Here is a 51,142-nt window from a genome sequence, read left to right as displayed (position 1 = left end):
CAGAATGGAGCACTCTGGGATAGCTCCCGGAGGCCAATACCATCGAATTGTGTCCACAGTACCCCAAATTCGAGCCGGCAACGTCGATTTAAGCGCTAATCCACTTGTCAGGGGTGGAGTAAGGAAATCGATTTTAAGAGCCCTTTAAGTCGAAATAAAGGGCTTCATTGTGTGGACGGGTGCAGGTTTAAATCGATTTAACGCTGCTAAATTCGATCTAAAGTCCTAGTGTAGACCAGGGCTTAATGGCCTCCACTTAATATGTTTATATCAGTGATACAAGTTTATATCTTAGTCTCCTAACTCCAGAAATAATAGAAATAATACGTGCAAACAAATAGGATGAGCACAAATTTAGTAGATTACAAGCTTTCTAATGGCACCATACAAGGGGTATTTAGCATAAAGCATATTCCAGTTATGTCATATTCATAAGCATATTTCCATAAAGCATATGGAGAGCCACATCACAGTCATTTTAATTTATTAGTTATTCAAAAAACCATTTAACTTAATTCATACATGAGTATAAAATATTTTTTTTACTGAACATTGGCTAGAATTAATTTCTATGAATTTCACTTTCTAGGTGGCTATAACCTGTAATCACATTAGGGCTCTACCAGATGTGTGTGAGGTATTTATTCGTGTGGTGATATTACCCAAGCCTGATCCTTATCCAGGTTTTTCCATGGTGTCTATATGTTACTGACCATGCTAGTTGTTTTTAATCTAGGAAGTCGTTTTGTTTCCTTAACTGCTCTATTATATGGTGGGTGGGTGGGTGTATACTCCTTTTTCCCTTTCTTACCATCAGCCTCTCCAACATTAGGAGAGGTGTGTGTCAAATATTTCACTGAATCAAGTTTCTTTCAGCACCTCAGTGCATCGTTTCAGATAGAGAAGGGCAGCCTCATCTGGGCTTTACACTACACTGTGCCTTTCACACACAGCTGTAAAGAGGGAATGCTGACATCGGGGCTTAAATTCTTATGGAGTATTTCCCAGAGCGCCCCCGCCCCCAGCATACTACCAAAAAAAAAAAAAAAAAAACCCTCCAGGAAGGTTGAAAATATTCCCCAAAGCTCCGCTCGGAACAGCTCTGACTGCATTTAAGCCCTGGCTGGGATGCACCATGCAGTGAGTAACGCAGCCCCTCGGCCACCTGCGCCGGTGCGCCCTATCCTGGCCACCACTGCCCAGCGCTCACCCCATACACAGTAACTTTTACACACTGTGCCCTTCTCTCTCCTGGGGTCTCTCGCCTCTACCACCCCCGGGCAGCCCTCTCCCCCTGCTCAACACCCTCCTGCACCCTGTCCCTGACGTGGCCTGTCTGCCCCCTCCTTTCCCTCCAGCCACCTCTATTGCCCCTTTAGCCCCTGCACCCATGCTGCTCCCTCGCAGCTCCCACAGCAGCTCGTGAAGGCAAGGAAGGGCAGCGTCAGGGCAAGGCCTTCAGCCGATCGCACCGGGCACGCGCACATCGCTGGCGCGGCATGCGCAGTAGCGCCCGCTGCGCGGACGGAAGGCCGTTTGTGACACTGACGAGTGTTGGAGGCCCCGGCGGCGGGCATGTGCCTGCCTCGGGCGGAGTGAGCGGCGCGCGGGGCGGCGGCTGCGGCGATGGCGACGGCGGGGGGGTCGGGCGGGCCCCCGGAGGCGGCCCCCGCGGCGCTGCAGCGGGAGCCCGTGTATAACTGGCAGGCCACCAAGGGCTCGCTGCAGGAGCGCTTCGCCTTCCTCTTCACCAACGAGCTGCTCAGCGACGTGCGCTTCGTGGTGGGCAAGGGCGGCCCGCGGCAGCCCGGCGGCGGGGGGCCCCCCGGGCCCGGCCAGCAGCGCATCCCCGCCCACCGCTTCTTGCTGGCCGCCGGCAGCGCCGTCTTCGACGCCATGTTCAACGGTGGCATGGCCACCACCTCGGCCGAGATCGAGCTGCCCGACGTAGAGCCCGCCGCCTTCCTGGCGCTGCTCAGGTCAGGCCGGGGCTGGGTGGGGGAGACCCGGCGGCGGGTAAGGGCGCCCCTACTAGCCGGCGGGGGTGGGGCCGGGGGCTGAGGAGAAAGGCGGGGTCCGCCCTAGCGCCGGGTTGGAGGGGGTTATCCGCTGGCGTTGGGCTGCCCTGAGCGCAGACAGCAGCTGGCGGGTCGATCAGCCTGTGTCCTTGCACGTACCCCCGCCCCTTTCTGATCGCTGTGTGGGGCTGAGGAGTGAGTGTCACTGCTTGTAAACCAGCCGGCTGCAGAAGCCCTAATTATATCCCCTCATGGCTGCTGCTGGTGCCTGGCCCTCTCCATCCTGCACCTATGTATGCCTGCTTGCTTCTGCATTGTCCTCCCCTCCCCGTTCTCTTGTCACTGATTCAGCGTGCTTCATGTATTCGTGACCTGTTTGTACCTAGCACAAAACAGATAGAAACCAGGCGCAGCCATCATGTGGTCTGGCAAACAAGGTCAAACTGCCAGTTCCCTGCACAAGAATTCTTGTGATTTTGGACTCTTCTTTAGTTTTGGACCCTCCTTAGGCTTTATTTGGAGTTGCCCGTTGTGCAAATTATTCTTATACCTTCCTGGAGAAGAAAATGCTTACTTTAGGAGAATTAAGTGCCCTTGCAAAGGGATTGCCTTTGAAGCCAGACAGTGGGAGATGTAGTTTAATAATAGATCTCTTCTGTGTGTGTTGCAATTACTTTTTTCCAAATAATGCATAAAGGAAGAATTGGGTCTGCTGTACTGTGTTGTGGTTTTTTGATCTGTTTCATGGATTTTATTATTCTTGGGTCAAGTAAAAAAATGCTTCTTGGTGTCAGATCATCGTTTTTGTTGTTGCTATTCTTGTTTATTAAGTTATTATTGACCCACATGTTGTCTATGATATCTGGCAATTGCAGAGATTACAGGGTGGGAAGGAATGATCATCTAACCTATTTCAAACCTACACAAAACTAGCCAATTTGAGGCCTAGGTGGCAATTGTCAATGGCAGTTTATATGAGGAAAAAGGTTACATTGTACATCAGGGTTATTACTGAGAATTGGTAATTTGAATAAATTGCAGATAACGCTTAAAATTCTGTTCAAACTCTTCAATTAGGCTAAACTTTTTATAAAATATAAAAACTGATTAAAATCCCGAATTCCATAGAAATGTAGGGCTGGAAGATAATTTCTTGAGGTTCCAAGTCCAGACCCCTACACTGTGGCAGGACCTAGTACAACTAGACCATCTATGACAGGTGTTTGTCCAACCTGTTTTTAAAAAACCTCCAATGATGGGAGTTTCACTCCCTTGGAAGCCTATTCCAGAGTTTAACAATCCTTCATGTTGGAAAGTTTTTTTCCTCTGATCTAACCTAAGTCTCCCTTGCTGCAGATTAATTCTATTACTTCTTGTCCTTCAGCGGATGTGGAGAAATCCATTACTGTTGCTTTGTAACAGCCCTTAAGATATTTGGAGACTGTTTGCAGGTCCTCCCCCAATCTATTTGTAATGGAATACAGTGGAGCTGGTGTAGGTCCTTCTTCATAGTCAAGGTTTTGGAGAGAAAGTTACTGATTTAGGACCCTCCAAAGATTTCTCCAGTGGAGTAGTACAAGACTTCTAGAGTAGAGTGGGGACATCCTGCCTTTTACATTAGGAACCAACAGAGAGAAGCAATGAAGGGTGAAGAGAATGGGGCACCTGCCCATACTCTTAGCCAGGAGCTTCCTTTTGCCAGATGTGGACTTTTAAAAGCCGCATCTCCTGGGAGGAAAAGCAGAGTGGAACAACAGCTGACCTTTGCTCTCCTCATTGGCTTGAGGATATTAGTAGAACATCCCCTTCCTGCTCCACAAGTGACCTGGACTTACAGCTCCAAAGTTCAGTCATGAGTAAGGCTACGATTTTATCATGGAGGTCGCAGAAGTCACGGAATCTGTGACTTCCAAAGACTGCCATGACTTCAGCCTGAAGGCGGCAAGGAGCTGCAGGATACCACTGCCACCCAAGGTAGCAGGGCCCCTGAGCTCAAAGGTGACGGGAGTACCCTGTAGCTCCCGGCCGCCGCGGGCAGCAGGAGTGGCTCCTGCAGCTCCTGGGCTCTGGGGGACTCTTAAGTGGCCGTGGAGGGACCCTGAAGCTCCTGGCTGGGCCCCCAGCCTCTGGCGGCAGAGGACCCCACAGCTCAGGGCTGCGGGGTAGGGGGACCATGGAGCTCTGAGCCCCAGTTAGTGGTTGGGGCCCCTGGAGCTCCCAGCCAGGCCCTGCAGCCTAGTGGTTCCCCATTTTGTGATGGATATTTTTAGTAAAAGTCAGGGACAGGTCATGGGTTTCTGTGAAGTTTCCTTTTTTGCCCGTGACTTGTCTGTGACTTTTACTAAAAATATCTGACAAAATCTTAGCCTTAGTCATGAGGGAATGGCAAAACTGGGTAGGCACTGGTGTACAGGGAATAGGTAAAGGTGTATGTTGCAGATAAAATGTTATTTCTCATGTTAAGAATGAAAAACGATGTATATGCAAGGTTTTTTTAAAAGAGCAACAGCCATAGTTAGAGGTCAAATTTAAGTAGAAAAAGTTTAGGATTAAAGACTTAAGTTTCAATTCTTAAGTTAATTTCTTAACTTTAAAAATTTAAGAATGTGTTAAAGAGGCTACAGTTTGAACATTATGAAAATGGATGAAGGATAGGGGCCTTAGAATGCGACAGGAGCCATTGTGTATTTGTAGAGCTACTAGCACAGTGGGCTGATTGGGGTCCTGCAGTACTATAGTAAGAAAAACTATATAATGATCCAAGGCCTTATTATATTCAGCTCTCTCTATATATTTTTATAAGCACTGGCAGACTAAGGGGTTGGTGATATTTTAAAGGTTACCATATCTTGGAAGCCATTTGGTCTGGAAATATACACTTACGCCATTAGAATGTGTCTGAATTCTAGATATGCCAACATAAGCACAAAATAAAAATTCAGTATGTTTTAAAAAAAAAAAAACACCGTCCCACTGAAAACTTTAATACAAACAAATGCTTGACATTTCTTTCTTCCTACTGTACGCTTTTTGAAAATTGACTTCAGTATTATAACTGAGAATACAAAAGTTAAAATGACCCCATTTCCTAATGCATACTGGAAGAGAATGCAAGGATTATATGTAATTTCTAAAATTAGTGTTCTTTTACAAGCCTGTATTGTAATAAATATCCAAGAGGACAAAAATGAGGCTGGAGTGGCAGGGGATGATGCAGGTAGTGATCTCCTGCCTATGTAAAGCAAATGAGTTGCCAGGTGAAGAAGAGGTTGTTGTTGAGACCCTAAATGAGAATTTCCTAGCTATTTGATGTTGGGCACCTACCTACACTTCTGTGTCTCGGAAAGTCTCCCTGGTAAGCTATGCCAGTAGAGCTATACTGGAAAACCTTAATGTAGATGCAGTTATACCAGCAAAAAAGGCCTTTTGCTGGAACAGTTTGTACCAGATCCCCAAGTGAAATAAGCTATTACCAGCAAAAGGATTTTTTTTGATGGTATAACTGCATCTGCATTGAAGTTTTGCTACCATAGCTATGTTGACCAAAAAAAAACCCCCCAACCAACCAAACCATCTCTAACTGACATACGCTATGCCAGCAAAACTTTCCAAGTATATACCAAGCCTTTAGAAAATTCTCACGTCAAGTCCCCAAATCAATCTGAACTCTGCTTCTTCCCCCTACCACTGTAAGGTTAAAGTTAGTTAGTTTTTTGTTGGGGAAATGTACAGGACTTAAATTACAAGTAATATTTCAAACAAAGAACTTGGAAATTAATTCCCTCTTATCTACCTACAGAGACAGGAGTTTGTCTGTGTTTTGTAAGGCACTCTTCTTTACTGCTTTAGTTTGTGAAGGCTATCAATTCCTGCAGAAGTACAGATTACTGAACTCTGAAATCAGATTAAAAACAAGAAGTCAGTTCTCCCTTTTCCTAAAATGCTATTTGTTGTAGGTCTACATATGCAACTGGAATCTACATCAGAATTTAAGAAAGTCTGCCTCTATCTTCTCTGCTTGCTTTTAATACGGGGGAAGGAGGAAGGGAGTTATTAAAATACAAAACTTAAACATATTTGCATATAACAAATTTAAGCAGAGGAAATAATAAGCATGAAGTTTAGTCCATTCCATTTGAAACAGTCTATTTTTAGCTCTGTTTTCTGGGGAAAGTGTAGAGATTACTAAGAACAATGCCCATCAGTAAGGCTAAAATTTTGTCATGGATATTTTTAGTTAAAGTCACGGCCAGGTCACGGCTTCTGTGACTTTTTCTTTTTTGCCTGTGAGCTGTCCGTGACTTTTACTAAAAATATTCCTGACAAAATGGGGATCTGTGGGTCCCCACACCACCTGAAGCGAGGCAGCAGAGCAGGGGCTAGGAGCTGCCTGCAGCAGCGGGGGGCTGCAAAGTATCCCTGCAGCGTGTGGGCTGGGAGCTGCGGGGTACCCTCGCAGCTCCGCGGGGCCTGCAGCCACCAGGAGCTTGGGGGTTCTCCCACCACTGCCCATGGCCGCTGGGAGCTCCAGGGGTTCCCTCGCTGCTGGGAGCTCTGGGACCCCCACCTCCCCATGGTGGCCGGGAACTCACAGTTTGAAGTTGTGGGGTACCCCACTGCCTGCGGTGGCTTGGAGCTCAGGAGGCCGCCAGAGGCGGCAGAGGTACCCCGCAGCTCCCCGCCCCTGCAGGCAGCCAGGGACCCTGTCGCTCCCGACCACAGCAGGCTGAAGTCACTGAGGTTGCTGGAAGTCATGGATTCCGTGACTTCCACGACCTCTGTGACTAAATCGTAGCCTTACCCATAAGTAATCGAACAGCATAAACAATTGCTCATTAGTTCTTTTATGCAGTAATTAAGTATTTTTTCTGTGCCTTTGTGAACATTTATTTTTGGCTAAAGGAAAACTGCTTATTTTGGTTATTAGAGTTGTCGGTCTCTGATAGATGGTTCAAAAAGCCAAACCCTAAAAGTATTAAGGTATTTAGAAAATGACTTAGAGATGTTGGAAGGAGGGTATTGACATTCAAGCTTAAATTTAAAGTATTTATATCATTTAAAGTAATAGAATTATTCCTTCAGTAATAACTTTTTTTAAAATATGATTTTATTGTGGGTTTACTTTTTGCAATCAAGATTATAACCAAACAGATAAAGGAGGAGACTGAGGACTTATCTCTGGGGAAAAACCATTCTGGAAAAAAACAAACCTATTATTGGTTGAGGTCAAAGGTTTAAGAAATAAAAAGACTGTGTTTTTGGGCTGGCCTACACTACTGCTTAAGTCAGTGTAAGTTACATCGCTCAGGGGTGTGAAAAAGTTACAGCAACCTGAGCACTGTCCACACCAATGCTGTGTCAGCTGGAGATGCTCTCCTGCCAACATAGCTTCCACCTCTCGCAGAGGTGGAGTACTTATGCCGAAGGGGAGAGCGACGGTGCAGCTGCGCCAATGTAGCACTGTAGTGTAGACTTGCCCTTTGTTTGTTGACTTACCATCCAATATTCCTCTTGCCTGTAGGGTTTTTTAAACAAAGGCCAAAAGAGTTCTGGCAAAGCAACTGCAGTGGTTGTGGGACCATTGGGATGATTTTGTGTGCATCCTGGTGAGTTTAGGTAGGGTTCTCTGCTTTTTTTTCTTGTGTTCTAAGAAGATAAAATTCACCAGTGTCCACAGAACTGATTGCTGGGGGCCTAATAAACATCCTTGAAAAATTTTCTGGGGGAGGTTCTCCTTAAGGAAGTGGTCTGGTCTGGTATGGGGGACTTAGTGAACTTAATTGCTTCTTTTATAAAAGAATTGCCTCTGAACATTTTCTCACATTCTTACCGATACACTGAGGGAGAGAAAATTGATACTGAAGCCTTACAGGAAGAGACAATGAGGTATAAACCTGGAAAGAGGGAATATGAGAATGCAGGACCTGGGGAAGAGAGGGAGAATGGGGAGAGAACTTTGCAAGAGAGAGGCTGAAAATTGGAGGCAGAGAAAAGTAGAGGTGTTGAGGAAATATAATTTTCTCTGAAAATTTTGTGTACTTAGAAAATGGATAGAAAAAGAAAGATTGGGTAGACAGGTGAGATGCAGAAAAGGATATGCAGAGGGCAAGTTCAGACCTGTAACAAACAGAAGGCTGCAACACACAAAGTTTCAGAACTACTGACACACTCTCTCTCACTCACTCTCTTCAGAAGCAAGCCACTCAGACAGAGTTCCCCATTCTGGAAAAGGAGGGGTACTGTGGAAATGCTCCAGGATCATTGACCCAGATCTTCAAGTCAGATGTTGACCATCCCCTAGCAGTTTGGAGAACACTCATTGTTTTGCAATTTTTTAATAGTTCTTGTGCCTGTCTCTCTATTTTCTAACTCAGCATTTTTAAACATTAAGAATTTATTCAAAATGCTTTATTGCTTGTCTCAGGAAAATCCCACAAAAGGCATTGTGATGGAAAAAAGAGACTGTCTTGGTATAAAGGGCTATGTGCACACTAGAAACATTCAGATAAGAAATTATGCACCCAACTTTTCCTAATATAGACGAGACAAAGAAGCATAAATCATATATTGGTATGTTGACATTTCTGTCCTAGTGTGGATTAAATTTCCTCACTCTAAAAGTATTTGGTTATATCGGATGCTTCATTGCTACAAGTTGCTGCATTATTTTTTGGCCTCTGGTGGCTGATTCTTAGGAGTATATTCTCAGAGCATCCCAAGCCTACCAAGCTGATATGCAACTCTCACTCTTTTTTTTTAAAAAAAGAAAAGGAGTACTTGTGGCACCTTAGAAACTAACCAATTTATTTGAGCATAAGCTTTCGTGAGCTACAGCTCACTTCATCCGATGAAGTGAGCTGTAGCTCACAAAAGCTTATGCTCAAATAAATTGGTTAGTTTCTAAGGTGCCACAAGTACTCCTTTTCTTTTTGCGAATACAGACTAACACGGCTGTTACTCTGAACTCTTTTTTTAAAAAAAAACAAAAACAAATGAGGAATACTTGTGGCACCTTAGAGACTAACAAATTTATTTGGGCATAAGCTTTCATGAGCTAAAACCCACTTTATCGGATGCATGCAGTGGAAAATACAGTAGGAAGATATATATAGACAGAAAACATGAAAAAATGGGTGTTGCCATACCAACTGTTGTGGATAAAGCTCTAAGCAATAAAGTTAAAAAAATATACCCAAGCCAGCCATGACTTAATGAATGTGCTTATAGAAGCTGTACTAAATGAGTAAACCAAAATGTTTTTTCTGTTACAGTAATGCTCACTAACGCCACTATATTTAAATCTGCTAAAGCTTGAAAACTCTTTTGTAAGCTTGATATTCCAGTCATTTAAAAAAATCCACACCCTATGAGAGAGAGTTTTCAAAATGAGCTATTTTATTTTTAAATTGAAAAATCAGCTGCTTAATTTGTAGTTTAAAATACTCTATCACTTTCCATTGTCTGCTGTTTCAATCCAGACGGTTCCTGCTCCAGCCTGTTACTCTCTTGCTCACTGTCACACCCCAGCGTCTGCAGTGCCACTATCTGAGCACAGAGGGTGTCTGACTCAGCCTTCAGGCTGGATGTCTTTGTTTTTCTCAGTTTTATCTTTCTTTAACTCCTCTATTTCTGCCTTTTAACTGATCTTTCTCGTTATCTACCATCTCCTTACAAAGCTGCAGGAATGCTCCAGGACCAGTAAAGCTCTCAGGCTTCCAGAGACCATTATCATGCTCCTGTACAAAATCAAACTGTTTCCCAAAATCATTTTCAACTGTTCTTTGTTTCCAACTATTTCCCTTTCCTTCTGACATAAGCCCTCAACAAGGGTACCAGCCGAGGGCCCTGAGTCACAGTAACAAAATATATCCATGACACGGGGAAATTCCAGGTTGCTACCTTGCCCCTGCTGTCTTCCCCTTTTGCACAGCACAGCAAACCATTTGTTCTAATCGTCCCCTTCCTCTCCACCATTCCTGACAACTAGCTCGCTAAATCTTTATCATATATACAAAAGTATCTATCTACAGTGCTTGTGAAATAACTCCGAAGTTTTATTACACAGCCTATGTTACAGACTAATTCAAATCATGCTTTTGTTAGTACCTATTAAAAGCATATAAGCTGACATGAAAGGACCAGCTGTGATGCGTGCTGTCCATTTTTTCATTAACTCTGTGGCTATAATATGGGACCATCAATTCTGCAGTCTTTTTTTAAGTTTATTAGTCAAATGATATTACTAGATAGCTGCCTACTGTTGGAGAGTCTGGATTTTTGAGCAGTTGTTACATGTTGACCTAAAACCAATAGGAAATGAGGTAACCTGTTGATCCCTTTAACACCTTTTACTCATGAAGAAATTATCAGATTGCAGATCTAGAGCATAGTAGCAGCTATGTTAGTTTCTTGAGTGCCAACAGTTCTCAGCTACTTTTTCATAAGCCCTATAGACTTTCAGGTTTGTATACACAATATAGCAGGGGTAGGCAAACTTTTTTTGGCCCAAGGCCACATCAGGGTATGAAACTGTATGGAGGGCCAGGTAGGGAAGGCTGTGCCCCCCAATCAGCCTGGCTCCTGCCCCCATCCGCCCCTATCCACCCCCTGACTGCCCCCCTCAGAACCCCCGACCCATCCAACCCCCCTGCTCCCTGTCCCCTGACTGGCCCCTATCTACCACCCCACCCCCTGACAGGCCCCCTGGGACTCCCATCCACCCCGCCCTGTTCCCCATCCCCAACCGCCTCAGAACCTCTGCCCCATCCAACCGCTCCCTGTCCCCTGACTGCCCCGCGGAGCCCCCTACCCAACGCCCAGGACCTGGGCAGTGTGAGTGCCACTGAAAATCAGCTCGCGTGCTGCCTTGGCATGCATGCCATAGGTTGCCTACCCCTGAACTAGAGGCATTGATACTCAAATTGAAGATGTTCTTGATATTGAACCAGATCGATTTAATGAACTAAAAGTAATTCTGCCAGCTCAGCTGCTCTTTACAGGTTGTACATATCTAATAAACCAGTACAGAAAGATTAGTTTTTAGGGAGTGTTACACTTCTTATGCAGCTCTAATGGCATAAGCTTTTCATAAGCTAACATGCTGCCACATCTTAACTAGTACCAAACTTTTTTAGTGCACTTCTTTAATTTGTTTTGTCAACACGAAGAGGCTGTTAATCATGTTCTTAAATTTAGTTGGTATGTTCAGCTCTCCCTCAGTTATATCCCTTTTATCCTTCTGTATTTGTGTATTATTTCCAGGTTTCTTTATTCAGATGAAGTTCAGATTGGTCCTGAAACAGTTATGACTACTCTCTACACTGCCAAGAAGTATGCAGTCCCAGCCCTGGAAGCACATTGTGTGGAATTTCTCACTAAACATCTTAGAGCAGATAATGCCTTTATGCTTCTTACCCAGGTAACCTGAATAAAATGTTGGTTTATGAAAATATTGCTTAATAAATCACCCCCCAAAGAGCTAATAATTTACACAATGTTAGATATCTAGGTAGTTTAGTCTGTGGTAGAACTATCTGTGCGGCATATCAGTCTTTTTGCGAGCATCTTATTGCAGCTTTGTCACTCAGCTTCTTGAGTATGAAATAATATAAAGGAAAATGGCCTTGTAAATAAATGTATTTTTATATAGTTATTGGAACATCATAAACATGAGGTCTGTTCTCTCTTCAGTGCTATTAATATTAATATTCTAATGAGTTAATCTGAGGCTCTTTGAGAACATTGTCTATTTTGATCCAATATTGTAGTTTTGACTTGCAATTTCAAATATAGAGATTTATCTTTGGCAGTGTAATAATAATATTCAGGAAGGAGAATTGGAGAAATCTGATACAAAAACTCTTAATGAAGTACATCATTCAAGGGCTGTTTGACACAAACTCAAGGAATACTTGAAAGGTAAATTGGGGCTGTCTAAATAGAATGTATCCATTATTCTGGAGTAAAAACTTGTTTGTTTGGGTTACTTCATAAATCTGTTGGTTGCAACACCAGACTCATACCATTTGTCTGTAAACAATATATTATCTCCATAGGCTCGATTATTTGATGAACCTCAGCTTGCTAGTCTTTGTCTTGACACTATAGACAAAAGTACAATGGATGCAATAAGTGCAGAAGGTTTTACTGATATTGACATAGGTAAGTTGCCTTCTATTACCAGAATATGAATTTAAACTTTGTAAAAGAACTGTATTGATTTGCATTGTTAAATGGTGTACCTTTTGGTCAAAGCTTGCCCTGAAACATGTACAATATATAGGCTCTAAAAGATTCCCATATATAAAAACCATCACTCTGCTAAAAGGCTTAGCCATTTAAACAAATAAATTAGTCCTGACTGACTTGTTTAACTTGACCCTTTTAATAACTGACCCTCTTGTAACATAGTGGTTTACAGGTATCACATAATGTTGAAACTGATGTTTTAACTTGACAGGTTTACGATCAGATTTTTGGTTTAAAAATCTATGCTCACATTGATTAGAATTAGTTAGAACTTTATTAAAAGTACAAGGATTTTACCTCAATACCATTTTGAAAGACGAAGCAAACATTTTTATATGCTAGTCTACATTGTCTAATTAGTGTAGGAATTTTAGTGGTTCAGTATTATTTTGGCCACAGTAGTGCACTCATTTTTCTATCACTGCAGAAGAAACATTGACTAACATAAGTTTGAATACAAGAGCAAAATGCATAAAAAATAAGTTTTATCTTATTGTGAATGTTACTACTTTTGCATCTTCATGTATCTTTGAAGAATTTTTCTGAATTTTGACTATACATTTCTGTTACAGTAATACTTTGTGTGTGATGTCTGATTAAATCTGTGGGAAAATACTAAAAAAGCTTGAGTGTCTGACTTGAAAACAGTCCAGATTTTTATCTGGTTTGGTCCTGTTTTAACTATATATGACACATTTATAGTGCTGCCTCTAATTTTGCTTTAGGTTACTACTGCCTATCATTGGATTTACCAAAAAATTGCTGCCAATATGGCAAAAAAAAAGAAATTGGTTTTCTAAATACCTTTGCTGCATGTTCAGTTTTAGTTGAAGCATTATGGTTAAATTAGTCTTCTTCGAGTGTCCATTTGCCAATCCCGCTCAACTACTGGGCTGGTCCTGCCTACTTTCAGCTAGGAAAGCAGCATATGTATATTCTTCTTGACTAAACTTAGTACTGTAAATAGCCCAGACTGACATCAGCTTCCAGCCTATGAGTGGGCTTGAGCCTAGACTCCCAGGAGGGAACAGACTATTGGCAGGAGAAGCACTACATTACCTGACCCCATTGACTTCATCACAACCAACCTCAGCAAAGTGTTAAGAAGAGTGTCTGTGTCGAGGCAAGGGAGAGGAAATAACCATGGTGTATGAGGTACACAAGAAGAAGATGGGACTAAAGCTTATTTTGCTTGAGGCCCGGGAAGGAAGAAACAAATGGGACTCTATACTAAGGTTAACTCATGTATTTTTCTTGGGGTGGGAGAATAGATGATGAGGAATTCAGAAAAGGATTAAACAGTGAGTAAATGAGGTTCAAGTTGATTCAGGTTACACTTGTTTATAATTTATCCCTTAGTTTTATATGCAAGAAAATAAGTGCTAAGAATGTAACACTCTTGTTTGTATCTTTTTATCCTGCTGTCTGTAGTTTATATGTTGTCTGTTTAGTATGCAGACTCTCTCGGACAGGAACCTTTCCTCTTTTCTGTCTGTAAAGCACACAGCATGCCTTTGAGTGCTGTATAAATACAATCCTGCCTTTGCAGCTAGTGCAGCTGCATGCTTTCTCAGACTTTGACTTACTACTGCTGAAAATTTGCTAACTTTCAACTACTGGGTTTCCTCTCTTTTTAGGCCTCTTTCTCTGCCCTACATTTTAAATACATCTAATTGCAATATAAGCTCATGGTTCAAACTCAGGCTGAAACATAACATCCATCCATCTACATGCAAATTGCCCTAATTGAGGGCTCCTACTGAGGGTCCTGCACCCCATGGGGTAGAGCGTTAGAGCCTAAATCAAGCTGGGACCCCGGGTTCAAGCCTTATTGCGTTGCAGTGTAGACGCAGCCCCTCTGGACTAGTGCTCTGAGAGTCTACCAAAAGTATTCCACAATCCCAAACACTGACTTTTTGTTCCCTGGACAGTGGATTGGTGGTGTAAGGTTCCTTGGATCTCTTCCAGGACACCCCCTTTGGCAGTGGGGAATTGGTGTTCATACTTAAGTGGGGCAACCAGTCATCCTGGTTTGCAGCTGAGCCCCTAGGCAGGTGGTAGCTCCAGTCTCTGGGATGGGGGCTGGGCCAGTAAGAAGTCTGTGGCTTGGGGCTCCTACTTGAGGGCTAAACTATTAAATAAACAAGGACTCAGGCCTTCGGGGCATAGGCTAAGCAAACAAGCAGGCAACGGCTCAGGCCTCTCGAGGGAGGGCTGAGAAACAAACAGGCAGTGGCTCAGGCCCCTTGGCCTAGGGGTTAGTGCTTGCCCAGCCCTGAGTGCAGGGCCAGGGGTAGGGAGATCTGGGCCCACCCTGCTCCACCGGGTCCCAGCCCAGGACCCTTGGAGCAACTGGTGATCATATCGTAAGGCCAGCAGGGAAACATGAGGTCACTGCCTCGTCTCCTGGCAACACAACAGACCCAAAGTCTCATTTTCCTTGGCTGCTTCCTACTGGCTTCTGGTTGAGTTGTTCTCTGCAGTGACTGGGGCCTGGTTCCCGGTTCCCCTTCTCTGTGCCAAGCGGCTCACTCTATGCTTCCTCTCCTGGTTCCTCCATCTTCTGGGACCATAGCTTGCCTTTTTTCCAGCTGGCTTAGAAGTGTTGTCATCATCTGCTGCAGCTAACAATGGGCTCCACGGGTAGTTCAGCTCCCTGGAAAGGACATCTGGCTCCTTTCCTGGTCTGAACCCAACTGAGCTGCAGGGCCCGGCCCTTCTACTTCCTGCCCTGCTAGGAAGTCTGGGATATGGCTGGCTGGACTCAAACCCACATAATACAGCGTAGACGCTGGAGCCCCAGTTTGGACCCAGGGTTCAACAATTCTTAACCTGGGGTTACAAATGAGTGTGTAGATGCTCAAGCCCTATGTTAACAAAGCCAGAGTCTACTGACTCGAGTTCTGCTGAGCCAGAGCATAGATTGTGGGTTAGGCATACCCTTTGTGGCCTACAGTCTCCCATGTGCAGGCATGATCTGGCCAGAGATGAGTTACATTCACTCAGAATCCAGATGCTTTGTCAATCCAGTTTGAGATCCAGTCATGATGGAACTTATGTCCAAGACTTGTTTCAAAATCAGCTAGAATGCAAAGAAGAAAGTTCAGATTGAGGATGGATAATCTGGCCTTATTTTAAAAAATGAAATTTTTTTTCTCTCCTTAAACTGCTTGTGTTTGTGCAACTGCTTGCTTGTGCTCATTCCAACTTTTCACAAGTGTCTTTGATTCTACCCAATCCTTTCTATTTGGCACCTACAATGTTTTCTCCGTACTCAGGGTATTGTAGTAACAGCCCTTAAGGAGGAAGGTAATCTGATTTTCCGCTATCTGAATACGTTTCTTCAAGTCCAAACAATTAGAAACAGCTCCAATAAATCTTGTTCAAAACATCGGTTCTACATACTTTGTGTGTCTTTTTTGATAAACGGGGAGGAGAGCTGGGTACATTTTCAAACTGTTTGTTAGAAAAAATTCACAGGTCCTATTCATAAAATGCAAAGCTGGGTAAACAATGAAGAAAATTTTTTTAACTTCTTTTAAAAAATCGTAAAATTCATTGCCTAACTTACTTTAGGAAAAAAAAATCCCTTGTTTTACCGCAGAGCTTTCTCGCCCAGGAGTTGGTTTTCATATCATTATCTTTCTCATCCTCTTCTCTAGACAGAACTGTTTGAATCATTCTAGTTTGTTTGGGAACTCCTACATAGTATATACATAACTGTCAGGGCCTTCAACTATTCAGTCTTATGTTCTCAGGTGTAGACACTTGTCTACTTATCTGTTCTGCACCCTCCTCAAGCCTTTGTGGGCTCAGCTGTGAACGCTAGGAGTCCCTCTCCAGGTAATCCTTCCTGATTGGATCGTGAAATCCTTACATTGGGTGACTAATAGACAAGTCTAGAAGAATCTCAGTTGGGAACATCTCTAGTCATCTTTAGGTTCCGGAATCTCAACTACTGCTGCTATTCTTAGTGGGGCTAGGTTCATGTAAACCTTTAAATCATACTAAGACTACAGGAAAATGTTTCTTGAAATTCTCTACGGAACTGTTCTGTGTTTGTACAGCGCCTAGCACAATGGGGGCCTGGCCCATTACAAGTTGCCACTGCGGTATAAATAACATGCCTTTCCACCTAAATCAGGACATCTTCCAGTCTAAGTAGATGCAACTACATTCTCTGGATGTCAGAAGTGACACAGGAACAGTTTTCTGTTTTCCTTTTTCTTTTTCCTTTTCCACACGAACAGTTTTCTTTAGGAAATTGGATGTGGTCTCATTTACAGAGGTTTCCAAAAAAAGGACAAGTTATCTATGGTCACATGTTAGATGGCAATCAGAGAAGCTTTTTCTAGTATTAGCAAGATTCCTGACATAGATTTCTGCCTATTTTAATAGGTCCTGTATGAAGAACAACAGACTTTCATGTGGAGAGGTCTGCAAAGCCATGAGTTAAATGTCCCACTGATCTTCGGTAAAATCTGAGATGTGTATATAAAAAGAATTGGAACACTTAGTACTGCTTTTTTTGGATCCATATGTTTATCTGTTTAAAAGGTCACTTTTTTCTTTTTGTGCATTCTGCTGGTTGTTGCATTTCAATAATTGATCCAGATTGGCAGATGGACACTCAAATGAGGACAACTTTATATTATGAGTAATTTGGCTTTCCCGTAGTTGTACATTCACCAATCTGCTTGATCACTTCCTTTCTTGATCTTGCTCTAGCTTTGGAAATACTCTTTGGGACATGAGAGCAGCAGTTTGGCACTACCTATCTATATCTATATCTATAGTCCTAGTCTTAGGAATCAAGAAGAAAGTTCATATGCTGTTTTATAGAAGGAGGCGGGCAGGACAAAACCTGTTGGATTGGATGCTGTACACTGTTCCAGAAGACTGATTTACACGTAAGACAGAACTGTCTTATCTGTGGTGGGTTTTTTTGCAATAAATGTATTTAGTCCTTAAACAGATCTCTTTCATGTATAGTCAATCAGTTTTCTATTATATTAAAGTAGTTTGGGCTTTTAATCAAATACTTTATTCTTCACTGAAGTTGTATAATTTAAAAACTACTTTAAGATGACTTAACATATGTAAAGACAGAAATTGCTATGAAAGGAGAAAACTGACCTAAATTTATTAGTAACTTTTTTTTTTTAAAGACACACTGTGTGCAGTATTAGAAAGAGACACACTTAGTATTCGAGAAAGTAGACTCTTTGGAGCTGTTGTTCGCTGGGCAGAAGCAGAGTGTCAAAGACAGCAACTGCCTGTGACATCAGGAAACAAACAGAAAGTGCTTGGAAAAGCTCTATCTCTAATCCGTTTTCCACTAATGACTATTGAAGAGTTTGCAGCAGGTAATGTGGGTTACTTTATCTTACTAATATGTTAATGTAAAGAGAAACACACTGTACTAATAAGGGACTAACTTTACAAACCTTCACAACTACCCTGTTAGTAACAAATGCATTTCACTCCTTCCTATCAAAACAGTCCATCTTGCAAAAGTTGTTCTGGTCTGAGACAAATCATGGTGGACTTTGCACTGTTTATTTAAATACAACAATTCAGAATTAAAATTTTAAAGCATATCATATTCTCAGAAACATGCTTCTTCTATTCATAGGTCCTGCTCAGTCTGGAATTTTGTCAGATCGGGAAGTGGTAAATCTCTTTTTGCATTTTACGGTCAATCCTAAACCTAGAGTTGATTATATTGACCGACCAAGATGCTGCCTCAGAGGAAAAGAATGCAGCATAAACAGGTTCCAGCAAGTGGAGAGCCGTTGGGGGTACAGCGGAACAAGTGACCGAATCAGGTATTGGTCATGAGTTGTCCAAGGAGAAGAAGACATGTGACTCAAATGCTGCTTTGTAGTATTAAAAGCAGTAACCTACTGCTTCAGCATGGATATAACATTTGCACTGTCTATTTTAAAAAGTAGACTGTGCGCACACGCATAGATAAAAGCATTTAAAATAAGAGATTAAAGGGAAATTCTTGAAAAATCGTTTAGGCGGATTCTAGAGTATAGCTTATTAATAACATATATTGCTACATTTAAAATCGGAACCGCTAAAATGTTTCCTTTCAGAGCTGGTCAAAATAGAGGTATTTTTGTTATTTAGTATACTGAGTCCTTCAGAATGATCCTTGTGGAATATTGGGGGCCTTTAGTTGTAAAATTGAGGTCTTAGGATGCCATCTCTTTAATAAAACTTCATTTTACAATAAGCCTGGTTTGCTTTATTAAATAATGTTTATAGTACTATATCCTGAGCTTGATCCAGCACCATTTAAATCAATGGGAGTCTTTCCACTGACTTGAGTGGAAGCAAGGTCAGGCCCCTGTGACTATTGTTGAAATGTGATATTTATAACTTGCCTTTCTCCTGTGTCAGGTTCACAGTTAATAGAAGAATTTCCATAGTGGGATTTGGATTGTATGGATCTATTCATGGACCCACAGATTATCAAGTCAATATACAGGTATAGTATATTTTTAACTAAACCGCTTAGTAGAAACTACATTTGTTACAAGAAACAACAAGGCTTACTGTGAATTTGATTTAGGATGGAGCAATTACTCAGTCCAGATAGATCATGACAAATTTACATACAAAAATGTGAACTGACTTCAACAATATGATTCTATTGTTTGTCCCTTGGGTGTGACTGAGATAGAAAGTTAAACTTCTAAGTCCTGCTTTCCTATTTTTAGCAAGCTATTCCTATTCTCCCCTTAAAATTAACACAGGAACAGGGAGATTAATAGAATCTCTAGTCAGAGTATAATCTCTAAAATGAACACAAAACAAACAGAATTTTGTAGTCGTAAAGTACTATAGAGGTGTTGCTACATTCTTGGAAGAAAGCAGTGTTTTGTAGATCTTTTTGTGAGCCCCTGTTTGTTTATGAAGTTATTTATTATTTAAAGGTGTCTTGGACAGCAGTATAGGTTTACTTAAATCTTAGTATTTCTCCTGGAGGTATTTTTTTGTAATAGATCAACATTCCTGGTTCTTGCTCCCAGCGCATGACAGGGTGAATTCCCATTCACTAAAATTCCGGGTGTTAATTCTGTCACTAGTAAATGGTACACACCTTCCCCTACTGAGGATGTACTACGCTTTGTGAAATTGGATGGAACAGGGAACTGTTATCTGTAATGCTTATTCTAATGTAAGTAGTCCTATTGTGACTGAAAGCACCCTTTGTAATCACACCTGACACACCATTGTAATAATCTTTGTACAAAATGTGCTTTGTGAGGTACCATGGGAAAACGAATAACTCGCTGGTCAATAATATCATGGTGAAATGTATATAGTTAACAGTATATGTAAAGTTATGAATTCCCCCTGTATGATTGTTAGCACATGTTCAAAACCAGACAGCCTTGCCTAGGCCAAAGTTGTTAAATAGGCCTATCGTAAACGAAGGAATGTGTGTTTACATACAAGTAGCAAACAGGGTCCTTGACAGCAGGGGGAAGAGATGGCAGAAAACAGAAAAATTTGCATTTCAGCAAAAAAAAAAAAAAAAAAAAAAAATGGAGCCTCCTTCACCATCGAACTCCATGTCGCCTTCCTTCCTGCTTGGATAAACTTTACTCTGAATGATAACCTTCAGAAGAATCTACTTCCAACGTTCACTGGACTATAAAAGAAAGGGGCAGAAAACCCAAAGTTCTTTCACCTAAGAAGACAAAGGTATCAGCACCTGTAGGCCACTAGGAAAGAACATGACCGAGGAAAGGGTCAGTTACCATCATGCTGCAAACTAGTGAGTGAGAGAGGCCATCTTGAACAAAAGCCTTGAACCAAACTTGCTAGATTAAGTTTTAGGCCTTTAGACACGTTTTCATTTTTATTTGCTTGTAACCATTTCTAACTTTATCACTTACACTTGAATTCACTTAAAATCCTATCTTGTTTTTTGTTTTATTCCAAGGCTGTGTTTAAACTGAACTGATAGATAACTCCAGTTAAAGTAACAAAACTGTTGAATATTAACTCCTTACAGGAGCAACAAACCTTAATATCTGAATTGTCCAGGAAAGGGCTGGACATTACAGAATGCACATTTTGAGGAAAATCTGAGACTTGGGAGTTTGTTGGGGTCATCCTACTGGTAGTAACCCAGGCTGGTGGAAGCCAGTGTATGACTGGCATTTTGCTGGCAAGCTGCTGGGGGTCAGAGCTGCTGGATCAGGGCTGCAGCTATACACAGACACTGAGGGTGTGACCTGCATGCTGGTAGGCTGATTGTGAGCAGCCCAGGTGGGGAACTACAGCAGCAAAGCATTTGTGAGGTACCCGGGTTACAGGCAGCGACAAAACCCTTCACTGATCCGAATTGTACCCCAGAATGTAACACTTACGTATGTTGATGCTTGGTTGGATTTTTTGTGACTAGCATTTTCTTCAAAATTGTAAACTAATTAACGGGTAAAAAAACACTTCTATATGTATAATTTTTTTTTATATGCAGATAATTGAATATGAAAAAAATCAGACGCTGGGACAAAATGATACTGGATTTAGTTGTGATGGAACTGCTAATACATTCAGAGTTATGTTCAAAGAGCCTATAGAAATTTTGCCAACAATCTCCTACACAGCTTGTGCAACGCTCAAAGTAAGCATGCTTAAGAGTAAGAGTGTAGAAATGAACATAGTGGAAAGTTGTTTGGAACCAGTATTTTACCCAACTTTTAAACTGTTACCTGGTAGGGAAACATCCTCTAAGTCTCTCACTCTCTCTCTCTTTTTCTTAAGCACTTCAAAAGCAAAACTAGACTATGGTTTTTGAGTTGGCTTTCAAGGGGGTGGTGGAGCTGATGTGGCTTTATGCCTTCCCAATGCTTAGCTGATCCAGGAACCAGAGCAGATCCCAATGTAACTATCACCTACTACCTTTGGGCAGCTGCACTACCTACATTCTCAGCATTGCAGCTCCTCCCTCTCTCTCTCTCCTGCTCCCAGCCCATCTGTGGCATGCCCCCTACATCATGGTTTGCGAGAGAGCTCTTGGAAGACAGCCTGTGTCTGTCTTCCTCAGTGCCTACAATGGGGAATTTCTCCCCTAAGCCAGACCTGGGATTTCTACACAACTCTGTACTTGGCATACTGGGGCTGGAATAAAGGTGGGAATCTCCTACGGGGTGCCTTTTTTTTAAATCTTGGTTGGTAGGTTTGTGACTTATTGTTTAAAAATGTTACTTCCGGATGCAATTTTGAAGCTATTGGTTTACTTGCAGAGGTGGAAATGTGCATTTGTAATAGATATTAGTGGAAATTTGCATCAAAACTCGACTCTATCCTTTGTGTTAACTGTATTCTTTCTTGCTAATCAATGATATACTTCAAAAAATGTTTTACATTTTCTTAAGCTTAGGTTTAACTGTTATGCATATTATCTCTTCTAACAGTCCTCCATTAAACATAATAGGCTGCTTTGTCCATTACTAAGAGTTCGTGTTTTGGGGGAGCTCATCTAATTCTCTATCCAAAAATCAAATATGAAATTTCGCAAATCTGTATACCAGAAGTTTCAGACACTTTAAAGATTAGTACAGGCTTACACAGTAAATACACACAGTAAAAACATTCTGGCATATTAGTTGCCAGATGAAGAGCAGACAAGCTGGTGTCTGAATTCTCCTTTCAAAGGTTATAACAAGATCCAGCATTCCTTTACTCTGTGGTACTTCTGGAGAACCGTGAATTGTATTAGTCTAGCATGTAATTCTATCTAGGTAATAGCTTTATATAAATTAAATCTCTAAATAACTGAATTGGAGAAAATGTAGCAACTTCTTTTGTTGTTTATATTAGGGTCCCGATTCCCATTATGGTACGAAAGGATTGAAGAAAGTAATCCATGAATCTCCTACTGCTAGCAAAACCTGCTTTTCCTTCTCTAGTTCACCCGGTAACAACAATGGTACATCGATAGAAGATGGACAAATACCAGAAATAATATTTTATACATAATTACATAGGATAGTTCATCTCAGATAATACAAGTAGCAATGTATAGACTGACAATGGCATAAAGTACTTGCTATTGGTGGCAATTTTTAAATTCTATGAAATTACATAAATATATAATCTCCATGTGTAATATGAAACTAGAATATTTCTTATAGGAGGTATCAGAAAAATCTATTTTTCTCTCCATGATTATTGGCAGGACATCAGTAAGTTAACAGATGTAGTTCTTTTTTTCTTCACAAAACCTTGAAAGTAAGAAGTACTCTATATTTTAAACATTATCTTGTGTTTTGTTGGTTTATTTACTTCCTGACTCCTTACATTGTCTTCAAAGGTGAAATTCTCCTTTGATCTCCTTGTTTATTATGGAATTTTGGTATATTATTTTTCTTTGTCCCAAACTTGCATTTCCCTCTAAAATACCCTTGCAATGACCATTATGGACTCAAATGACAACTTTTTTTTTTTAATTGCAGCAACAAAACTGGATTTATATTTTTTTTTATTATTATTATTATTATTTTATTTTAAATGAGCCATGAAGAAATACCTGGGTTAACACTGTAAACAGTATCTGAAATTGTATTAAAGAAATATAGCACATACTTAGCTGAGATCTGCAATGTACAATACTTCAATGGTCTTGGTTTCATTCAGAAATGTGTATTTTATAGTAATGTACTGGAGCGTGTAAGTTGGTATGGTGATGACTATTGTGTATAAATATGCCTGCAAAAATGTATAATGTGAAGATATGAGAATACAAGACTTCTATTAATAGTATTCTAAGACCTGGATGCTCAAGCATTAACCAACACTAAAATCTTGATCTGATTTAACTTTATCTGTTTGTGCATTTAGTTCCAGAGAATATTTACAAGTAGTATGACGCAGTGCAGCCAATTGAAAGGTGCAATGAGTGTACATAGATGGTCAGCATACTCTGCAGCATTCTCTGCAGTTGTTTAAACAGCAGAAGTGTGAAAATTCCCATTCACGCCACAGGATCCTGTACACTCCTACAAACCATACCACAAGAAATTAGTGTGTAGTTGAAAGCAATGAATGTTTCCCTAATGTTCTACATTACTAGCATAGGTATGGTACAGTGTGTACACTTACTTTTGACTTTATTTATAGTGTCACTAATGTTATCTTAACAGATAAGGAGTAATTAGATCATATAGTATGTTTATTTTAAAGTAAGCTTAAAATGAGTGAAATCCCATACCATTTTTTGCTTGCACATAAGTTGTAATTTTTTTTAAAATACAGTAACCACTGAGGTAGAATTAGAGCAGCTTTAAAGTTAAAATGGCATTAATAGCAATGTAAGAGGACTTCAATTAAACTATGTAGTAAAAAAAAAAAAGTTCTTCAAAAAACATCTGCAATTCTTTAGTTTAAATAAGCTTTTTTGTGATTAAGTGAAATGCATGTCAGTTGAACTTAAAAGAAAAACTTCCTTTAGATTGCTGTTCCTAGTGCCATGTCTAGATATAGATATTGGAAGTCCACTGAAGTCCTGTGACATACAGTATAGTAATAAACAGTTATTGCTGCCTTAGCCAATATATATTAGATGAAAAGAGAAATGCAACAGTAACTGTGTAAACCATGATGACTTCTGTTACCTTTTGTGCACTTGAATTCTCTTTTTTTGGTCTAACCTGTATTTACAGGCCTGACAGTTAGAGCTGGGGAGAGCATTCTACAGTTGCTTTCAAACTATACTGTCTTTTTAAAAAATAATTGGTGTACTGATATACACCTGCGCTGAGACTTACTATATTCAGTCGTTGATCATTACTACAAAGCTCTGCTGAGCCAAGGAGCTGGTATTGGCCTGGTAGTTCTTTAGTTTGGTGGTGAGTAATAAGAATGGATCACATCAATTTTCTTTCAGCCTTCCTATGTTGGGGTATGGAAAACTGTTTGTGTCCAGTAGATCTCCTTTTAATTGTCCTTTAAATCTTAATATTTTTAGCAGTGGTGAATATAATTGGTAATGTACAAGCAGCCAGCCTGCTACCTAGAGGCAGGGACATTTAACAAAAGTGGGGTTTCCTTCTCCAGCTGCTGAATGGAAAAATGTTAGGCTGGTATAGAAGAACTCACAGAAGCCTAATTATCAGGTTGGAAATTCCCCTTCCTCCTTAGTGTTACTCTTACCCACTCTTATTACTTACCAAGATAAGTCATTAATATGTACACTTCAGGACTGGAGAAAATGCATCTGGAGTAGAATCATAGGATAATGTTGAATATTCAGCATTAGCCTACCTTGAAATGTAATAAGCTACTGCAAGATGAATCACTGAGAAGTGCTAAGAAATCTCCTCTAGTTCTGTCATGCTGACAGTAACCACTTAAAAATGTATTTTCTTCAATACCTATTTCTCTGATAGAAATAGTTCAGCTAATAGATTATTTTCCTGTCTGGTAATGATGAATTACTTAGGTACGTTATTTGGCACTGAAATTTAAATATAAAAGCTAATGTGTCATTTCTCATATGAAAGTCACTAGTTAGCTTAAAAAACCTGACCAAAACATCTTGTAAAGCGGGTTACTAAAGTTTTCAGTATTCTTTGTTCTATTGCCCTAACTCTTAAGTGTATGTATCTTCTTGTGGTTCCTAACTGAAGATAGCAAAAACAAAGAAAATAAACCCTTAAAAGTTAATGCAAAATAGAGGGTTAACTGTTGAATTAAAAATAAATCAATGTATGCCAGTCACAAGCACTGTTTCTCATACCTTTATTCTAATCCTTGTCATGGTCTACTACTGCAATAGTAAATACCTCTTAGTTATCCCACCTGAGTATGTTTGTGCCAACTTTGACAAATCCACTTGCATCTATTTTATGAGTTAAATGACCATGCATGTGGAATGTAATAGCAAAGTTGTGCTTATGTATTCTAGAGGAAGGCTTTGGTGTTGAGGGAGTCAGCTTTCCTTTTATTCTTTCCAAATCCTCAAGGCTTAGCTGGTGAGTAGGATAAAAACTGTTGCTAGTGATCTGCTGGATGATTTGTTGAGGGTTTTTAGTAAGTTTTTTGCAGTGGTTCTTCTGTGACTAATATAACTTAATACCTGCATCATATAGGCATTACAGCAGAAAATTAAAACACATTTAAGCCTATGATTACTGCTACCTGGTAATTAAAATCTGTTTTCCACCTGTGCTCATTTGGTATGAAGTAGTTTTTGGGGTGGGCACCAGACTTTGGTGCACTTCCAAAGTGTCTTTCATCTGATACAGTGCTTTAGAAATGTTAATTCAGCCTCATTCTGCCTTTGTGTCAGATGCTATATACCACTTTTACAAATGGGTAAACTGGTGCACAGCCACTTCGGCAGTATTAAGTATAGCAAACTCCTGCCAGCCAAAGAACTTTGTATGTATTATGTTGCACACCCTGGCTTATCTCATGTCTTCACTTCTGTAGCCACCTCTTCCTTTCTATCCTTGTTACTGTAATCTTGCCCCCCCCCCCCCCCCCCAGGTCTATTTAGAATGTTTCTGCTGCCTTTCTGGTTGTTACTGTCACCTTCCCCCTATTCCACTGTCTTCTTTTGTCCAACAGCTTGTCTACATTTTGAGTTCCTTCATGAGTTGGCTGTGCTCCACCTCCTTCCTCTGTTAACTTATTGTGACTGCTACCTGTGCACAACTGTCATTCCTAATATCTTACCACCTAACAATCAGCTTCTCTGAAAAATGTTTACACTTTTTCCCTTGGCAGTCTTTTTCAATTGCACCCTTTAGTGATAAGTTTCACTCCCTTCCCCTTGTCCCTGATTTAGTCACTCATAGACTGGATTCCCTGAGTTATAGACTATCTTCCAACAGTGATAATTTGACAGGCCTGACTGTATTTAGCACCTACAGGAAACTTCCCTCTGCGACCCTGTGACCAGTGGCTGAGTAAAGTGACTCAAAACCAATTAGTTTCTTCAAATGCATTGTTTATTCAGCCAAAGGTACACAGCAAGCAGAAAAGGATTAAGTCTAAAATCCATCTGATTTTAAGTAAACATAATTTTTGTTCAAGTTTTAGTAAATTCTATTAAGCTGGTTCTTTATATGTCCTTTTTAACTATATAAAGTCCTTTTCTTCTCTTGGCTCTGGAACCTGGCTGTTGCCTTTTCATAGCTGATAAAGTAACTGAGATGAGTGTTTGTTTTGCTGTTCCTTTTTCTAGGTTATGGGTTTGCCTTCACATTAAACTGCACCAATACATTAACACAGTCCAATAGCTATATGAAGTTTATGTATTAACTATCTTAATAGCTTGGTCATATAGTTATGAACATTATCACAGACCACCAGTGCATTCTGCACACCTTTTCCTACTACTTCATCCTTTTTCAGATTATTTAGGTTTCAAAGTGTGACTTTTGTTTTCTGTGCAAAATTTGAATGTGTTCTCGCTGCCTCATAGCAATTTATGAAGGAGAACTTTTTGCAATAGGGACTGTCTTTTTACTTCATGTCTTTATTGTCCATTGCGGAATGGGGCCCTGATCCTTCAGTGGGGACTCTAGGTAAGACTGTAATAAGGAGCAGGCCACTCCACTAGCTACCAGGCTTGCAAGGACATAAAGAACACTGGACTAGAGAATCTCAGGGCTCTAGTAAACATATTTTTTTAAAAAGGACAAAGCATTGTTGCAGCAGCAGCTGCCCTAGGGTATTTTACTTACAGTTTGCAAGTGCCCCTGGATACTGGCTACTTCATGTAATTATTTCTAAATTATGCTGATACAATAACATAGGGGCTACCCCTCTAATTATTTTTAACTTTCAGTAAGGGGGCTTAAGAGGGAAAATTCTGTGTAAAGAGTGGTTACAAGCAGGTAACCAGCGCTGGTTAAAGGGGTAGTATAAGGCTAATGGATTGTTTTTTCTAGCCAGGATCCACCAGAGCATGCAGGGGTAGAGCTACCCTATTTCTAGGAGATTCTGAATGCAGGGGCCAGGCCTTGGCTCTAAATTACAGGTGTACGCAGTCAGTCGTACTGTGATATTGAAAAGAAGCACAGACCGATCCCCAGGTTTGGGGCAGAAACCTAGGGCTCTCCCGCCCGAGCAACCTGCTTGCTTGTTTGTTCCTGTTGCTGGTCAGGGTAACAGGCCTCTGTGTACGTTTTTTAGAACAGTTCAAGAGCACAGATCAACGTTGACTCCCTCTCACCAATTCTGGGACAGGGCAGCATATTTCCCCTTTCTATCCAGTCCAAAAAAAGGCCACACATTTTATTCCTACTTCAAAGTGCATAAACCCCGCACGAGGCAGGTGCATCGGCCCTTCAGAGGCGGCGTGCTGTGCAGGGGCGTGAGACGGTGGGAGCCGGGCCCTGCTCGGGACAGCACAGGCTGGGCGGGACAGCGGATCCTGGCCCTGGCACCCTGCCGTGCGCGGTGCTGGCCCCCTCGCTGCAGGACAGGAGCGCGCCCCAAGCCAGTGGCTGGCGGGTGCCGGACCCGGGATGGGGCTGAGCGCAGACGTGACTGCGGGGGGCGGGGTTTGCAGCCTACAGCTGAGGTCCAGGCCACACCAAGCACCAGGACGCCTGGCTGGCGGCTCTCCCCGCGCGCGTCAGACCAGCCACGCAGCTTCCCTGCTCGCCGCCTGGATTCGGACGGAATCTGCGCGTGCGCAGCACTCTGCCGGCCCCGGACCTGGGAAGCCGAACGGGGTTTCCCTGCAGGCCCCGCGGGGAGGGGTGTACCGGTGTTGCCGGAAGTGCGGGTCGGAGCCGCCTCCGGGTCGGTCTGTGTGATGCTGCTGGCCCTGGCCGGCTTCCGTCGGCGCGGCGGCTGGGGGCAGGGTCCTGTGAGTGCCAGCGTGCGGAGCTGGAGCGGGGCCATGCCACGCAGGGTCCGTCACTTGGGCCAGGGCCGCTCGCTCTGGGGGGCAGGTGGGGGGAGGGGAGAGAGCTCCTTGCCTGAGCCGGGCTGCTCTGCGGGGTCTGGGTGTGGGGCGCTGGGGTGAAGCCCATGTAAGCCGGGCGGTAGCTCTGGGTCCCTCCAGGCTCGTACCGGCCGTTGCTGGGTCAGCGGGCCCTGGCCTGGCGCCACTAAGCTACCGCAGCGCTCTGGGTTCCTGCGCCGCCGAGGGGCGCGAGCGAAACGGCCTTTCCTGTCCGCGCCCCCTGCTACTCCGGGCCTTTGCCGGGCGGCTTCGTGTGTCTGGGCCGCCGCCGTGCGGAGCTGGGCCCCCCGACCGTTGGGTCGGTCACACAGCATCAGGAGGGGAAAACCGCGATTCTAAAACCACTGTCATCGCTGGGGAGCGGAGGGGAGACTGGGAAGCAGGAGGAGTGGCTGGGACTAGTTATAATCTCTGCCTTGGTTGGCTAGATTTCAAGTTTGCAGTGTCACTTTAACAGCTGCTGGGTTTTTGTTTTTGTTTTTTGTTCAGGGAAAAGAAAAGTGTAAAGACTCAGTAAAACCTCCTGTTCCTTCAGGTCCAGTTGTAACTGACAAAAATGGTTCTGTCACTATTGCTATTCATGCCAAACCTGGATCCAAACAAAATGCTGTAACAGGTATATCCTAATGAAAAGTGTAATTATGAGGGAAATAGCTTTGCTTAATTAAATGAACTATTTGGGAAGGCAATTTTTTCCCTTCTCTCCCTGCACCCATTTCTTTGCACAAGTTTATGGTCCTGCAGAGGTCCAGGTGATAGTGTAATGTGGGTTCACAACTTTAATTATATCAAAATGACCCGATGTTCCTTGTGCTCTGTTTGACTAGGTGTAGTTGATTGTACTGGCAAAACTGGAAAGATGTGTTAGAGTAAATCCATCTTTTTGCAAGCACAGGGAGTAATTCCTGGTAATCACTTGATTTTAGTTATATTCCAGTATAACTGCTTACATAAAAGACTGCAGCCTGGGAGTATATCTTCAGGTGAGTGCAAAGCAAAAGACTTGTTATCGTGGACAGGATCCAGTGTTGTTGTTGTTTTAAAGCTGATCTATGTAGCAAATATGTTGATAGATTTTTTTCTCACAATTCAGTTTTACAATCTGTATATATAATTTGTTCCATCCTCTTATGAACACTACAGGCATATACATAAACACAAAGGAAAATTTCTCTTGTTCTTTTTCTCTTCTGTTCAGCAGGGGGAGCCTAGTTACCATTTATGATGAAAAGCTCAGTCAAATCTGATCTCTTTATAGCACGGGTTTCAAACTCAATTTAGCTTAAGGCCAGTGCCAGTCCTCAAATCCTCTTAGTGGGCCAATAATGTCACTGAAGATGGTGGTCAGTCAGAAAAGAAAATGTTTATATTGTGGTTTTTTTATTTCAAATTTCTTAGAAATAATAAAACTGTCGTACAACTTTATACAGTTCTTCGCCTGCCAGAGAGTTTTTAGTGTTTGCCAGACACCTGGCAATGCTTCAGTTCTGCCAGTTTGTTGATGTTTGGCCTCAGTGACTAAGCAGTTGAAACCTTCAGGATTGCAGCAAGGTGTGCATCAGATAGTTGTGTTCAATATTTTGACTTCTTTATATTCATTGTGGAAGAAAGTGATGCTGCCTCGATGGCTGAATCTGCCCAGCAACTAATGATGCTGCCTCTGCCTGGTGACTAGAGATGGTATCTCTGTCCCTCTCCCCTAGCCAGTGGGATCTGTGGGGTGTGGTGCCTGCAGCAGACATTGCTGGCAGCGTGTCTGCAAGCGTCTCTCCTCCACGGGCCGCAGTGGAGAGGTTCTCGGGCCGCAGATGGTCCGCGGGCTGGGGCTTTGAGACCCCTGCTTTATAGTGAACCATCCTTTGTTACAAAACTACAAGCTTTGTGATCCTTGTTATGATTGGTATACACACCCATTCTCTTTCCCTCCTTTCCATTGTAGATACGGGAAGAATCAAATATAAATAAAGTACTAAAACTCAGCATGACAGACTTGTGATAATCTGAATTCAAAGGTCCCCCAAGGTAGTCAAAACTTGAACTTCTATAGTGAAACAAGCAGAGAATTTAAAAAAAAAAAAGTCCTTCAAGCTTTCTTTAAAATAAACAAAACAAGACAAACTCCTCTCCTTTGCAGATCACCTTTGATGCCTTGTTTGTGCTTAGTTGTTATGGTGATAAACACAATTTAAATGCTCATTGACAGTATGTTTTTAAAATCTTCAAATGCTTTAAACCAAGGAGCAACTAATAAAAGTCTGGATAGTGCCATCATCTTCATGCTTACATGCAAACAAGAAGTATTCATTATGTAGGTATGCACACTACACTAATTAGATGGGTCTGTTACCTGTAGGATAATTCAGCATATATTTCATCTTAGAGGGACATTAGTAGGTATTGTGACAAAAGAGATGATAATCAAAACTGCAATCATAAAAACTGAGACATTAACCACCATTTCAAAATCAAATTGTAGATTGACCTCATGTCTGGAAGCAGGGACGGTAGTAAAGTGGATGTGAAGGGCCCAGTATCTGACCTTCACACTTGAGGAAAAAATTATGCAGAGTCTGCAGCCTGGCAAAGCGTCACTGTATCCAGCAAAATCATGGAACAGGATCCAGATAACTACAGAATGAAACTTGTTAATTCTTAAAAGTATCACATCCTAGAATCTCAGGCCCACTCTTCCCTATTTATAAGGACTGTCTATTAATACATGCATCTGAGGAATTGACTAGCCTTGCTGGTAAAGGGGAAAAAAATAGTAGAATTAAGTGCATGTTCTTGATACAGTAAAAGTCATAAGATCTTTCATCAGGTGGACTGTTCCAGGAGTTGTCTACTTGGTTTCAAATCTTTCTTTAAATATATGAAAGTAAAAAACTAGGCATCATTAATGCTTTGAAAATAAAAATCCTAAAATATTTGTTATAGATGTGACAACTGAGGCAGTAGGTGTAGCTATTGCTGCACCTCCATCAGAAGGGGAGGCAAATGCAGAGCTGTGTCGTTACCTTTCTAAGGTTCTAGAAGTGAAGAAGAGCGAAGTTGTTTTAGATAAGGTACAATACTTTTTTCTTTTCTGCTCTGCTACAGTTAGATTTCTGAAACTTGTAATAGAGACCACTTTCCACATACAGCAGACCAAGTTTCTAGCTTTCAAAATACTAGTATGGAGATATATTAAGGTGTGTAACTCAATTATGGAAGAAGTACCTATTTTAGTCTTTGAATTACTAACTCAAAATAATCTGTTTCTCAGTGGCCTAAATCAAGCATGCTGCTACTTTTTCTTGGCATTTTCTATGTCAGTATGTGGTTCATGTGCTCTGTGACCTTTAAAGTATTCTTCATACTGAGTCTAACTTCTTAGAAAATGAGACTGTCTTGCACAAAACACCTTTGCAAGTTACTTTGTTCTCCTTATTTTAGAAATGTTTATATTTGAGTAAAGGATCTCTGCTGGGTCACTTGATTTCACAGTGATGAGCATATCAATTCCGAGAGAGCTTTGCTTCTGTTGTGAAAACAGTAGTAACATCAGATCTCCTACACTGACTACTCTGCATGATTAAACAGGTGGAAAATGCATTAATTTCTTCTGCTGTCGCTTTTGTTTAAAGTCAGTTTTCTCCAATATCTCTTTTACAATTAAGATCAGATTCGGACAATGACAACTTCTGTGAATTACATGTTTATGTAGGTTTCAGAGTAGCAGCCGTGTTAGTCTGTATCCGCAAAAAGAAAAGGAGTACTTTTGGTACCTTAGAGACTAACATTTATTTGAGCATAAGCTTTTGTGAGCTATAGCTCACTTCATCAGATGCATGCAGTGGAAAATACAGTAGGGGGATTTTATATACACAGAGAACATGAAACAATGGGTGTTACCATACACACTGTAACAAAAGTGATCAGGAAAGGTGAGCTATTATGAGCAGAAGAGGGGAAAAAACCTTTTGTAGTGATAATCAAGGTGGGCCATTTCCAGCAGTTGACAAGAACGTGTTTCAACAGGAACAGTGGGGTGAGGAAAGGGGCGGGGGGGGGAATAAACATGGGGAAATAGTTTTACTTTGTTTAATGACACATCCACTCCGTCTTTTTTCAAGCCTAATTTAATTTCATGTTCTCTGTGTATATAAAATCCCCCTACTGTATTTTCCACTGCATGCATCCGATGAAGTGAGCTGTAGGTCACGAAAGCTTATGTTCAAATAAATGTGTTAGTCTCTAAGGTGCCACAAGTACTCCCTTTTTTTATTTTTAAGTAGATGTTTGTGATTGAAAAGATTAAATTCATTATCCTTTTAAAAAAACAAGTATTAAATCTTAACTCATTGTAATAGAGAACTTCAGTATACAAACAAATTAAGAAAATAGCAAATAACCCCACTTCTACTAACTTCTGTCATAGTCATACTGAGAAGTCAAGAGTTCTACTACCCAACAGTGAACTGTTCATTTAGGGTGGCAGCAACAGCAGAAGGGACATTGAGAGGAAATAGAACACTCTATGTCCTGTTTTGGGAAGACTACCAGTTAGTCTTTGGCTTATGTTACTCTCATGTTTGTGTGACATATATGAAAAGTGGATGAAGTCTGAGCCATCTACTAAATGTATTCATTTATAGGGCCAGGAAGATAAGAAGAGTGTGTGGATGGATGCTTTTTTATGTTGTACATAAATCTAAATGCATACATTTTTAAAAATAGCTGTTAGAGGCTACATTGTCTAATGGACTGAGCACTACTTGGCTGGTAGACAGGAACTCAAAGATTTTATATCTTGGCTTTGCTGCAGACTGGACAAGGTACTTAACCTTTATTTTGGTTTATCCCACCTATAAAACGAGGGTAACGCTTGCTTACCTACCTCACAGCCATGTTGAGGATTAATTAGATTGCACTTGAAAAGCACTATATAATTGCTAAGCAGCATCAGGCATAATGAGGAGCAGCACTGTTCAACCTATTCTAGTCTGACCTACAGCATCCAGACTATTTTATATTAGGACTTGTCAACCATAGACCTTCAGTCATTCTGAACTGTGCCTAAATTGTGAAGTGGGTCTGTCTTGTGACTCCAGCCAGATTTTCAACCTAGGTGTACAAGGCTAATACCATATGGTAACTGTTACCTAGCATCATTCTCCCTTGCCTCCCAGCTGCTATATAATCAATTCTCAGCTGGAAAAGGAGATCCAAGCTAAAACTGAAAATGCAGAACTTCATTTGTTGGTCTTATTTATCTTGCCTTACAGAATTTTAATCCTGTAATACAGTGCAATGTGACTAAGCCACAACTTGAGAAACTGAAAGCAGTTTCTTAACAGTGATTATCTTCAAATAAAGGTGGAGACATTGTACTCAATAGATTTTGGGATACTGTGGGGCAGTCTCTTAAGATGGAAAGCTGCTAATTTGTGCTTTCAGGGGAACTTTTATATATGTACTGTAAATGTAATTCTAGATTTGGGATCTTAATTCAATCTAGAAATGTGGCTACTGGATTCTTACATGAGAGAGGAAGCATTTTGTTAGCTCATCCTTATAAGAAGTAAACACCAGTTGGCCAGACTATTGTTTAAAGATTGCCTTGATTTTCCTTTTCTGAGTAAGTCAAACGCAAATGGACATGCACCTTAGAAATGTAAAATAAACTTTTATACTAAAGATGACATAGGAATGTTTTCTTTTTGCATGGTTGCTTTTTTTTAGTTGTATACAAGATAATGGAAAGAAATGGCTCAGTGTGTACACCTGCAATAGGTTTTCACTTGGCATGAGCTACTCAGTGCTTCTGTGTAGACAGAATGTGAATAATGCATACAGTTTAACTGCTCTGACTTAAGACAGCAGTTACACGCAGACATCCCAGCTTGTTTCTGCATTTCATACAATGCAGTTCCATTTTCCTCTTGATAATGCTCAAAATGAGAATTTGGCTGAAAAGCAACAACGGGCATATTTGAAGTGCATCCTCAAGGTGAAAATACACTGAAGTATGTCAAAGTATAAACATTTGTAGGTGGCATCTGCATGGTCCCACTTGCAGGATACATTGCTGAGCTTGGAGAGCATCCTGCTGTTCACTCCCCATCCCAGCTCATGGAAAGAGCAGCAGCTCAGGGCATGCTCTAAAACCTGCCTGCCTACTTTGAAATATGTAGCAGATCCAGTGACTCTGCTCCCTCCCACCCCAGGAATAACTAGTGATGATATTGGGTCCCTGGCCCTATGCAGCCCATTTATCCAGGGAGAGATTATTTTCTTCCTGGGTAAGCACATGAGTGGGTAAGTGGGTTTTTAAGGCCTGTCTTAAGGCTCACTCTGCTATGGCCAAGCTGGCATCCATGGCCTGCTTCTGGAACATTAGAGAAAGCTTACACTTTGCAGGGCTGCTACCTGCAGCTCATTCACACATTTACTCAGAGTCCTCGTCTCATCTAGATTCAGTGTTTGTTTTAGAAGAGTAGTTCTGCAATTCTTGCCTAATTGCACACCCCAGTCTGCCTTCTCAGGAGCTCTATCTCTTGTTAGACTTGCACAAGTCAGACAGCGGCATCTTGAAGAAGAAAAATGTTACTTAGCAGTAAATATCTAGTACTTTGAGAGTGGCGTCTGTGTTTTTATACTAGCTACCCATCATCCTCTGTGGTATGGTGGAAGGAATTGTGGTTGCTGCACTTCCATGGCCCTCTTATAACCTCAACTTAGAATGCCACAAGAAGGTGCTCACAGAATCCCTATGCACACCATTTTCCATAAGGTCCCTGAAACACCCTGGCACTAGAGGATGTGTCTCACAAATGTGACTAGGCAGAGGAAATAACTCTGATTAGAATTACTGGTGAATAACCTTTTTTCACTACAGTTGGTTGTGTGTAATCTTAGTACTATATTGGCACTATGATTAGTTTTTAAAATGTGTACTTAGAAGTAAAGAAATAATTCTCTGAATTCATTTTTGTGTTGAAACAGGGTGGTAAATCTCGTGAAAAAGTCGTGAAGATTTTGGTGTCGATGACTCCGGATGAGGTTTTAGAGAAACTGAAAAAAGAAGTAACCAGTTGAGACAAAACAAAAGCAGGAAATGGAACAGTGTGTCTTGAAAATCTTTCATTGAATGTAAAGAGGAGGAGGGACATTCTTCAATGAGAGCACACAAATGCAGGCTATGGGTCACTTACGAGATTCTTTTGTGTAAATGTGTAGATAAATTTAAGTACACTGTAAATTACAAATCTCTTCCCTATTCTTCCATACTCTAAACTTTGGTTTAAATAATCCCACAAAACTAAGGCCCAAGCTAGAAGTGGAAACAGGATTTATCGTTAGGTAGGAAAGCCATCTTAACCCTGAAATTTAGCTGAATCTACATCACGAATTCAGCGTGACTGGGCTCCTTTTCTATAGTTATCTTCAAAATAGCCTCCTAAGCGTAAACCCAGTCCTGATGGGCAATGTTTTTGAATCCAGGCATAATTATTTTTGGTTCACAAAGTAAAAAGCTTGGAGTGACAGGCTTATGATAAAGCACTGGAACGATGTCAAGAGAAATATGGTGCAGAAGAAAAAATCAATTTAGAAGTGAGAGCCTAAAAGAGCAATCAGTGTAATATATAGTGGCATGCGTAGGGTCCAATTCTACTCTTGTCTACACCACTGTAAATCCAGAGTAATGCCTTTGAAGCCAGAGGCATTGCCCTGGATTTACATAAGAGCAGAACTTTTCCCTTAAGCAGTCAGAAGAATTGAGTCTGCAATATGAGAAATTGATACAGTACTTAAGCAGCAAGTACACAAAAGCTTGCTTTGATTCACTAGGAAGCCTATAATCAGAGTTGCCTAATAAAGATAGAGCTTCTAATAGAGTGGTCAGAAATGGTATCTTCACCTTATGTGCCAAATGTAGCAATTTGTTTTGTTTAATAAAAACACAGCACTAAGTTTCATCAACAGTTCTTGTATTTTCAACGAGAACAGATTTTTTCTAGCTGTGACTTGACTAATAAAACAAAATTAGTTTGTTTTTAGACAGTCTTACCAAGAACAAACAAAATTGCTGCTGACCTTCTCTTGATCTAAATAAATGAGTTGTGTTCAAGAATCAGTTTCCAGCACATAGAAAACTGAGCAAAGTGAAGTAATACATGGAGTGGTGTTAGAGTGCAAAGATTATACATGAGATGAAATGGGAGAAGTAGATGTAATTAATCGCTCTTGACAAAGTACTGGAATGCAAGCTTGTGTTCCCCACTAATAAATGTGATGTCACTATATTCGGCTGCTTCAGCTATCCTCTTAGGTTGCAGCTGTTACGGGTTAGATTGTGTTACTTTCTACATTGTTTCTATCTAACAGCTGTAATGTGTAAATGTGATTTTATAAGTTTAATGCCTAAGAGTCAATAAACCGGTCTAAAAGCCCACTAAGCTTCTGCATCTTCCACTGGGAAAAATCCGTATATTAAAATTAGTAGAACTGTATCAAAAAAGGCTTTCACCAGCTGGGCATAATGCAACAAGCTGCATATCTCAAGTTTGTTTTCCATGATCAAAAACTGCTTTTCACCTTAAGTCTCTCCCCTCTATTCCATTTTCAGCAATGCAAAAATGTTGCTAATGGTTCTATCAGAATGTGTCTCTCTACTACCTATGTGCTGATAAGGTTAATTGCTAGAGGAATAAAGGAATAAATATATGCAGCTTAGGTCATGTTTTGCTTCCTCAGGCTGATGGCCATACATTGCTTTACAGTCCTGACACACTGACATTTTGGCTATCAATTGCTTTTCTTCTAATCCAGTTGGCATTCTACTCCTTAGCTTTATGTTGATGCTTCTCACTGCTCCAACTGGTTTGCTCAGCAGAGGGCTTCACTCTCTTGATCAAGGGGAACTGAAAACAGATGCAGGTTTGCTTTCATTTGTAATCCTCAGTGCTACATACTCATGTTCTGGGTGGAGTGTTCAGTCAGCTGCTCACCATTTGCCGAGGGTGAAGTGGAAATGCCCTAGCCAGAAAGAAATTAGGGGGTTCCCTCTGTATAACTCTCAACTACTTATCTTGCTAAATATATGATGTCTGAATTTTCAACAAGGGAAAGAAACACAAGGAACACTGCAGTAGTGACTTACAGCTTGAATATATGAATTTCTCCAGTATGGGTACCTACACATACTGTTTTATAAAGACAGGTTTCAGAGTAGCAGCTGTGTTAGTCTGTATTCGCAAAAAGAACAGGAGTACTTGTGGCACCTTAGAGACTAACCAATTTATTTGAGCATAAGCTTTCGTGAGCTACAGCTCACTTCATTGGCTAAAGAGTGACTAAAATCTCCCAGGCAGCAGCTATACACCATTATATCAAACTCCACATTTAACATGTTAAATTTTTCCACCACTTTGACCCCAAAGCTGTGTCTAATCTTGGAAGGAGACCAAATCAATTAATGTATAATGAAATCAATCTTTTAACAGTTCTCCACTGCAGTATTAATCAACACGACCTCCACCCCTCTTTTTTTCTGAAAGTGATATATTCTGTCCAAGAGCTTCAGCAGCTTCTGCTGAGGAGAATTAACGTTTCCTGAACTCAAGCTGGCATTCTGGATTCCTTCTTTCCAATCAGTCAGGCTCTGTCTTTTGTGACTTGAATACAGCAAAAGTGCCTTAGGTACCACACGCTACAGTTTATGTAACGTGGGCCTGACATATACTGTCATGTTGATCACTGATGTCAGTCAGACTTGCACTATCCAGCAGGGAAGATTATTAGTTCTTGGGAAATGAGCATTTTCCCCTTTCCTTATGCATCTCCTTGTTCTCACCTACCAGGTTTTCAGTCCCTGACACTGTCCCTTTTCAGTCGGTGGTAGCACTCCTGGTGAGGACATGCACCACTGCAGTGATTGTAAGTTGACCTAACATATGTCGACTGATGTTCGTAGTGTAGACATGCCTGGTGTGACATACTGTTTGTTCTTCTCTATGATAATAGTAACAGGATTTCCTAAACCATTTTTTCAAAAGCTCTAGTTTGTGTGTATTTGTACCACACTGTATGAGAATCAGTTTAGTTCAGTCAGGTCACTATGATACCTATATCGACACAGCAGCAGAGACAAGGTTTCATCCCACAATTCACACCACACTTACCAGGAAGAAAAGATCGGGCTGTATGTTAGGCCCAACCTCCTACTGCTCAACTCCAGGCTTTTTGATGGCCTCAGGGCAGGTCCTGGTGTCTCAGAGCCATGACAAATGGCACCGTCTCAGCAGAGGCATGAAACTAAATTCTCTTCTTGTCCTTAACACTGCTTTCTCCTGCCCAAGATTGAGAAGCCCATGAGGAGAGTGTGGGAGAGCTTGCAATGTGGCTACTTACCCTGTACTTGTTCTGTGAATAGAAGATTTATTTGGCACCAGTAAATGAAATTACATGTTTTTAGAAATCAATAGGATACATAACACTGACATCTGATGAAGTGAGCTGTAGCTCATGAAAGCTTATGCTCTAATAGATTTGTTGGTGCCACAAGTACTCCTTATAACACTTTCCAGAGTAACAGCCGTGTTAGTCTGTATTCACAAAAAGAAAAGGAGTACTTGTGGCACCTTAGAGACTAACCAATTTATTTGAGCATAAGCTTTCGTGAGCTACAGCTCACTTCATCGGATGCATACTGTGGAAAATACAGACGATGTTTTATACACACAAACCATGAAAAAATGGGTGATTATCACTACAAAAGGTTTTCTCTCCCCCCACCCCACTCTCCTGCTGGTAATAGCTTATCTAAAGCGATCACTCTCCTTACAATGTGTATGATAATCAAGGTGGGCCATTTCCAGTACAAATCCAGGGTTTAACAAGAACGTCGGGCGGGGGGAGGGGTAGGAAAAAACAAGAGGAAGTAGGTTACCTTGCATAATGACTTAGCCACTCCCAGTCTCTATTCAAGCCTAAGTTAATTGTATCCAATTTGCAAATGAATTCCAATTCAGCAGTCTTTCACTGGAGTCTGGATTTGAAGTTTTTTTGTTGTAATATTGCAACTTTCATGTCTGTAATCGCGTGACCAGAGAGATTGAAGTGTTCTCCGACTGGTTTATGAATGTTATTCTTGACATCTGATTTGTGTCCATTTATTCTTTTACGTAGAGACTGTCCAGTTTGACCAATGTACATGGCAGAGGGGCATTGCTGGCACATGATGGCATATATCACATTGATAGATGTGCAGGTGAACACTTACAATACTGAGTGTGTGGCATCTTGTCTAATACAGGAAAGCCTCTTGCAGTATCAGACTTTTTGCATGAAATAGAAGAACATGCTCACTTTCCCAAAATTAAACATCTTCCATCATACTGGGGAAAAAAAACCAGAAGCAAACATTCCCTGAGCTTCCATATTCTTCAGTAGGGTAACACTTGACATTTCTGTAAAATTATTCATCCAAGGACTTCAAATATTGTGTCTCAACATGTCTTTAAAGCAGCTTGTAAAATTTGCACAGCAGCTACTATTCAGGGTTAACAATCCGTGGATGCCATTCAGCTGAGGGTGTAAGCAGTACGACTGAATATATACCTGCTTAAAGTTAGGCATGCACTTAAGTAAATAGTCATTTTTCCCCCCTAACATTGTTTGACAAATATCTGATATTTGTCACACAATCATGAGCCAAATAGTATTTTAGCAGTTATAGAGCTGACCAGCTACTGCAGAACTGTATTTTCAAAGAAGTTATTTAAACATGGATGTAATGTAAGGACTGTATTCCCTGAGTGAGTACCATGCCAGCAGCCCTACTACATACAGCGGTCTTGCTTTTTCTAGGACTCTGTCTTCCATGCCATATGCTCTCAGTTTTCTGATTCTATAAGATTTACTTTCTGGAATCTGACTTTGAAGGGGTGTGTTTGGTTATATTATCCTGCTCTAACCTGCTAATTAAGGATATTTAATTATATATTCCCTAGCTGGCTTGTTTGCTCTTTTCCTTTCAAGTCCAGTCCATTTATCATCTGCAACTCATTTCTACCCTTCCCATAGTCCCATGTGTCTCTAAATCCACATTGCCTCCACCTTCATCAATCTAAATAGTCTTGTATAATTGACAGCTTTGTCAATAACTGGCAGTAGCAATTTACCAGAAAGTGCAGTTTAATATCTTCTTTCTTCTAGCCTCCAGGAAGATAGATACACCTGATCTTTCTCCTCATTATTTCGGACTCCTCTTGCCCTCATTATTTCCCCTCTCATGCTGCTTTGATGTGTATGTAAAACCTGAGCCAGCTGAGACCCAATTGTTTATCCCTACCTACTGTATTTCCCTTCTTAATGTTTTTAACCTTTCTCTCAGTAGGATGATCCATTGCCATATTAGCCAGTATGGAAATGCACCACTCAGTCTCCCTCTGGGAACACAGCACCTTACTTGCTTGTAAAGCATATGCTGCTCATTACTCTCTGGTACAAAGTGCAGCAAATTGCTGCTAATATCAGAGTCCTTCACCCTGGCATTGTAAGCACTCCCAGCAACATTTAAGAAATGAAACACTTGCTGTACGTGGGAGTCTGATACTGCTGTTGTGAAGTCCTTTCCTCTCCCTCCTTTGGTTTTCAGTTGTTCAGGGAGTCTTTAAAAAGCCACAGCGAGGTTTCCCTTTAATCTGTATGTCGGCGTAAAAGCTGGGCGAGCTTGAGTGAAGTGGTTTGAGAGGGAGATTCTTAAAGGAGACCAATATGGGCTACTTCTAAAAATGCCAGGCAGCTGTAATTTGGGGCTTGCTTTTTGGAACATTGTTTAAATGATAAATTGGCTTTTCACTGCTATCCTAGACCCAAATAAAACAGCCATAAAGTGTAATGCAAACGTGTTGGTTTTCCTCTCAGCTTTCAGTCTCTATAGATGCACTGTGACAATTGATAGAGCTTTGTGGGGTGAGAGGGAGGTTAAAAAGAAAGGGCAAGACCCTTGTTTTGTGCTGCTCAGGTAAGACAGCTGGAAAGTTACCCAAAAGGAACAGCAAGAGTCTCCTGGTATAAATCTGGCACAGTTGTTTCTACTCCCCATTACTTACCATAGAGGAGGGAGAGGCAAGGCAGCAGGAGTCAGGGCACCAGAAGAGGGACTTAATTCACTGACACTGTTCACTTCCTAGAGGAACAGTGTCAGTGAATTAGGTCCCAAATGTGGCCTACTTTAAAGAAACACTATCAGCCTGAATTTTTAAAAAGTAATACATTCTAAAAAGCTCAATTTCTAATTGGGCCCCCTTATAAATGGCAGGACTTAAAATCGCTGAGGGTTGGGGGGTCAGCTGCTGCTCTCAGAAGTATAAACGTGATAGCAACAACGCCAGATATGCCCAGGTCACCCTCCCTCTTCCTGCCATCTCCACTTCCTCTGTGGACATACCTGTCTGCTGCCTTTCAGATTCAGTGTTGTTCCTGCTCCTACAGGTAAAAACACCCTCTGGCAGGGCCTGCCTTCTTATTGCATTGTAAGTTGCTGTAGCCCTTCCCGTCCTTTGCTATCTTTTCAGAGTTACAGGTGGTGCTCATGCCCTCTAGATGTTTACATATCTGTAAAGCCTATTTTTGCTCTCCAGTTTTCTAGGCCCAACAGCATTTTGAAATGCTCTGTCTACGGAAGGAAGATGTCTCCATGCAAACACAGAGCAGCCTCATTCCTTCTGGGAGGGTCTCATATAGAGGATCTTCAGCCCCTTAGCATTTGCCTTTTTAATAAAATGCCTCCTTCAGCAATTCTCACAGCCATAATCCTGAGCCTGTGTGAGGTCAGTTTCCTGCTGTGAGAAAAATTGCTATTAGCTACTATGATTCACTTACTTCTTAGCAGAGAATTTTTTTCAGTATCTTAGCTGGTTCTTGGCAGCCTTTTTACAGTGAAAATGCAAGTCTGTTCTTAATAAATTTGATGGATTTTCACTTATCTTGAAGACCATAAGTGAGCCCATCACTGATTGAAAAAGCATCAGCACTAATGTTCATATGGGACCAGTTAGCCAAATTTTACTTAGGTAATTTCTGTGTAATAAGGATGTCTCATTCTGCTCAGTCCCCTCATCACTAGGTTCAGGTTAAGCTACTGAAGCTAAAGCAGACCCAAGGAACCCAGGAGTTTCGAGTAGAACATTTAAAAAAGATAATGAGCAAATTATAATGATGTCTTCAGCCTGCCTGATTCTGTAATGACTCTGTGATTGTTACTCCTATATCAGTTCAAATCAGAGTTACTTTCCATGCATGGTGATGCCATGCAACATTACTGACAACCAGAGCTAAAGGTTTCAGAGTAACAGCTGTGTTAGTCTGTATTTGCAAAAAGAAAAGGAGTACTTGTGGCACCTTAGAGACTAACCAATTTATTTGAGCATAAGCTTTCGTGAGCTACAGCTCACTTCATCGGATGAATTAATGAAATAAATTGGTTAGTCTCTAAGGTGCCACAAGTCCTCCTTTTCTTTTTCCAGAGCTAAAGGGTCTCCAGTGTGAAATTAGAGCATTTGAAAACACTAATTTGATTATAGCAGTCAATTTAATAAGCTGTGTACAGTTAAGGCCAGTCACTCAGTATCCAAATCTGTGGGTGCAATAAGCAGGAAAGGGCTCTAATATCTAATTTACATGCAGCTCAGTAGTGGTTTTACTATATTTCTAAGATCTCTGTGAAAGCACTTGCTCGGTGTGTGGGGGTGTATGCTACTAAAGAGACATGGAACTTTTTTAAAACTGTTTATTTTATTGTATTGTCCAAGTACCAGACCTCCCTGCAAGCCTTTCAGCCAGTTCTTGTGGATTTGCTACCACATTTTCTTTTTTTTTTTAATTGGTTTTTCTCCCTGTTACTGTCAGAGAGATGCACTCAGACAACAGGGGACACTGACTAACTCACCGGCTTTACAGCCGGACTGGCTGAAATATCGCCATTGAAACCATTTTGGATGGAAAATTGTGTGTTTTTCCTACACAACAATTTTTCCCCCCGTAAGTATCTCCTGTCCATGGAAAAATTTGCCTTTTAGTCAAAAGGCTGAACAACTGAAAACAGAAACATTTTTTGTTCTTCAGTGTAAAGCAGAAATTTTCTGCACAGAGAAACAATTTTCTGACCATCTCTATTATACATCAAGAAGAGTGAAACAGCCTACAAGGTGTCAGCAAAGGAACAAAGTGAAAGAAAGACATCTTTTTTTCCACTGTCTTTCACTTGTAGTTCCTTTAAACATTATGTGTAACAATAGCAGGTAAAAAAGCCTTCAGGCCAATGTGTTTTTGAGGTTGGAAGGTGTCCTTTGAATTAGTTAAAATAAAAGCCAGGAAGCTTGGTTTTCAAGCAGATGTTCATTAGGTGGTGCTATGCTGAGATGTCATCAGACCATAACATTATATTCCTCTGGGAGTTTTAATCTTATGTTTATTACAGCCTTTTTAAAGCAGGTAGTGCAAAGGGAGGAAACTTGTGAAATGAACTAGTCATTAATAGTTACCTTTACTGCTGTGAAACTATTCCCTTTGTGTCTGGGAGATCTTTGTTTCTGTCTATAGCTTTCAACTAAGCGATGTTGTTATATATTTTCTTTAGGAAACCAAACTGGGACTGGAAAAAATACCATAAACTATCTTTACTTTAAAGAGCAAATGTGAGTTAGCAAAAAGTTACACTTGTGATAAAGACAATCTATGTGAATGCTACTATGGTTGGGCAAAAAATCCTGCAAAAGATAAGGCCCCTTTTTAAATTGGCCTGTTCTCAAATCTTCCTGGAAATTGGAGCAAATTTTTTTAAAAGGGTGATTAAATTTCATGTGAAATATTTTCTGCTTGCTTGCCAGAAGAACTGAAAGGCCACGGTTGCTAAGAAATCACACCCTTGTGGCTTGAGAAGGTGGTAGGAGCTCCCTAGCACCCATGTGGTCTAGCAGAAAAGCATCGGGCTGGGAGCTCTTCTCTGCCATTCATTGGCCTTTGGAGTGATTTACACTTAGATAGCTTCTACAAATGTTAGGTTTCGTGACACCCATGTAAGGTAGATAAATATCACTATCCCCATTTTAAAGATAGGGGAAACAAGGTCAGAGCATTTGTGTGTGTCCATGGTTCTTGTCAGAACAAGGGTTAATTCTGGCCTCCATCCCTATGTATAATCCATTAGTGCTCCCTAGCCAAGGCAATTAACCTCCCTGAGCCACTGTCTTTCTATCTGGAAAATGGGGATGATGAGATTTACCAGAAGTGAAATCTGAAAAAAAAAAAAAAAAAAAAAAACCCAACCCCACTGGATTTTAGATGTTAGCAGCCTCAGATAGGAGGTAACTATTATCCCCATTTTACAGCTCCAGACTGTCAAATCCCTTTCACTGTCAAATCCACTTTAAAACAATCAAGTATAATCAAAACCCTATACAGCCTTGAAAGGTGGTTTTTGGAAACACTGTTCTGGAGAATTTCCAGATTTCAGGCCAAGAATCTTTGCTCCAGTCTAAAAGTTCTCAGGTGGTTTGATTTGCTATTATAGTTAGTGTTTAACTAACTTCTCACAAACTAGCAGCCTAAAGATTTTAAAAGTAAATGATTCAAATTATATCTTACCAAAGCCATGTAAGAAGTGCTTATATATACAATCACAATTTTTCCATATTAAGTTGGATGTTCCACTTTATCAATAACTAATACAGTAGAATATTCATCTGAACATGGAGGCATTTGCTCTGTCCATTGCATATGTTCATGTTGCTAACACTGATAATTTGGGTCGAGAGCTGCAAACCCTTACTCACTGACTCATTTAAGTAGTCCCCAGGCATTAAGCAGGGCAACTGATGTCACCTTTTTTGAGTAATAACTGCTCACAGGGAGCAGAACTTGCAGATCCAAGCTAAATTAAAGATGCTCATGTTTCTTCATTCTTTAGATGCAATCTTTGTGATTTCCAGGCTCCTGTTGCAATACATTGTACCCAGCAAGGGTTAACTTCATTAGGCTTTATAGCAAGCCAGGAGAATCTGATTTTGGATATCTACTTGTGCTAGCCTCGTGTAGAAGTGTGTGGTTTAAACTTGAAAGAAACGTAACACCTTACTAGGGTGGCTAGAATTCTTCCTAGCTCCCAGTTGATTGAGCTACTAGCCATTTTGCTTGGCTTATTGGAGGTCATTTTACTGCATTGGCTGCATGTTGCTCTGTCTGTGCTGTGCCAGAGGGAAATCTGCCAAGTACAGGTGACATGATAGAATGTAAATGTTTTACAGCAGTGGTTCCCAAACTTGTTCCGCCGCTTGTGCAGGGAAAGCCCCTGGAGGGCTGGGCCAGTTTGTTTACCTGCCTCGTCCACAGGTTCGGCCGATTTGCGGCTCCCAGTGGCCGCGGTTCGCTGCTCCAGGCCAATGGGAGCTGCTGGAAGCGGCGGCCAGGCCCGACCCGCCAGGGGCTTTCCCTGCACAAGTGGCAGAACAAGTTTGGGAACCACTAGTGTATAGCATCTGGGTTTCTGTTTGACAGTAAAGTCAAGAGTGGGAGAAAGAGAATATGTCACAGGAATTACATGTTTCTAGTCATGTTTTCAGTGGCCTTGTAAATCTAATAACTCACTTCAGCATCAAGTAGGTTGCTTTTATACATATTCTCTATTTAAAAAGGATAATGACCATTTGTGTCAGTCAACTCTGTGCTGATTATAGTGCTTGATCAACTGGCTTTATGGATATGTGATTAGAATGCTAATATCCCATGTATATAATCAAATGGGCAGAATAATCTGCTCACACAATGTCATATCTAAATGCCTTTGACTTTCAAACGGTTGGTTGATATTGACATTGAACTTATAAATATGGAAAAACACTAGATTAACTTTTTGACTGGCAGATATATGGGCAGGCATGTTCTGGGGTATAAGACCTTATTAGGAAATATTTTCTGTCAGACTTACCGTGTATATGTTTAGTGCATACACAAAAGAACATTATTAGGGTTGCAAAGTCAAACCCTCAGGAAATGCCAGAATTAAGGTTGCCTCTGCAACCTTAATTTGGCCCCCTTTAGGCAACATAGGCATTCTGATACAGTCTTTTTTTTTCATGAGCAAGACAGACAGGCTCCGTCCTCTCAGTTTTGTTGTGTGGCCTGCAGCAGCCAAGACCTGCAGTTGCAGAGAAAATCCTGCTCAGCCCCTGGCTGGAGCATCCCCAGTGTGGACATACATTCTGGAGAATTTTGCTGTGAAGTTCTAACAGGTCTCTATTGAGTATGTGGAGACTCTGATTTTTTTCAAAGGCTGATAAATTTGCTGGATTTGGGTGGATTTTCACAGGGACAGCAAAAGGCACATCCCTGAAACAAAGGCCATGTTCTGCCAAATCTCAAGTCCCTGCTCCAGTTCTGCAGAAAAGGACCTAGGGGTTACAGTGGACGAGAAGCTGGATATGAGTCAACAGTGTGCCCTTGTTGCCAAGAAGGCTAACAGCATTTTGAGCTGTATAAGTAGGGGCATTGCCAGCAGAGGGCAACAAAAATGATTAGGGGGCTGGAGCACATGATTTATGAAGAGAGGCTGAGGCAACTGGGATTATTTAGTCTGCAGAAGAGAAGAGTGAGGGGGGATTTGATAGCTGCTTTCAACTACCTGAAGGGGGGTTCCAAAGAGGATGGATCTAGACTGTTCTCAGTGGTACCAGATGACAGAACAAGGAGTAATGGTCTCAAGTTGCAGTGGGGGAGGTTTAGGTTGGATGTTAGGAAAAACTTTTTCTCTAGGAGGGTGGTGAAGCACTGGAATGGGTTACCTAGGGAGGTGGTGGAATCTCCTTCCTTAGAGGTTTTCAAGGTCAGGCTTGACAAAGCCCTGACTGGGATGATTTAGTTGGGAATTGGTCCTGCTTTGAGCAGGGGTTGGACTAGATGACCTTCTGAGGTCCCTTCCAACCCTGATATTCTGTGATTTCTGTGATTCTAGAGCTTTGCAGAAAAGATCTCCATAATTGTTTAACCTGGACAAAACAATGTATTTTAGCCTAGCCTTGTTCTCAGAAATGGTTTAACCATTTGGGCCGAAATTTTCCAAAAGAATTCAGCCTGAGGCAGACACCTGGCTTGGGAAATTTCAATGCAAACATTTAAAATTTGGCCAAGTTATAAGCAACTGAAAACAGGGTATTATAATGGGAAGTATTGGGCCACCTTAATAAGAGACAGCGCTACCAGCCTTGCCCATAGAATAGGCATATATGGAAAGACAGTGAGAGAACCAGACAAGCGCAATTTGAAAAAAAACCTTTCCAATTTGAACAGCTGTTGTTAATGTCAGGTCTAAGGGCCAAATTATCTGCAGGAGTAAGTGGGCACAATGCAGGGACACCAATGGAGGTGTTTTGTATGAAGTTTTATGTTCTGTTTCCATGTGGCCTATTATAGCACCTGTGATCCCCCAGAAACCTAAGCTGTGTCTTTGCAGACCCAGTAGCTCCCCAAGGCTGTTGGCACTGGCTCCATGCCCCTGCACTCTCCCTGGCAGTGGAGTTCCATTAGAACTGCACTGTCGGGGTCCCCTTAGCTGTGGCTGCCCTTGAGACCTGGTAAGGGGTGTTCTGTGGAAAACATAATATAGCCCAAGGGTGTGTTGCTTCTTTTCTGTCCACAGGGTAGGAGGGGAGAAGGGTGAGAGTCCCCTCTGGCCCTTCCACTGCCTATGGCCCACCCTTTTGCAGGGGGAAATCTGGGTGCAGCTCCTGGGCAGGGGGAGGAGGAAAATCTGGGGCAATGTACAAATAGCAATGAAAGGCCATCTCCTTGGGCTGGCCTAGTATAGGAGTATGTGGGTTAAACTAGAAGGGTGGGGGAGAAACATTTGTGAACCCCTCAGGTATAGTTCCCCCCCACCTCCAATCTAAATCGCTTGATTCGTGCAAGGTGGCTGCTGTTTGCTATGGCCTAATGTTTTTCCCTTTTCACCCCCCCCCCCCGGCTGAATTATTATCTTGCACAGCAAGGCAAGTGTAACACCCTGTAATTGCTGTGAGAGGCTGGCGCATCCCACTGCTGCACAAGCCAGCCCACTGCATCTCTAGGGTCTCGTCTCGTCAGCAGGGCTGCCTGCAAAGTGTTGCAAAAGCTTCTGCAGATTCCCATTGTGCTAAATTGGCAGCTCTGGCAGAAGTGCCTCCAGCCATTGGAAGAGGGAAGAGCTGCCTCCTGAAGTGCTGATTCAGTTCAGTGGACGCAGTGAGAGCCCTTTCGGCAGGGGGCATGTAGCCTTGGACAACGGTCCAAAAAAATTGCTATAGAACAGGAGCATCCCTCAGTTCAGAGTCTGCATCAGAAAAGGCAGCATCACAGTTCTCATCATAAAGCAGAGCACTGGGACTCTTACTACGAATCTGCCTTCTTCGAGCAATCAGTTTTGGACCCACCCTTCTACTATATCAATTCCTTCCCCCGCCCCCTTTACCACACGAGTAAATAGCAAAAGGTGACTACACTCCACAGTTAAGGTGAAGTCCCTGAGGAATGGTAACCTCCGGTCTTGGGATGAATTTGCCTCCTGAAATAATCCCAGTTGCCCTAGAGTAGATCAGAGACCAGTTTTCTTTCACTCTGTTTTCCACCTGGACAGTATTAAGCAGAACCGACATTGGTTTAGTGCTTCGTCCAAAATGCTGCTCATCCCCTAGTGCAGGCCCTGTCCTCATTCTATGATTCAGTGTCAGCTCTCAGTAGGGGTCCACATCTGTGTATGGGAAATTAAGCCGTGACTTTTTGGCTACAAGAAAAGGGTCTGACCAGCTGAGCTACAATGACGATAGCGGGCAGAACGGGCAGCAGATAGTGAGCGACGAGTCTACTATAAACTGTTGAATTGGCAGCAGGGGCGATTACTTTTTGTTTATGCACCTTGAAAGAGAGCTTGTTTGAAACCATACATTCCGAGCAGGTTTCAGAGACTGGTCAGCTTTGTTCCCAACCTCATGAAGGATGGAATTGTTCCCACAGCAGGATTTAAAAAGTCAGCAGTGAGAGGATCAGAGCATATAAAATGGATGGCAACTCACTGCCCACTTTGATCTCCCACCCTTGTTCCTCTCTACAGTTTTATACCCCGTATGGTGTCTCGTCCTAAATTAGATTGTAATCATTTTGAGACACATACTCTTATTCTTTTTGTGTACAGCATGGCCTTGAAGTCTCTAAGTACAACTGTAATACGAATAATTATTAATAATAGGACTGTAATCAAGGCTGAATTAGTTTTGTGTTGATGCTGAACAGTAGAGACTTACAGTAATTATAATGTCATTAAGTCATTTGAAAATAAGTAAATGCAAATCATAGGACGCTAAGAAGCTGAAATTCCTACTCGGCATTCTTCTATTACACAAACATTGGATGCATGACATGGAAAACAACCTTGAATCATTTTCAAAAGGTTGGGGCCCAGATCAGTTGTTCTGGGCCAAGGGGACCACACATAACATAGTTGGTTATTCACTTGGGAGATACTAAGCTGTTCTAACAAGGAAGAATTACAGAAGACTCAAAAATATCTTCCCAGTTCTCAGCATTTTTGGAAGCTGTTGTCTCTGCATTAGGCAGTTGTCTCTGCCCAGGTAAAAATCATTTTGAAAATGGAAAGACTTCTGAATAACCATTGACATTACACAGCTAGGGCCATGTCTTCATTACAAAATTTGACTGACTTGGGTGATTTGATGCTGAAGACCATTGGCCCACCTCTGGGCCATGTGTAAGCCAGCCCAAAGGCATGACACATTGTGGTTCCTTTTCTCCCTACCCGTGAACAAGGTTTTTAAAATGTGCTGACTTGTGCAAAAGCTATGTTGTGAATTAGAGACTCATTGCATGTGTTGAGAGTAAGGAAGGTAAATACCTAGAAGTCAGGTCTCTAAGAGACTGTGATCCTGCTAAGTTCTAGTCTAAGCAGGCTTGTGTATAGTTTAATTCTATGCGGATTCTGTTGTGTTCATCTGACCTTGTCTTATGTGCTTATACCAAGTTACCCCATGGAATTTGTGGACCCTGTTTTGTAGCCTTTCACACCATTCAGTTTTCATTGGAGGGCTTGGTGGCCCCAACAAGCTGGTATTTATACTGTAGAACTAGCAGGGAAAGGAAGTGTATATTACAGAAAAATAACCCAATTGTCGTTCAAATTGTTTGTGTGTAGTAAAGCATCAGATAGAACAAAATGTTCCTGCAGTTTATAACATCCTTCCTGATGTTCATCTTAATTCCTTTGGCAATTCAATGTCTCCTTTGATTTAGAGTTAATAAAACCATTCACGAGATTAGACTTTGGTGCGGAAAAAACAAGAGTAACTGTTTAATTGTAGGCTAAAAGTTAAATGGAGGCTGGCTTTTTTCAGTTGTATGTTGACAGTCAGTGTCCTGTCACTGTCTAAGCTAAAGCTGTGTCAAACACAGCCAGAACAAGATCATGGAGCAGCTGAGTTAAAAAAGAACCACAGATGTGAAACTGCTCCTTATTTCAAGGTGTATGTAGCTGCTGTAGAACAGTATATTAAATAGCGTCCTTTTAATTGTCCCCTTTTAAGTGGTGGACTCTCCCTCCATCTAGCCTGAGAGCCAAATATGGTTATTTGAAATGTCAAAGGGACCCTCCCACTCCCTCTGTGCCCTCATTAGAGGGTAGTTTTTTATTAGCTCCCTAAACAACTGTAAGTCAGAGAAACTCAGGCTTACCCTGGCTGGAACATCTGTGCCTCCCAACCAGGGACGGGATGGAAGCAGCCTGTCAGGCTGAGCGCCAGCCTGTTCCCTCCACCACGTGAAACAGCAAAGTTGGGAAGTGGTTCCTTCTGGACTCCTGTTGATAGACATGATTGGTGACCTTTCCTTTCCACAGTAC

General features: G+C 41.5%; 1 protein-coding gene and 1 long non-coding RNA gene across 2 annotated transcripts; both read left to right on the top strand.

The window, feature by feature from the left end:
• The first annotated feature begins 1,514 nt into the window (after positions 1-1,514).
• Positions 1,515-36,655, top strand: BTBD1 (BTB domain containing 1). Its single transcript, XM_048865769.2, has 10 exons — positions 1,515-1,979; positions 11,280-11,436; positions 12,074-12,179; positions 17,435-17,632; positions 17,902-18,094; positions 18,678-18,765; positions 20,770-20,916; positions 22,116-22,224; positions 31,156-31,283; positions 35,206-36,655. Exons 1-10 carry the CDS (start codon positions 1,627-1,629, stop codon positions 35,296-35,298), a joined length of 1,572 nt encoding a protein of 523 aa, XP_048721726.2. The 5' UTR covers positions 1,515-1,626; the 3' UTR covers positions 35,299-36,655.
• LOC142073404 (uncharacterized) lies at positions 28,026-29,182 on the top strand. Its single transcript, XR_012670274.1, has 3 exons — positions 28,026-28,164; positions 28,708-28,834; positions 29,046-29,182. It is a non-coding gene; the product is annotated as an uncharacterized LOC142073404 (long non-coding RNA).
• Positions 36,656-51,142: the final 14,487 nt, after the last annotated feature.

This window comes from Caretta caretta, chromosome 10 (genome assembly GCF_965140235.1).
Source record: "Caretta caretta isolate rCarCar2 chromosome 10, rCarCar1.hap1, whole genome shotgun sequence".
NCBI classification, from domain to species: Eukaryota; Metazoa; Chordata; order Testudines; family Cheloniidae; genus Caretta; species Caretta caretta.
Note: the sequence above shows the minus strand (reverse complement) of the source record. Positions and strands in the feature narration are given on the sequence as shown.

Excerpts from the sequence above, each read along its gene's own strand:
- BTBD1 (XM_048865769.2), top strand. The coding sequence starts at position 1,627 with ATGGCGACGGCGGGGGGGTCGGGCGGGCCCCCGGAGGCGGCCCCCGCG. Across the intron at positions 1,980-11,279 it reads GCCTTCCTGGCGCTGCTCAG|GTTTCTTTATTCAGATGAAG; the intron begins GTCAGGCCGGGG and ends TATTATTTCCAG. Across the intron at positions 20,917-22,115 it reads CAGCTTGTGCAACGCTCAAA|GGTCCCGATTCCCATTATGG; the intron begins GTAAGCATGCTT and ends TGTTTATATTAG.